The 72,089-nt window shown below is 37.6% G+C and overlaps 1 protein-coding gene across 1 annotated transcript; it reads right to left on the bottom strand.

Annotated features, from left to right (window-relative positions):
- Window positions 1-27,746: 27,746 nt before the first annotated feature.
- Window positions 27,747-39,213, bottom strand: LOC121313915 (XK-related protein 4-like). The gene is made up of 2 exons (XM_041246695.1): window positions 38,448-39,213; window positions 27,747-27,840 (listed from the first exon to the last, which is right to left on the bottom strand). Exons 1-2 carry the CDS (start codon window positions 39,119-39,121, stop codon window positions 27,747-27,749), a joined length of 768 nt encoding a protein of 255 aa, XP_041102629.1. The 5' UTR covers window positions 39,122-39,213.
- Between the last annotated feature and the right edge of the window lie 32,876 nt (window positions 39,214-72,089).

Genomic DNA, 72,089 nt, shown 5'->3' with positions numbered 1-72,089 from the left:
CCGTGGTAAAAATAGGAACAAACCTGGCACTGCATTAAATCACAAAAATAAAGCAGAGACTCACTCCCACTTTAAGAGCTGTTCAGTCTTATAGTGATCTAAACAGCGGTGGTGATTAGATCCACCACTGCTTACATTACTTTTACGGTAGCCAGTTTAAAGCAGAAAAGGTTCAACGATAAACTTCATTACACTCCAAATGAGAAGCGGAAACAAGACTCTGCCAAAGTTTTCATGCACACAAGCATAAGCACATTGTTAATTAAAAAAAAAAAAAAAAAACTAAACTCTAAAATCACAGTACCTTTGAACTAAAATATGGGTAATAAAAGTTATGATGAGAGGAACAAGGTAGCACTCATGCAGGCAAGAAAAGCAAATTGGTTTCTTCATTCAGCTGGACCAACCAACTTGTCTTATTATCCGTCCATCAACTGACCTGACTTGAGTGCTCCTGTGAGTGCATATTGGGCGTGATGTTCCTTTCTAAATAGCTAGGTATGTACAGCTATGGCCACAGGTTTTCCATCACCCTATATAATTAACTATTTTTGCTTTATAATGTAACCCGTTGAATAATGTTACGTTAACATATTGAATTACATAGGTTTTCCATATACTTAACAAAAATTGAAAAATCTGACATTTCCAAATCTAACATGAAATGCTGTACCACTCATATATCTTCCGGTAGACTTTTGCAATATAATTTTGTAGTTTATTTGATTGCATTGTGTTCAATAAAAAACATATCAATTTATGTTTATATAGTCTTTTTTTGTTAATTATGTCTCCATCCTAAAATTCTAGGTGGTGCAAAACTTGTGTCCACAGTCTTTTATTCAGATTTAAATAAAGCGGGCTCTTAAGGGCCCAATTCACTTTTAGATGGGGGAAAACGCATTTTAGAAAAATATAAAGCAATTTAATATACAGAATGAATATTGAGGCTTTTTAAAAATGTTATTAACAAATCATTGATAGTTATTCTAAGCAAAAACAGCTCAACATTGGCTTTGTTTATTTAAGAAATTCATTTTTTATTTGAATTTTGTTTCCTGTAGTGTAACTGCAGTTTTTTATTTTTTTATTTCTATCGGGTTCCAGTTTCTTTTTTAACAGTTCATAGAATTTAAGAGCAGAGTGTTAAATGTGGTAAAGGTAAATTTGTTTGAATAGGTGGCAACAGGTGGTTCACCAGAACCTTTTAGAATGGTTCAGATGTTAAATAAATTTCATTGATGTCAAACACTAATTCTCACTAATGTTTTAGTCTCCATCAGTTTAAAACATATTTGACCACGGAATCTAGTAGTCTGGAAATATTGACAGAGCTAGCTTTCTATGGATGCACACTGAAAATTCTATTTTTTATTTATTTATTTATTTTTTTATAAGAGCAATTCTTAATCATTATTTCTTTTAAGTGATATGCTTGTGGTGCTGATTAGGAGTGATGATTACCATAACCAAGGCATCAAATAAAATGTTACACCTCAACTGGGAACTTCATGGTGAAATATTACAAATAAATAAGATGAATGATTGGTATTAAGAACACGTTTACTGATTAAGAAAACATAAGCACCCTTAATGTTCATACCACTGCTGAGTAAATGTGAAAGCAGCTCCTCCAAATAGGCCATTTTAGCTTCAAACTGCTAGAAGCGGTTTGCAATAACATACTCCCTCAGCATATTTACTTTTAAGAGAGAATGCAGTCTTCCATATCGCGCCATGTCTTTATTTTCAGACGTGCTGAGCTCCTTCAGCTTTACTAACTGTGCCAGGATTACACTGCTAGGTATGTATTTAGTGATGGACAAATACATTTACAAATGTTCTGCCCATGAACACTGTTAATATATCAAAAATAATTAAATCAAGCCACTACAGCTAGGTTGTATATGAATTTTTTGACTACTTGACTTACAGGTTTATCATAAATTGATAATTATTTATCATAATTTTGCTGATTAGTCAAGTACTGTAAGCAAATGTTTCATCTCTTTTCATCAGAGTAAAAATTATCTTACTATAAAGATAATTTTAATGAATCTCTTAAAGGAAATGTAAATTACCTGCACAGCACACTCATACACTCGCTGTCTATGTCTGTGGTATATAATACAGGAAACTGCAGTTCCTGTTCAAAGGGGTCTCACTCTCCATTCCTCAATATACTTGCCCACCATCTTTCACTATTCAGTGAAACTAAAAGATAAGCCCTAAATGTGAGGGAGTAGTATTGAAAATGTACTGGACAATACACAACAGTAGAAGACTGGATTAATCTTTTTCCTGTTTCTTCTCTCACGATGTGGAAGTGTGCATCAAAAGTGGCTAATATTATAACTCATTACAATACTGCAGACTCGCAAGACTGATCACAGCCCAGTATACTTCATATGGGAGAGAGCAGTAATTAACAGGTGGCTCTTTTGCAAAGTACAGTGTAAAAATAATATAAATAATAATAATAATAATAATAATAATAATAATAATAATAATATCTTTATTTTTATATGGCGCCTTTCATAGTGGAACACCATCACAAAGCGCTTTACAGAGGTAGGCTGCGAAATGTGCATTATATGCAGAGTCACTTACAATAGGACAGTGTTAGGTTAGCTGTAGGTTTCCCTTATTGTTGTAAGGTAAAAGTTATGCCACCATTTTTATTTTATTTGTCAAGTGACTGAATTTTCTACCTACCTTAAACAAAAGTAGCTAATCATGAAAAAAATAAAGACATGCATGCATAGAAACATATGGTATAAACAGCAAATCTAAACAACAAGCTAAGAAAAATAGGTTATGGATTGCAGGAGGCCAGTTAAAATAAGAACAGTTATAAAATAACTAAAATAATTAAAATAAGAAATTAAAATATCACTGTAATGTCATAACTTTTACAATTCAATTGTGTGTTCACTTTACCATTGGCTAAGGGTATCTTTGTCATACATTTTAAGGCAATACCGTTAAACAGAAGGTTTTCATGGATTTGTTAGTTTTCCTGTCTAGGTGGCCTGTGGTCTAATTGCACTGTATCTGCACTGTAATCCTAATTTTGTCCACACCACGTCCACCATATAGAAACATTTAAAGGTAAATGGACAATTTGCAAAGAAACAAACAAACAAACAAAAATATTCTGTTAGAATAAAAGTATGAATTATTAAAAACAAAATAAAAACTGCTATTATAATGCTTCTGAATAATACAAGTACTGATGTCCTTTTGCCATGCAGTGCCTTTTAAACCTGTTTTACTCAGAAAAAAAATATATATTATAAACAGCACGTTTGAAAATAAATTGGACCTGATGCACCTGACAAGCGCTGAATAAATGGACTGAAAAGGGTTAATACACTAATCGGTGACAATAGTAGTGCAGTGTAATACAACAGCTCCTGGATATTTAGCTGTCTGGAATAACAAGAACAGTTAAACAGCTAAACAGACAACACTAAACACTCACTGTACTTTTCATTTATACGTCCTTTACAGGTCTTTCCGTAACCATAACAAAGGAACAGAGTGATTCACCACATCCCCTGATATACCCTCAGTCCTGCCCCCTTCGGTAGCAAGTGCAATCGCGTATCCTCCAATCCATGAGTGACACGTTGCTCCGCACCCTTTCTGGATGGCCGACTTCCAACTTACCCTGGAATGAACTGCCAAACCATCCAGTTGGGGCACATTGTTCCAGTTATACCATGCCCTCACAGGTTGTGAGGGAGATTATTGACTAGGATTCATTCGCTTGCTGTCATAGTGTGATTGTTATTGTTTGGCATTTTTTAACTGCTCTAGATACTAACTGAAGTAAACTGAAGCCTCATGCAACACTGAATACCAGAAGCAATTTCATTATACAGGTATGTTTACGTACATTTAAAGCAAAGTTGCCTGTGCTAATGTTTATATATGGTACATGTATTGATTTGGTTATTATCAAACAAACAAAAAAAAACATATGAGAAAAGGTAGCCCTGAAGAAGCCCTGGGCTACCTTAAATTTCAAGTGTGAATGGGCTCTAGGTTTCAGGACACTGCACGGCACACCATGAGAGACTTGAGGTTTGACACAGCAAAGTTGCCTCAAACTAGTCTTCCGGTCTCCTGGAACCAGGTTTCAAGCCACTGTTATTGAAAAGGTGGTTGTGTTCCCTCAGCTTAAGACTACAATTATCTTAAATACAAAATGTATGTGCAACTAATTTCTAAATGAAAAGTGGCAATGCACCTAGATTCCAGGAATAGGAAACCACTTAATCAAAATGCATTACAGATTAAATGAGGTGTTAATTAATTCACTGTTTCAACATTCTGCAGCTTCCAGGAATCATAAATATGACACTTGCAATTATAGTATGGGAACTTCGTGACAGCCAGCCTGGGGATGCGAGCTCAGGTCTTCTGTATCTGACTGCTATATTAAAAGTGTAACTTTCAGGTCACTGACGGTAACTTCTGTGTTATAGGTGGCAGAGTGGTCCAGTGGTAAAAGTCCAGGGCATGAAACCAGAAGGTCACCAGTTCAAATCCCACCTCTACCACTGACTGACTCACTGTGTGACCCACAGCCTACTTCTATAAAGCACTTTGTGATGGTGGTCTACCATGAAAGGTGCTATATAAAAATAACATCATTAAAAACATTGCATGTACTGTTGTAAATGTACCTGTATTTTGAAGAGTATGCCTAAACCATATTTGGTGTATCACTGTACTGTACTTTTTTTTTTTTTTTTTTTTTTTTTTTTTTAATAGAAAACTAATAATTGCAGCTTTTTATTGCTTGTTAAATTTCCATTTCATGCAAACTTAAGTCAGCATGACCCAGATTATGACATTATTAATATACCGGTATATTTAGGAATATCTACATTTTATCACCATTGGATTAACATTTTTCACAGAGTGTAAATAAACACCTTTTATACCTTATAACAATGTGTTCACATCTGCTGGCATTATATGAACCTGATCAAAATGTGAACAGTTAACTGTTGTAAATATGTTTAAAACACTGTTGGTTGTTCTACAGACAAACTGGATATGACTACTGAGATAAATACTTAATTTAAATGACCATAAACCGCTACTTTATTTCAAACAGTAGAGTACTATATTGAAGGTGTTGTTATGGAGGTATGATGTGGAATAATAATAATAATAATAATAATAATAATAATAATAATAATAATAATAATAATAATAATAATAATAATAATGTCAGGAAGGAGACATTCTTTTTGTCAGACTTATACTTCTTCTCTGTTCAAGGCTTTCCAGGCCTTTTTTGGCATGCCTCTTTGGTGCTCACTCACATGTGACTACAAGGTTATCAGCCGACCATTTTTTATTTATTTATTGCTATATACATTGTTACAGTCTAGCAATACCTAGCATCCATAACCATTAAATACTCAATAGTGCTGAATTTAGAAATACAAAAAGATACGTAATACATTTAATGACAAATATTTTTAAAAAGTAATTATTAAAGTCTTTATCAAGGACGTCAATGAAGCCCAAAGAAGAATGGTAGCACCTGTTAAAACCATGGTACGCTACGGTAAATGCAGTACAACCACGTGAAAACTGCAAAATCTCTGTTCAAATTCACCACAGTAAACTTTTATAAGGGTTTAGATCCGTACAGGAATATAAGCCTTTAAATAATTGAAATAGTTGTGGTAATGCATTGTAACCCTTTACTACCATATAACACCTGTATGCCACTTTAGATAAAAGCAACTGCAATAAATAAATATATTATTATAATAATAATAATAATAATAATAATAATAATAATAATAATAATAATAATAATAATAATAATAATCCTGATTTTCCTGTACAGAGAGCCACAATGTTTGCATCACTTACAGTAATGTAACGATTGATCAGTATTTTTCATTTTTAAAAGCTGACAAAGATCTAACTGCATAATTTACATAAAATAACCCTACAATTCCTTAGATAACACTCAGTATCATGAATGCAGGTGTGCGTGCCAATAAGTGCACACATCACATGAATATATGGTCACAGACAACAATACTGGTACTTTATACTTAATATAAGATAATTCAACATGACAACATGTTAGATAATAGCATTTAGTGAACACTAGCCATTAATGGATATGACAAAGACCAAAATACACCATTTCTGATTGTTTAACAAACAATTTTTACAAAAAAATAAAAGCACTTAAGCAATTTCAAATATTTGTTCATTAACTTTTGTAAAGATGTAATAGAACTAATTAAAAAATATTCATTATATAAAAACTGTTACACAGTAATTAGCCTGAATAAAGTCAATAGCCAGAAAAAGAGGTAATTATTTCAAACATCTGTTGAAGAACATTGTGACAACACAGGAGATGATGCTCAAAACAAAGGGACTCACATTTGAGAAAAGCACTCATAGCAAACTACAACAAAGGAAATGGCTACAGAATAGCATCAAAGAAATATGGAATACCAAAATCCACAATCAGAGCGACAATAAAAAAAAAAAAATACCACTGAACAAATTCAGTTGAACTGTGAAAGAAGTTGATAGCTAAAGAAAAGTCTAGGTACAGTAGGTACTGTAAGAGAATCACCCAAGCAGCAATTAAAAAAAAAAAAAAAAAAAAGATTTACTGCCAAGGGGTTAAAGAAAGATTTAGAAGCATCAGGTACAATAGTGCATGAAAGGATATACAAAGGCACCTAAACACAGAAGTATGCAATTAGACCTTGACGAAAACCACTTTTAAAGAAAATTCATAAAACAAACTATCTAAAACATGCCAAGAAATATGAACAGTATGTGGTCCATTAGACTAAAATATAACTTTTCGCCAAAAATAGAACACAGTATGTTTGAAAAAAAAGGGGGGGAAAGCCTTCAATAAAGAAAACTTTATACCCACAGTTAATCGAATGACTGTATCCATGTATCAAAACATTCTACACAGTACAATGATACCATCTGCTCATAGGCTGATTGACAACCAGGTTATCTTCCAACAAGGCAATGACCCAACGTATACGGCTACATAAACGCTGGGATTCTAGAAGCAAACAAAGATAAAAGTTCTGGAATCACCTTCACAATCAACAGATCTCAACCAATAGAAATGCTTTGGACTGGTCTAAAAAAGGATGAAGCCAAGCATTGTGTATCCAATTTGTCTGAGCTGAAGGAAACATGCAAGTGAAAATTGACCCAAATTTTACCAACAAGATGTAACATACTGGTTAAGAATGATCATAAACACCTGAAAGCTGTAATAAAAGCAAAAGGAAGACACAAAAAATACTAAAGCAAGGGTGTCAATGCTTTTGTCATGAACTAACATTGTAAATTAAATACTCTGGTTTGTTTTTTGATAAAGATTATTTGTTAAATTGCAAGAATGTGTATTTTGCTTTTTGTTTTATTACAAAGTGGTTTGAGTTTACTAAATGCTTGTCCTTAATCTGTCAACTTGAATTCTAGTATAATAACCATGCCAATGCTTACCAAAAAAATTATAAATACAAACAATTTTCCAGTTCTAACCTGAATCAGACTTTGAAAGTCACTGGCTAGAATGCAGTGTGGTGATCCTATGTAGGGTTTCAATTCCAGCTCAGTCAATCACTACATGGGGTTTATTTTCAAAATAAAATGATGTTGCTGGCTATATATATATATATATATATATATATATATATATATATATATATATATATATATATATATATATACACACACACACACACACACACACACACACTGAATTCAGTTATTAGCCAAGCTAAGTAAAAAAATAAAGTTCTGAAATGCAAATGGGTTAGAATTTTAAGGGTAAAACATACCCCCCCCCCCCCCCCCCCCCAATGGCCCCGATTAATTTATCACTGAAATATTACCAAGTTCAGATATAATGTACATTTTTAAATGATTTTCATCTAGTACAGCCTTTCGTAGATTTTGCAAATTCACTACAATTTTCTGCTGATAAGGCTGTCACTTTATAACTTGTAAATGATGTTCTATTTTAAATTCAGTGGAGCGCTGCTACAGTCTTGCAACCCTAATGCAATGTGAAAGAGGTGTAGATTAATAACAAAAGAAATCCCTTTGTATAAATGATCTACAGAAAGCTACTTAACCTTCAATAATATTTGGAATGCACTTTTAAACAAAATGCATATAAACATACACATGTAGCTTCTTGATTCTGGATTAATGTATTTATTTTAGGTGTGACCCCATACCTACTGATTATTGAAAGCACACTGATAGGTCTCAAAGATCTGAGGTGAGCTAACTGACAAACTTACAGCACAGGAGACGCACTATACCATACATCTGTGTGCAAATTGTCTTGGATGTAAATATACAGCCTTGTGTAACTAGACTACAATTTCTCAGTGGTTTGTCTACCTTATATTCAACCAACACCCCACGGCAACTGTCAGAATATTGCGTTGCAGCCTGAAAGACGATAAGTAGGTTTGAAACCCATCTGTAGCACTCAGCAGCCATTTACAAAAAAAATTTACTTTTTGGTACTGCTAAGTTACTAATAGTACTACTGTTATTCCACGAATGTGCCCATTATCAAAGACTAATAGCAATACCAAGTTTATTAGGAAGTACTGTAATGCTACTGCATTTACTACTTGATGTTGTCAAACAGCCAGTAACTTCATTTGTGTTTAATTTTCTCCAAACCTGGCTTGATAACCCTCTTGCTAATTAACGTACAAACATGAAAACAAAATATAAACATAAATAAATAAACAAATAAATTGCTATAGAGTTCAGATCCTAACTAAATGCATCAAAATCCCAACATGTTCACCATGTTGTACTGTGCTATGCTTCTTTAACTAGGAGAACTGGACGAACAAGCATAAGCTATCAGAAGAACAACCAAAAACAATCAATTTTTTATTATCAGTCGAAATGATAGAGTAGCACTGCAGGAGGAAGGAAGCTTGTATGCCTGCAAAGGTGTCTTTTCTCGTAGATATTATAAAGGAATTCTATGTTAGTGTAAATCTGAACCATAATAGGACACTGCATCCGAAGTAGAAAACAAAGGTCCATGAATACGACGGGGTTGCACTGCATATTTATACAACCTGATTGGTCCTCAGTGACTGCAAATGCCACAGACACAGCACATCTAATATTTAATATTGTTCGAGAGAAGAGACAAAAGAAGATTTCTTTACATGCAGCCTTACATAGATGCTCTGCCTCAGATCTTCTGACTCCTCTTGTCATACTTTCTATACTGAGAACAGGGGTCATTGATTACTGTTCTTTCCTTACATAGTGATATTGACAAGTGTGAATACAAAGCCTGTCAGTGTAAGTTTTCTGCTTGGTTAATGTCCACAGGATGCCTCTTTAGAGCAATTACAGTCCACACTTGCTGTTCTCACTAGATATTGTGAAAATAATTTTCTGGTACTGAATCCATGAGCTTCCTGGTAACGTTGTTTTTTTTTTGTTTTTGTTTTTACTGAATTTATTGACATACTTATCAGCCTAAGTAAATGCAATAAAAATAAAGTTCTGAAATGAGAATGGGTTATTCAAACCCAGAATGAAAAAGTACTTGTCTCAAATTGCCAACTTATTCTTGTTAGATCTTGATACCCCATTCAATAAATGCATTTATTTTTATATTAAATACTGATGACACCATATATCAATCACAAGTTTTTCATGCTGCAAGTGTTTCAGAGACAGGAGCTCTTGTTATAATCAGACCCAAATCAAGCACATTGTATTAACAAAAGTATATAGTACAGTAACAGTACCTTAAAAAATGTAAATACTGCTATTTATCTGCACATTCTAAGTAAGATAATCTAAGGGGTATGTCATACAAGCATTGGGATGCTTAATCTACTCACTGGCTTCTACTCAAATTATATTTGTAGATAATTATTATTTTTTATTATTTGTTTATTTAGCAAATCCCTTTATCCAAAGCAACTTAGAGACTAGGGTGTGTGAACTATGCATCAGCTACAGAGTCACTTACAAAAATGACTAATCTGTAAGACAAGGAGGTTAAGTGACTTGCTCAGGGTCACACAGTGAGTGATGAGTAAACTGGGATTTAAACTGGGGATCTTCTGGTTATAAGCCCTTTTCTTTAACCACTGGACCACATAGCCTCCTTGATATAGTAACAGAAGAGAATAGAACAGAGGGCATTATCAACACAAAATCACTAATGAGAAGGTTCTCAGTTTCTAATTACATTTTATATACATTACAAGGACTCTCAGGGGGGAATATTCACTCCTAATCTTTAGCCAGCTCAAGACCTGTTACCTGAAAGAGTAAAGCAACATGGCAGCTCTGTTCTTCTCAAGTTCAAGAGCCTGACTCCAAACACAGAGTAAGTACAACTTCTTGTTTAAATCTAACCAGAACATTACTTGTGCTCTTCATAAACCAGAGCATTGAGCATTGATTTTAATCATTCCATTTATGCTATGATTTCTATGTAAGTGTAACAAGGAAAAGGATGAGTGCAGACCAACAACCGCGCAAATCGCAAGAGAGGGTTTTAACAACTGCAGGCTTGTTTGAACAAATAGTTATGTAACCGCATCTCATGAGCAGGGGTAAGAGTATATGAAGGCATCAAACAACACTACCTGTTCTTCTTTTAACAGCGACGATCGACTGAAGTTATTTTAGGAGAATCTGAGTCACAGCACCAATGTAACAGGATAGAGGCTGTTCTCTAACTCAAACTATGCACTCCACAAGCATGTTTGCATGAGAAGTTATACAGCTCTCATCACACATATATGTTACATGGGCTTTAATGAGTCAGTTTAAAATGCATGTCTTCTTTTGTTGAAAGAAACAGTTGGTCACAGTGGCTCTCATACCATCTTCACAAACTGCTTTTGTTGTCCAATACAGTAAGTATATCTACTGTAACTACCTGCCACTTACCAGCTTGAGCAGACAGAAGTACCTAATTATCATTTTGATAACCTGCATAAATCAAACTGCAAGTTCAATGACAGCTTTTCCTCTTATGCATTCAACAAAAAGGGTTCAATGAAATACTATTCAAGTACAAGCTTATACTACTTAATCTCAGAGGACTGTGAGTGTTTAGCCAGTATATACTGTAGCTGAATAGTGGAATAGAGCAAGCAAAGCATTGTATTTAGCCACTTGGAACTGACAAATGTGCCTGTGTTTTATAGCCCTATGACTTTGTAAAAGCAAGTGTATTGAATTCTTACATTATGGGGTAGATGCTAAGGGTAGGGTCCTGCGTTTTACGTGACCTGTTTTTTTATTCAATTCTAATTCAACTGCTGTCCCCTAGATGTCCCTGTAGCCACTCCAGTTATAGTAATAAAACTCACAATTAAGAAATCAACACATTACACTTTGACTAATTAGAAAAATAAAAGCTAATTATGAGGAGTATAAATGGTAATTGAATAAACTGATGAGTTAAAAGAAAAATCGAGAGACCTAAACATGGAGTCAAAGACATCGCAATCAAAAAGCATTTCACTGAGCAAACGCAGGCAACAATATCCACCTGGTGTTCTGTACACCGATGGGTATAATTTATTTTGCACAACTTGCAATTTGTCTTTAGACCACACTCGAAAGTCAACAATAGACAAACATTTATCATCAGAAAAACACAGAAAACAAAAGGCTGAGATTGACAGCTATGAGACGGCATCCTCCAGTAAAAAATGTAAGGGGAACAAAAATTATGAATACCGAAGAGATGTTATTTGACAGAGGCATTTGTGTGTGCTAATATTCCCCTGGATAAAATTGATAATCCAAAAATACGTGCATTTCTGAACAAACATGTAACAAATGCGCAAGCAATTCCTACAGCAGGTCAACTGAGAAGGGAATATCTAAGTTCTGAGTTGCACAAGATGAAAATTGTACAACTGGTAAAGATGTCTGACTGTGGATCTGTAGTTACTGATGAGTCCACAAAAGATCAGTACGTTTTGCACATTTTGTTTGTTCTCCAAGGACTATCAAATACCTTCGAACTGAAAGTAATATTAGCCGATACAGTTAATCTGCACTATGTGAATAACTCATCGGTGGCACAGGGCATTGTGAAATGTTTAAAGGCATTTGAAGTTAATTTTAATAATGTGACTGGATTTGTCTCTGATAATGCCATGTACATCTCCAGAAATTTCTTTAAGATGTGAAAAGTTTAAATTCTCAACTGTCACTAATAGCGACGCAGGCCAAGGGTGGATCTGATTCAGTGGTTTGAAAGCCATGAAGTGAGAGTCCATCAAACATATAATAAAGCTGCAGAATTAATAAATACATACCAAGCAATGGCACAGCACATAGCATAGACACCGCAATAAACAAACTATGTGTAAACCTTCCATGATGTTTCTGAAAAACTGACTAATTACTACAACCCGGATCAATGCAAAAAGAAACCATGTTTTTTTCAACCAGCTCATAACTTTCTGATGGCAGTAAGGATATTCGACACACAAGTGTGAAGCTTGGATATGAAAGCCCTCCCATTATATTCTATTTCAGGATTTGATGCTGACTGTAAATCAGAAATGGACAAATACCTATATGCAAAAGAAAATGGCAGTAGACTGACTGAATGAATTTTGGATTAAAGCTGAAGAATTATTTCCCAATTTAACACGAAAGACTAACATATATTTGTCAGTTGTTACCAATTCTGCAGATGCTGAAAGAAGTGTTTCTTCTTATGTTTCTTCTTACAGAACAACGTCAATCTGTGAAAGAAGGCGGGGTTAACCAACTGACAATACTTAAGTTTAATAGCAACATTTAATACATGGAACATTTTCTTTCATGAAACTGTAAGTGGCATGTGCTGCTTGTGAATAACTTTGCATTATTATTATTATTATTATTATTATTATTATTATTATTATTATTATTATTATTATTATTATTATGTTGTTATATTTGTAATATATATGTTACAGCATTGATGTTATGATTTCAGTATTTTATATAAATTGTTCTGGGAATCAGTGTTATTTATATATATATATATATATATAAATTATATATAACGACAAATGATGTGTTCCTACTAGTAAACTGAAACATTTAAATTATTTATTTACAGATTCTAAGAAATAACATTGAATAAGACGTATTAGCAACGAAGGGCTGCATGACTAAATAAATGTCCGTAGCTGCTGCTGCCACCTAATCAATGCGCCAATGACTAATTGAGATGATTAAAGGAATCGGGAGATTATTAATCAATAACTGGTTTAATTAAGCAGACTACATGACCACCTTGTGGTGGGAGGAATGAAGTGCAGCCTAAGAAAGCAGGTGGTGTAAAATGCAGGGCCCTAGCTATGGGGTAGAGGCACAGTGCAAATAATTGCGAATGCAAAATTTTAATTGCACTACACCCTATGTAAGCTTAACAGCAATGCAAATTAACTCAACACACACAAATAATGATCCATAATTATGATAGCAGAGGCGCTGTATGACATTTGTGGAGCACGAAAATACAAACCAAAATAAAAATGTCAGGCATGGCAGCAAAGTCCTTTTTGGTGCACGGAAAAGAAAAGTTTTTGGAGACGGAGCAGAGAGACCTTAGGCCGAGGTCACTCAGCACGAAACAGAGTTGTTTGGAAAAGCCAACATCAGTTATGGTAGTATCCTTAGGAAATTATATGTATTGACCTGCCCTTTTCAGAATGACACCCAGACATGTGCAGGGGTAGCGGTCCCTAGATTGAGGTCAAGGGTGACCTGCAGAGTGACATGATAACACTTTGGCATGCCTGGCATCCCAAACAAAAGTGACCCTGGGGCCATCTTGCCCTTCTCCTCTGAACGTGTTCCTACTTCTCCCCAACAAGAGCCAAGTGTCACGGCATCAGTAAGTGTACCACAGCTGCCATCCTGAAGCCAATGTGTGCTTTTATACAGCTCTTAATTACTCGCTTCTGTAATGTTTTGCACCTTGTAAGAAGACGTGTAAAGTTTTTGGAGGGTCAGGAATTGCCTAAGTACAAGGCAAAATCCTTACATCACATTATAATGTTTGTGCCCACTTAGTATCCAGTTCCCACCTAATTCCATGTTTTTTTTCTTCATTTGAATGCATTTTGATATAATTTTAATGAATTAATGATGGCAAAGTGCAAATTTGACAGGGGGTACACCATTCTTTACGTACACTGCATTTTTAGCGGACGCTAAAAGCAGAATCTACAGCTGCTAATCACAATTTATAGCATTACTGGGGCTTTAAACCCACAAATCAATATGCGCGTATCCTTACATCACCTCCCATATATCCCAAATGCTTCTTTTGAGTTGTGTGTGGGCCTTGTGTAATATCCCTTATGTAGTGGAATCGAAGCACTTTTAATCAAAAACATATGATTATGTAATCAAAGCATGTAGCCATTGCCATGGCAACCAATCAACTCCCTTGAAATCTGTGGTAAAGATCATGAACCACGGGAAAGCTAAAAAAACAAAACAATCTACCTCATATTCTGTTTAAAGAGTAAAACACGTATGAATAAATTAAGTAGTAGCAAGTAGCCTATCCATTTAAAAAAGGTTTATGCTATTTTTTTTTAAATACTATATGAACAACTTTTAACAAATAATTATGTATGAACATGATCAAATGTATTGGTTTCTGGACACACTATTTGACATTACTGAACAAAGTGTGGATTGTTAGTATTCTGATCAATCATAAAGCCTCATAAAAATTATTGGCCTTGCATTTTGTATTACTGCTATATACAATTACTGGTATGTAAAATCTAATATGTAATGATATGCTTTAAATAGACACCTAACACTTGTTTTAATACAAAGAAAGCACATACAGTTACAATGGACAGTGGTGAAATATGAATTATGCTTGAGTTGCCTGGTGTGTACATAAAGCATGATTGCATTTGTCTCAAAATGTCCATCACCTGTAAACTATGCCTTTTTCTGCTAGAGTAGGACAAGTTGATGCATGCTTTCACAGCAACCTATTGGGAAAAGGTGCAAGCAATACAATATATAATTCCATAACAATTCTGAATTCTGCAAGAAAACTGTAACGCTCCAAGAAACTGTATATCATATGCCAGCCCACTTTACACTCCCGACAAAAAAGAAAATCCAGACAAAAAAAAAAAAAAAAAAAAAATCTTTCAAAGAAAACGACATCAAAAGATTAATGCTGCTGTCCTGTAGGAAGACGTGATTTTCTCACTCGGCCTCCTCATTTTCTTTATGGCAGGTTTCAGAACCTAATCTTCCCATGAAATCAGCTTAATTTAATGATTTTTTTTTTAATTTTTCTTTTTATGGGAGTTCCTGCTGATTGGGGCGTAATGCCTTTGGTTAAGCTTTTCTTTAGAGCTACACAAGCTTTTTAGTGCTCGACCCGTAAACTGTCTCTTAACTTAAAAAGCTTAATACCATTTGCAATCAGGCTCCTTTGGATTTCAATGACAACATCATTCAAGAATTCAATCTCAAGTAAAAAAAATAAATAAAATAAAACATTTTAAACTATGTGGGGGGTCGGAACATTTAACCCTTTGAGGACCAAGCATTTTTCAGTGGGATGCTCCCCCAGGACCAGGTGTTTTTTTGACTCTCTTCCTATAAAAATTCACTAAAAATATATATTTTTTACTTTAGCATCAGAAACTTCAGAAACCATACAAACTTTTCACTTTTTTTTCAACACAAAATTTCAAAGTACTTTTTATTATGCATTCTGCTTAGAGATACATGTATAACACGTATTATTCTATAACCCGAGGGACCTTACAATACTTCCTGAAAGTTTTGTTGAAAAATATTGATGTTTGGGCAAATTACAAGATATTGTTTCATCTGAGTGACTGCAATGACATAATACACACTTATTCTCTGGGTCTCTCAAAATAAATATTTATAAATAAAATAATAGTTATGCATTCTATTATTATCAGTAATAAGGAAAAAAAAAATTACCATACATTTAGTTCATGAAATAGTATATGCTTATACCCACTCGTTTCTTGAAATTTATAAATGTTGTAAAAACATACATATTAAAACACGAGACAGAATAAATATTCTAATATAATTATAAGTCAAATACATCAGATGTACAGTGCTCCCCCTTTTTTATTAGCTCTAAACAAGTTCTTGAGTTAAGTTTTGTTTCTGCTTTTTTTCTCTCAGAGCTGCTGTAAACTGTCTCTGTGTTTACACGATCGGGGTCCTACAAGCCCAGTTCAGTATGATTGCATTAACACGATTCCAGTCCTTATAGGCTTAAAGAATTGATTCCAGTGCCTCTGTGCTACACAGTAGTGTGACAAATATTTGAAAATAAATTTGTGCATATACAGTTATATAATGTTGTGACCAGGCTGGCTGGTGTTGACGTCAGACCCAGAAGAGATGGACACATAGACAGCCCTGGGGTAATGAATAAAATGCGCTGTTGCACCAGTTTATTGTAAAAAAAAAAAAAAAAAAAAAGATTTACCAAGACAAATAAACAAATTCCGCGTTGGCTGAAATTCAACACAAGCTCATCCCTAGTTCTCCCTCCTTCTCCACTCTGAACACCAACCCGAGTCGTGGAGTCTGTCAAGGCTGATTGATGGGCTGTCAGAGGCTCATTGAAACAACAGAAATGTTAACAGACAGCTCACTTGAGGAATGCAGACTGATATAATCAATCTTAAATACAGCTGCAAGTCCCGACTGATCAACACAAATAATACAGCAACACTCCATTGTTATGTTTTATATGTCAATTTGATCGGTCAATTTGACCATGCCTTCTCCTTATCTTGAGCACATGCACAGCAACTTAAATACAAATTCCAAAAATGGTCAAAATGACCGTCTGGGTCGTTCTAGTGTTAAGGGGTGTTAACATTTTCTAAAGTTATACAGTACTCCAAGAATGAGAATAAACTAATATCCTTCAAAAAAGGTTTCATGAAATGCAAGCTTAATATAATTACTCAAATTAGGGACAGAAGAGAAACCTTGTAGATACCATAGCCTGATATTCTCAAAAACTTAATGTTAATCATGTCAATACCAAGTTTCACTACAACTGAATAAGCAGGTCTCCAGATAAATTGAAAAATGTTAAGTACTGTATAACATACTGATGCACATAAAGCCGCTTCCAATTTTCTCCACTGATGTAATAAGTGATGTTTAATAAAGATGCTCGATAGTTACTTCATCAGGTCTACCTGTAAAACATTAACAATGTCTTTAAAACTGTCTTTCCACATATTATATACTGAATCAGGCTGTCCCAGTATGCAGAAAACAAGAACAGATAGGGGGTAATTGACACACATTGGTAATGAGAGTACTGGAATCCTCATCTGCACATTAACCGAATAAAAGCCTTTCCAGTTTACAAAGGGACAGCTGTTGCCAGCAGGTGCCGGGAGCTCTCATTTCTTAATCTGGCAGGTCCACAAAAGTGACCCTGATAATGTGTGAGTCACTGCCTGCTGTTCTGGTTACCCTGGGTGACCAGTGGTTTGGGCAGTGTGTTTTCCTACACACAGTTTATATACTTTCAGTTAAGAGAGAACAAATCCAGCATTTATGTTATTTGGTTGGAGAACTGACTTCCATAGACAGCATTGCCAAGTCATACAACTATACACCTCTGTAACAAAAGCGCTACAGTCACAATAAGCTGATGAATACTGTTAGAATTTAGTGAGTTGTCAGGCTATAACCATACAGACATCTAGAACTGACTAGCTGAAGTTCTGGAATCAATTGGCTATTAAAAACAGGCAAGCATTGATGGTATGAAGGGCTTCCTCTTGTTCAAAACAAATTAATGTTATTCAACCTATTCTGGAATAGTACTGTATATGTTTGTACTAGGGGCTTATGAACCAACCCTTTATTTAACATTAAAACATTATACATTGAAAATGGCATGTGCTATCAGTTTCAATAATATTTAAGTAAACTTTGTTACTGTTTTTATCAATATCTTTACCATTTACATTGCCAAATATGCCTGAGTGATGCAACCCAGTCTTGAGATAGTATGAAGTCTTTTCATTTTCATTTAATGTAGGAAGCTAGAAAGCCTAAGTAGAAGGCCCCCCACCAAAAACGAATTTCAGGGTTTTGCAGGGGTCGATATGTGTCTATGAAAAGTAATTGCAAAATAATGTATTTATATTACAATTTTAAAACCACAAACTTGTCTTAGCACACAGTATATTTCAAAGTAAAGTCCACATATTTAAGCAAACTTTCTTTTTGCAATAATTTATTACAGAAAAAAGTGGTGAAAAAAGACAGCGATGAAACAGAGAAATTAAATTTCAGACACAAAAACAGACAATGTTACATTATATAGATATCATAATACCATGTGAGACAGAAGAGAAAAATATGAAGCAATTTCAAAATTAAAGACATAAGATAAGAAGCAGTATTAATTGGTAGAAAATAGGAATACAGAAAAGGTAAGGCATAAACTGTGTTCTATTTTCTATTTTTTCATGTATTTTTATTTTCAATTTTTTATTTTTCATTTTATACAAAAAAAAAAAAAAAAAAAAACTCACAAGACACATTTTAAGTTTCTAAAAATATTAATGGAACCAACCAGTCCTTACATTTATTTTTAGTCTTCCAAGATTCTCAGTATACACACTTTCCCATGGCGCCGTTTCTATTAACTACCAATTCCGAGAATACTCCATAAATAAATAAATAATACATTTTCAGAAGTTCAGAAGTTCGTTTCTGTTGCATTTTCTGTAAACATGCGATTTCTACAGTACGTTGTATTTTTTCTTTTCTTTTTAATATTTTGTGTCAATCCTGTTAACTGTTGCTTGATTAAAATAAATACAAATAACAATAAATAATGTATTGGCATTTACTTGAACAAAGTAGCTTGAAAACAAAAGTCCAGCACATAAATATCAAGTTATAGGTATATGAAATGGAAAAACATGGAAACTACTTCAAATGGAAAAGAGTAATGTTGAAATGGAAAATCACTTTAGTGTATACATTACATACACAAATGGTTTTGGATATTTCTTATTCATTTTATTAATACAGATTAGCACAAAGCTACATACCATTTAGGAGATTAGCATGAGCTACTATGTAAACAGCGAGCAGCTTCCCTTTTTGGTTGGTGCTTGCAGTCTTTGTATTAAATTAAAGTACAACTACTTACTGTAGAAATCACATTAATGATTATATAGCACCCTGTGCAAGGGTAAAAGTTATTAACGTAGATTGTATACACCTTATTTAAGACATTCAGTGTAATACTGTTGCAGCTCAATTTTGCCAGAACGTGTTGCCACGAGAAGCACTCAGATCAATGAGCCAAGAACTATACAGCTGGTGAGTGCGTAGGAGTAAAAAGTTTCAAAGTAAAAGCAAATGCACAGTTAACCCATTCATTAATGCCTTCATTTTTATGCTGTTTAGCTATGTTTTAATTTAGCGTGAAAATACACTCCCTCCCCCCACTGTAGCTCTTACCTAATATATACAGAAAACATGGCTGTGTTTTGGGAAGACATGGAAAGTGTGACATCCACAGAAGAGGAGGAGGAGGAGGAGGAGGAAGAGATTAGTACTGTAGGTAAGTCTGAACATACTTTTCCATTTGACCTGAAGTTCTTAAAAGGGAATTTAGATAACTTCTTTAAAAAAATGAACCCTTGTCTTTAGTCATCTTAAGTACCATGCCTAACAAAACACAGATCACAGTATGTGTTTACGCGTATTTATACGTGTGTGTTTCTGTGTGTGCGTGTGCGTGTGCGTGTGCGTGTGCGTGTGCGTGTGTGTGTGTGTGTGTACTTTTTATCGGCACTGTGTGTGTAAACTGTCAATAATATTACTTGACCAGTTTTACAGCAACTGATTATGTAGGAAAAAATCTGACTGGTACATCCTGAAGCTCATTAAGTGACAGGTTTCAAATAGATGTTCTAAGTCACCGCATGACATTTTACAATGCTATAACATATACTCACTATTTCGTACACTTCAAGTAAAAAATACGATCTTACATAGAAAACGTATTTTTTTTTTTTTTTTAATGTTGTACAATTTCATAACTATGCTGTACGGTTACTCATTCAGGTACAGTATATGATTGTACAGTTCGACCTTCATCACCAACATCGCTTGTATTAAGCTCAAAACGGAATGGTCCATTGCGATTCACGTTGTCCATGGAAACATAAGCCTGGAAACTAAATGTCCTCAGAGAAGAATATTTTATTAGACTTACATACGTAATGAATTGTGGAAATAACCGCTATTTTACTGGAAGAAAATAAACATTTTTCAGTACTATTCACTGAAACATAATAGCTCTGTAAAAACTAGTTTGTTTTCTTCTTTTTGAAATAACTATTTTACGCGGCTCATCCGGCAAAGTATACAGAAATTTAGCCAGCTGCTGGCTGGAAATGAGAAGGCTTAATATGCTACAAAAAGAGACCCAAACTTAGCCATACCCATAGCAACTTTTTTTCTATTAATGAACACTACATATCAATGAGACAAAGTCCACACGGGCTATACACTATAGCTATTTTATCAGACATGTAATTCTTACAATCGATGTGGCTTGCCACATTAGCAGTGGTAGAGGAGTCCTGGATGGTCTATTTCATTCAGATACCCTACTCCCAATGAATCTGCAGCAGTGCTTTCGCTACCTCAGTAACAGATTACAAGATAAAGGTCTTTGCACTTTCCAGTTAATTTACGCTACAAGAAAAAATCAACAGTGATGGGTCCACCTGACACAAAGGTTTAAAAAACATCAACCTGCTGAGCATCACCTGTTCCCATAAACAAGTGTTCCCCATTCTTTTGCTACTGATTGGTTCACAACACCATCTCCACATTCTCGACTCAGCCCTTCGCAGGACAGAACACACATTCGCGTCGATCGCCCGGAGGCCACACAAATCTATGCAGGTGAACTACCTAAAACAGTACATTCCAGAACTCACAACGTACAGGTCAATTAAAGTGCATGTTCGGGATTTTTTAGTCTGTCGTCGCCCGTCACTACCCAGGTGTACTGTGTGGTTCAACGCACAACTTCCCGCCGTCGCCCATACGAGACTCTCACAGTACATTCGCAAAACATGGACCGACCTGCTGAGTGCACAACTGATTTGGAAACGTCTCCCATCGCGCGACATCTCCAACGCTAACTCAAGGTGTGGTTCACACATCGCTCACAGTCAAGTCGCGCCGTCGCGCCCCCCCCGCGCCCGTCGCCCCCCTTAATTTTGGCAAGTCATTTCCAGTGGGTTTTACAAGAGCTTTCTCTCTGCCTGCTCATGTGATCTGGGAAAGACTAAGGACTAAGCTGTTTGACGTTCATTATAAAAGACATACATGTAAAGTTTGGTGCATTAAATTCCTCCCCAATGCAAGTTAGAATATATGTGTATGTTGGCAACAGTATCTGAATAATGTTGCTTACTTGTGAACTGGATTGGAATGTATTTATTTGAAATATTTATGCAAGCTAGGCATTTGAGAAACAACACCAGGGTCATACAGGGACATAAACAAATGAGAAAACATAAATTATACAGCAAAGAATAATTAAAAAAGCACAACATGGTTTAAAATCCAGGCTTTAAATTTGCAATACTTGGCACTTCAGGAGAAAGACAATTCTATGACTTACATGCTGAGGCAATACAAATTCTACCACAATTAGATTTCATTTTTAATACAAGCCGGCGCGTGGTGAGTCCTACAGACTCTTATATATATATATATATATATATATATATATAATATATATATATATATATAGTATATATATATGTATATATCATGTAGAGAACCATATTACTGCACAGCAAAGGTAGGCTAGATAAGTAGGGGGTTGTCAACCAGTTAACTGTTTTAAAACACCATTTTCATCCAATTTCATTCTCCTTACTGAAATAATGATGGCCATTTTAGAGTATTCAGCATAGTCTTGTGATGAGCTCTAAAGATGCATGAGTTGCAAATCTGGTAATTAGCCTCTGTCATATACAGGAATCTTCCTACAACAGTTCATCAAAATATGCAATTTTATTATTAAACTTAAAAAAGCAAAGAATGAATTTGAACAAAAACTATTAGCAATTTACGTTTACATGGTCATATAAGATTAATTTTTTATAATGCTTGGACAATGCAAAATACATGTGCAATGCACACAACCAATCAACAGTCACTTAACCTTGATACACAGTGGCCTGTTTAGTTTTTTGTAATTGAAGTTTTTTCTTTTTTTTTTCACTCCATGCTAGGTACTTAGGTAGAATATTGGTAATGCATCATTCTGTCTACAAAATGTGTGGTGGCTCATTTCCTTCAGCTACAAAAGCTAAAACACATCAGGCTTTTCAAAGCATAAACAAAGGAGGACAATCTTGGATCACCTACATTATTAGGTATTCGTGCATTGTCAGATTAGATCAATGTCTCGCCAACTAAATTTTCACACAAGACAGTCCTGAATGTCTGTGTCCATTTCCATAAACAAAAAAAAGAAGCAACTGCTGTTTTTAAATCACTCCTTAAGACAGTGTGTTGGAAAAGAGAAGAAAATACTGCAGGCAAGTCCCTGGGGGTAACTGCAACATGGAACTCCATGTGCATTCACAAGCAGTCAATTATTGACTTCAACTGGGGGTCTTGGTTCTCTGGCTGTGGCTCCCTGGCAACAACGCTTTACAAACAGAGAGAGGGTACTACCACTGTAAATGGCCATTTAGACAGCTGCAATATAATCAAGGCAAGCTGTCCTACCTGCACTGATTTTGCTGCTATTACCTCTGCTGAACCAACAGCCAAGGAAGCCATTACAAGATGTCATGCTGCAGTACATTCAGTACTGTATCAGAAGGGGAAAAGACCCAAACAGGCATTGTATTTCCCTAATACCTTTACTCTCCAAGCTTCCAGACTACAAATTGCCTGTGCAGTTTAATCAGACGCTCGTTTAATGACAATAATAACCAAATGTAAAACCAATGGGAGATGCAAAGAATGAATGTATCACCAGCCTGTACCACTGGAACAACACATAAAACAATACGTAATGGATATTGCTAAGCTAAATGCATTTGTGGTGGGACATGAGAGACTGTAACCCAATGGCATTTCATTTTATTGATGTGGGTTCACACTATATTGCCACATCAAGGAAAGTATAAAGTATTATACTAAGACATCTGCTAAAATAGGTTAGATTTCAATGATAAAAAAGTAACTTAAACAGGGGTTCAAATAACTTGAAAGACTTTCTAGTGCACCAGGAGCTACAAATAAACCCATGTTGCAATCTAGCCACGTCTTCTGAATCTTTTTTTTCTTTAAGAATTAGTGTACAGTATGTACACAATGATTAATCAGGAAAAGCACTTCAATATCCAAGAAACCTGTCTTAGACTTGTTTGGGTTTGGATTTTATTTTGGGCACTTACAATTCATTTTTAATGTATGGAATCAGTACAGTCACAGTGAAAAAGTAGCTTGAAGAAGGGGTGGTTAAAGAGCGACAGACTGAGTCAACAGGTCCAGTTAATATATATGTTTTGCAGTGACAAACTTTAACACTTGCAAAAAATATTTAGCAGTAACCTACTTTGTCAGGCAGCTTCAAAGGGCTGGAATGATCACAGTTGAAGATCGGCTTCCATTTTAAGAACAAGATGTGTGTTTATCTGGCATTATCTCTACTGTATGTATAAGATCATGATATTCAGATAACGTGAACAGAACGCTGCACTAAATGAACAATACTTTCCTTAAATAATATTCTTTAATAAAAGACTGCAAGCCTACTTGCTTATTTTTAGGGAGTTACTAAAAACCAGCTGCTGCTCTGTTTCATTTTCCCTAGAGCAGAATAAGCCTCAATTACAACAGAATTGCTCCCTGTTTTGACCGATCCAGTTTATACAGCAGAAGCGCACAATCAACTGTATACTGCATATATATAGTATTTACAAATGGCACAGACTCAAACTTCTTTTAAAGAAACATGTTTGATAACAGTTTGGAGTAATGGAAACCAGAACATTTAGCCTCATGACTGAAATACTGTGGGTCAGCCCTGACCTAGCAATACATATCAATTTAGCAATATTTCAAGTAAGTTGTGCCTTGACTACTAAATGCATTTTTTATCTCAAATAGTTTGTAGTTAAACACAGTTTTTCTGTATTTTATTTCTAACAGCATCATTAAATAATTGCAGATTAATATTTAAAAAATAGAACACTTTGTATAATTTAGAAAATCTCCTTATAAATCATAAGTATACTACATATTTACAGTTTAACAAATACTTGCTCTCATTGGATGGTATAGCCAGTAATCTGAAAATATTACTAAATAATATACAAATTATTATATTATACACCTACAGTGTAAAGAAACTTTGAGATCCTGTGTGTGAGAAGCTTACAGTGTACAGAACTATATGAATGTAAGTCCCATTCTATTCCACGTAAATCCCACTGCAGCAAAGAAAACTTATATTTGTGTTTCAGCAGCACCCAGGCAAAGCTTTGTACTAGACTAAAATGGGATAGGCAAGATTAATATTGATGGGGTCATTGAACAGCAACATATTCTTAGATGAGTGTGAATAATTTCTGTCGTATGTAAGTGTACACCACTGATGTTGAAAAAAAAAGTCTGCCTGCAAGATAAAATAACATAAAGACATATGATTGTCAGCACAATGGCACATTATTATACCTGTACAAATACTTTTGTATTTCCTCAGTCAGCGTTTCCATACAGTACCACTAAACTGTACCATACTGTAGTAACTGAGACTACAACTGAAAGTAGAGCAAACCTATCCTTCTAAGCTAGTGTGATCATTGTGGATGACAACACATTCACAGATAAAATACACACAAGCAAAATAACATAGTCCCCAATCTAAAAATAATTGTCAAGTCCATTGTAATCTATAAAACAAATATCATAGAAAAAAGCTAGAACACTATATTTTGTATTACAGTTTTTTGCTAGGGAATGAAGCTGCACACATACATATTATCTGCAGAAGCTGTAAAAACCTGAGAGATTTTCATCTAGACTCCATATCCCCATGACAACAATGCTGAGTATATCTTGTAAGAAATCCTGCAGCAGCATGGATGTAGGCTACTGTAAGTATAGTTGACACCTGTCCATGTTTTACTGGATACAGTTTAATGTTATGCAATGTGCGGCATTGTTTTTAAATTACTCAAGTTGGCTCCCAATTCGGGCAGGAGCCCAAATTCTCTGGTCCGACTTCACTCGTTGGCCTGAATTCTGAAGTCTGAATTCGGGCTGGGAGGAAATTACATTACTAAATGTCAATCAAAAATGTTGGGGGGGTGGGGGGTGGGGGTGGGGCTCATACTGTATAACGGGCCCTTTTGGCTGGTATTAAATTCAGCTCAGTTTTATACATTGCAAAATGTATTAATAACATTAATGTGTTGTTTTGTTTATGGACTTTGTGATACCTGCACAATGGGTACAGTTATAGTAGTATCTACAACATATTGACAATAACAATCAACCATTTTGTTACAGACTTAACAAGTCTGGCACAAACAAGTTTGGATGTTACTTAATTCAACCCCATTGTAAAGAAAAAGAACACAAAAATGCTTAACATAAAAAAGAACAGCCCTACTACAGTAGCAGGCGCAGTTTACACTGCCTCACATCATCAAGTTCAGATTTTTTAAATCAATTGATGGAAATATCCAGTCTACTTTTAATGTTGTCGAGCAAATTGGCTTCATCACTGCCATTCTCATATCCACTTTGACATCTGACAAATTTGTTCCCTTTTCCAGCGCTTCTTTAACCTGTTCCTTTTCAATTCAAAGATGACCAACAACCATACTTTTGGTGCTTTGGTGCCACAGAGCCTCAATGCCTCTGTGCTTCAGCTCCCTCAGTGCCCCAGAACCTCAGCACCTCTGTGCTTCGGCGCCCTCGGTGCTCAAACATTCCCTGCATCAGTGCCCTCCGTGCTTCTGTGCCTCAGAGCCTCGGTGCTTCGCCGTTCTTAATGCCCCACAGCCTCAGTTCCTTGACGACCTTGGTGTTTAGACGCTCCCTGCATCAGAGCCCTCAGTGTCCTTGGTGCCCTGGTTGCCTTGGTGCCTCAGTGCTTCAGTGCCCTCAGTGTTTGGACGCTCTGTACTTCAGTGTCCTCGGTAGCTCAGGGATTTAGTGCATCAGTGCTCAGGCATTCTTAGTGCTCAGATGCTCCGTGCATCGGTGCTTGGCCCAAGCTTATCCAGATGTCGAAATTCCACCCTTGCACGTCCAGGAGAGGGATGCTTCCCCAACAGGAAAAACACCTCCCATGCTCCAGTGCAGGAGAGGATGAAATGCTGACGTCCACCCCTAACACAGACGGTGACATGGACGGTTCTGATCCCCACTGCACCACCATCTGCAGCAGTTAATATATGGGTCTGTCCGCAAGGACTGGAAAATGCCAGGCATGGGACTGTAATGCAACGCAATGCCGCCCTAAGCAGCCTCCAGGACAGGCTCCACTTTAGCCTCAGCAGCCCCAGCAGTACCCCTGAAGGCTTGTGGCCTCAACCTGCCCCTTTTCACAACACTAGCTGCAATACTGGCACACTTTCACCTCAGACTGTTAGGTGCTCGCAACCATACATACCAGTTCTGCGTCCTTCCTTTCGAGGGATCACGATTCCTTCTCCATGTCTTGGCCCTCAGGCAAGAAGTAAAAACATTACTTAAAAAACAAGCCATTTGCCTAGCAGAATCCACCTCTCAGGAGGAGGGGTTCTACTTGAGGTACTTTCTAGTACCAAAAAAGGTCAGTGGCCTTCGCCTCATCCTAGACTTGAGACATCTCAACGGGTTCTTGAGGGAGGAGGTTTCAAATGATCACACATCGCCACATTCTCCAGTCTGTCCAGTTGGGTGACTGGTTTACCACTGTGGACTTAAAGGGTGTGTATTTTCACGTCCCTATTTTCCAGCACACAGGAAATATCTCTGCTTCGCTTTTTATGGAAGCATCTTTGAGTTTTCCGCACTGCCATTCAGCCTCTCCTTAGCCCCCCGCACATTTTCAAAGGAATCAGGATGTTGAATTACCTGGGTGACTGGTTGATTTGCTCCCAGTCGCAGGAGAGAGCAGTGGCCCACACAGCGATAGTGAAGCAGCACCTGGTGAGACTGGGTCTCACTCTCAACAATGCCAAAAACCAATTAATACCAGTGCAGAGTACGGTTTACTTGGGTTTCCAGCTGGATTCCCTTATAATGCTAGCCTACCTGTCAGACGACAGAGTAGCCACCATTCACAACTGTCTAACCCTGTTTCAACAGGGATCCACAGTACAGTTGATGTTGTGCCAGAAATTACTGGGTCTGATGGACGCAGCTTTACCAGCCATCCAGCTGGGGTTAATCGATATGCGCCTGATTGAAGCGTGGCTGAATGCCTTCTGGCTGCATCCCAAGCTCAACAGACGCCGTCGGCTGACCGTGTCTCGCGTATGCTGAGAAGCCCTGCACCGGTGGAGGCAAGCCTCTCGCCTACGCGAAGGCGTAAGGATGGGAGTGAACCACAACCATCATGTGATGACGACAGATGCATCCAGCTCGAGTTGTGGTGCACTCTGGGCAGGCAGAAGAGTCTGCCGGTCCTGGTCTGGTCGCTGGACATCCCTGCACATAAATGCGCTGAAGCTGTGAGCAGTTCACCTCACTCTCCAGCATTTCCTTTCAATATCCAAAGGAGAAAACATGTCAGTGGTAGCAAATGTAAATCACCAGGGAGGACTTTGGTCCCCGGGGTTATACCGCATAGCCTTTCGGCTATTGAACTGGGCCAGTAGCCGAAAGAGAACCTGTATTCCCCCGAGCTATTCATCTCCCGGGAGTGGTGCATTAGGCAGCAGACCTCCTCTCGAGGGAGGGTCCTCACCCGTAAGAATGGTGACTCCACCATCTGGTGGTAGCACGCATTTGGCAACTTTTCAGGAAGGCCAGAGTTAATCTCTTTGCCATGGCAGAGACAATTCACTGTCCACTGCCGTTCTCCCTACACTGCTACGGTGGTCCACTAGGCATTGACGCCCTAGCCTGCGAGTGGCCCAGGACGCTTTTATGCATTCCTGTCAATACCATTGCTCCTGGCCTTCCTGCAGAAGGTCCGGAGAGAGAAGGTGACAGTTCTCTTGGTGGCCCCCAGATGTCACTTTAGGGTTCTCAGACGCTACATCAACAAGAGTTGAAATGTCTCTCTATGAAGATAGCCTTTTTATTAGCCATCACCTCTGCAGTGTTTGGGATGAAGGAAACAGGGTGTTGTTACGCACAAACCCCACTTTCCTTCCTAACGTGGTTACGGCTTTCCACTTGAATCAATCAGTGGAACTTGAGGCTTTCCATCCCCCTCCTTTTTCTTTGGAGGAGGATCGGAGATAAAATTCCCTCTGCCCGGATAGCGCATTGAGATGTTAAATGGATAGGATGAGAGAGAGAGCTGCGTCAGTCTGATCAGCTCTTTGTCTGTCATTGTGAAAAGACCCTGGGTTGAGCCCTCTCGGAGGAGTGACTGTCCCACTGGATTGTGGACACAGTTTCAACTGCATATACCAATGCCGGCCTACCCTCACCTGGGAGGGTGGTCGCGCACTCTACCAGAGGAGTGGCTACGTCATGGGCCCTATGTAGAAATATCTTTTTCATTTTGTTTCTACTATTAACCACATGTCAGTTTAAAAAACAAATGTCGTTAGGATGTAATATTCAAAGGGCGGCGTTCAAGGTGTGTGAACATAAATCTATACTATCAACATTTGAAAACTGATATGTAAACTAAGAATTACGCAATGCAATTTTACTAACTTTTGAAAATAAACTCCTAATGGCAAATGTCTCATTTTACATATTTCTGCCTCAGAAGTGGCAATCCTCTATGTTCCCTTTATGTTCAATTAAAAGGTTATTCCCAAGCTCCTGCCAATATTTTTAGAATATGTGTGGTTGTATTACACTACTGCTGATGATCGCGAACATAAAAATAAAAATACTGTGCGCCAGACAGCAGGGCTCATTATGGGTTCTCGCTGAACACTATACAGTGTTCTGTAAAGTTTTAATGGCAGATGTGGAGCAATAACCAAGACCCAGCAGGAGATAACATTTTGTTTTGGCCATATCTGAGTCTTTTGGGATAAAAGGTATTTATTGGTAATCATAAAATCTAAAGTAGCAATTTACTGCACCTTAGACAATGACATCCAACAGGAAGCCCCATTCAATGTTATAATAACTTGCATATTCTCTGTGGATTCTGTACACATTTTCAGCAGGTGTTTCCAAACAGATTTCTGTTTGAAATACTTAGATGCCGTACTTCAGAGGAAGAGAAGGGCAGCCAATGTGGCAAACACCTGAGCCCAGTGGAGTTTGGCTGTTTGAGATATGATACAAAGTTGCTTTCACAACTGGGAAATGAGAGCTGCAAGCGTATTTGCATTATTTGCTTTCTCCTGTTATGCTCTGAACCACAGCTTTCCTTGCCTAATTGTTTTTAACATGTTGTTCAGAGATGTATTTGCCAAGTTATGCAAAAACACAGCTGCCTCTGTTTTTTGAGATGTCTTCCCTTATGACATAAACTTGAACTTTCCCATTTCACTACTGAGGGATGTTCCTCTTCTGACATGTCAGTGCACAGTTACCACAAACTACATAGTTATCGTAGACCAGGTAACGTCTCTCTTCAATATCAACTTCCTGGAAAACTGCCCAAACAGAGCACCGTTGAAGATCATGCCTTGACTGACTGCTGATACCATGCTCTCTTTAAAGCAAAACAGTCTGGTTGCTTTCTGGTATACAGTACAACATCCACTGTGCTGCTCAATGAGGAAATTTTACTAAAATATGTTTAATATTCTTTGTATATCCTAATAAGACAATAATTTCATCTTAAAGTCAACTGAACAATCCTTGAAACAATAAAACGATAATAATTTGAAAACTTAGGAACACATTTTACATAATCATTAGCAGACAGTTTTCCATTATTTTCCTTTTCAAATATTATTTATTGCAACACTCGCTCTACTTTTTAAATAGTGTGCATAGCCCCTGTGGTTAGATGGAGAACTGCTAAGTGACTTTATTTACCATGTCTTTGAAATATATAGGTCCCAGCCCTCCTAGATTTTGATATATTTTTGTTTGCAGCATAGAGACTAAGAATCAACCTGAAGAAAACCAAGTATTCACACTGAGTCATCCTGCTTTTGCAAGAACAGGTCTTGCCAAACACACAGCATAACTGTGCAACATATGTCACAGTTTAAAGCAAGACTTTTTTTCAGACACCCCACAAGATGTATATGCTTTAGAAAAAAAAGGCTGATATTGTTTCTCTGGGGAGTTAAACAGCTATTGCAAACCTTTCTATTCTGAGGAAATCACTGAAGGATTTGCTCCAGGTCACTTAAGCTTTCTCTGGATCCTGATACATTGTGACAAGCTGGAGCTGAAGTCTGGGTCACTTTCATTGCTGCTACTGGACTCAGTCCTACAGAAAGAAATGACCCACAAACAGAAGTGAAATCGTTTTCTTTTTCTCCCTCTAAGACACCCTTCACACACTTCTACTGTGCCTTTCTATTTAAAAAAAAAAAAAAGAGTATTATGATATTCTGTGTTTATAATAGCTACAGTAGATCTTTCTGAGCTCCAATATTTTCCAATGCCCAGAGAAATGCCAAGATAAGAGCATGGTTGGTAAAGGCACAATAAAATGTAGTAAAGTATATAGAGAGCGCACCTGTGCCGAGACAGACACTGAAAAACATGGCAAAATAATGGAAAGCACATGAAACATGTTAAAGCCACCTCTAAGCATGTTAAAATACAATTCCAATACAAATATACTGTTGCAAACTTTAAAGCGTTAGTATGCTTTCTTTTAATTACATTTCACTTGGCAAGAGTACAAAGCCCCCTTGTTGCTTTAAGCCCCCCCCCCCCCCCCCCCCCCCCCCCCCCTTCTGATTCTTATTAGGAATAACAATATGCACATCCATCCACAGACAGAAACACATTGATTTGGAGGTAGTTTCAGAGGCTGCTGGGAAATAGAATGCACTGCCTTCAAGGCAAGATTTACAAAACACGAATGTTCTAAAGTCAACACCTATGTTAAGATGATCATACTAAATCCCCCCCCCCCCCCCCCACACACACACACACACACACACACACATAAATTAGACATGTAAAATATCTGGAAGTGATTCAAAAAGAATGTACGCTTTGAAATGTGTATAGAACGATTAAGAATTTCTCTGACTGACACTGAACAGATACTTTGGTTGCGCAGGGTTTAGAGAGAGATGTTAAGAAGAACAGTAAAGATTAAGTAAGTCATTCAGTTTACATAACAAGGGGCCATGATAGCAATTTAGCACACAGAAGAAAAGAGGAATACAGAGGTGTAACTGACTAGATGATGCCAAGGTCTGTTTTTTGAACGAATGTGTCATGAGGTAAAATACGAAAGTGGCTGAAAGTAAACTAAAAAATATATATTATTATTACTTGTACTACATTATTATCCCCTGCTGAAGGATGCAGGCATTCTATATAGATATTTTGACATCTTGTGACTATAATTATAAATAACCTTCTTTAGTTATTGAATGCATCATAATCTTGGGGTGTATGGAGTCTATTATTGACTTTGTTTAAGTTGTGCATATATTGAGAGGCTCCCTTGTCAAATCTGGATGAAACTTGAGAAGAACATTATTTAGCCGTTATAGACAGTTATCAAGAGTAGCAATCTGCGGGTTTAAAGAGGCCGTCTGTTTATGTTTGCCTCAATGTCACACTACGTTTTTACTTGTCTGGGACACACTTTAGCACAAGGTATTGACAGTATTGTATCAGAATAGTCTGTGGTCACTATTGATAGTTTGTGATGATTCTTTTGCCATACTGCGTTATGTAATCGCTGGATAACAGGATTTTGAATCCCAATTAAAATAAATAGGAGAGAGAGTCCACTTGTCACACATTACAAGGTTAAAACTCTAGGTTTCATTTGATAGCTAATATATATATTGCAGAACGCTGCAATGAACTTCCTGTCATTTCTGGTGAACCTTTTTACCATCTCGTGGAGGAGTAGTGTTTGAAGCATTTACTTTCACTGCAATTTTATTCCCACTTCTTTCTTTTTGCTTGATTCTTTACATTATTTTTGAGTTTCCAGAATAATATTTCATTTTTTATTTCTACTTTGTTAATTAATATTTTTACCTCATTTTGGGTGTATATATTTTTGCCTGTATTTTCAACCAGCGGTGTATTTGTTATTTGACTTACAAGAAAAACTATATATATATATATATATATATATATATATATATATATATATATATATATATATATATATATATATATATGCAGTATTTTTACGATGTTATTGAATTATACATATATACACTACTCCGTAAATTAGTTTCAAATGATTTTCCCTGAAGAAGCTCTTCAAAGCCTAACGATGCACGTGAACATCACTAACAAGCTGCACTTTCACGTGGGTTTTTGGGAAACACTCGTCAGCAGGGACTGGAAGCAGCCGCACATTCATCGTGACAATGATCATGAGCTCCAAGTACTTCAGCTGTTGGGAAACTAGCCCCTGGTCTCCGAATCTCTCAGACAAACAGCTTCCTGCTAACATAATACCAAATGCGCCACGCCCTCTGCCTCCTGGGCGAGAACCGCCCCTAGTCCTGCATCACATGCATCAGTCTGCAGGATAAATTCCTTTTTAAAATACCTGATTTCACGCTCCTGTGGAATACAGTAGATGCCTGGCTGTCAAACTGCATAATTATTTTAGTTGATTAGATATAACGTGCATGATAAAGTGACTGTAAAGTTATGAATCCTGCTCAATTTATGCATTCATTTCTTTCTGTTTAGGGGCAAATTTAAAAACCTGCCCTGTCACAAATGTGCACAGTATGCCTCTTTCAATTTGTTATCCTTTCTCTATAATAGGAGTTAGAATTTGAGAACAAAAAGACAAGTAGTAGTAAAAAAAAAACAGAAAAAGGGATTTTAAATTGGGATGAGGGGCAGTGGACATGAACATAGCTCTGGAAGCCATGCAACAGTTACATGTCAGGCACCCATTATTATGCTAACAGAAAAAGCTTTTGTTAAGACAAACAGACTATATATCTTCTTAAGAAATCCTATTTTGAAATAGTAGGAATATCTAGGAGATTTTTTTTGCCATTTAGATTTTTTTACACTTGAGCGCATATCCATGATTAATTTATGAACACACAAAGTGTGCAGGCTGCTTCACGCTGCTTCCAAGCTTCTGATGTTATATTTATTTAAGGTCCCATCTGGGTTGTGAACATTAAAGATCCCCTGGCAGTTGTCTTAAAGAAGTACTGACCCAAGTGCTGTTCCCAAGACAACCCTCAAGCAATATACTTTGTGATAACCTTAACATCAATTCCTCTACTATAAGGATACCAGAAACATTAAAATATATTCATAGGATACATGTACATTTTATTTCAATTGGATTAACATTCTAGATGTATAATTGCAAAGTGTGACATGAATGCATCTCCCGCAGATATTTTTTTCAAAAGCTGAAAGTTGTTGATAAGGAAGGAGGTGATCATACAGTATTTCAAAATCACCAGTAATTGTGTGCAAACATTTGGATTTTGATCCTTTAATGATGCATTACAATTCTCTTTAAAGTTAATTGGCACATTTCCAGTTTTTGCCTAAGCACTCCTATTGTAAGTCATATTGCAATTAAAGGTTAATAGTAACCTTAAAGGGGAAATGACTTTAGACAAAATAATTCTGTTGTTTCCACATCACTAATATTTATACAATGTTCAATAAGTACATTGAAGCAAGCTATAACTGTGATAGTACTTTTATTAAAATGAGTTGTTGAGAGATATATCTTACCCAGGATCTATAATCCCACAAGTCTGATCTGTGCTATCTTCTGCACCACAGGTTTTATGTGATATTTACGGCTGAACCAGAGTTCAATGAAAGGCCTCGAAAGGAATACTAAAGCTACTGGATGCCGTGAAACACTCTTGAAGGATGTTTGATCAATTGTAATGTGGATAGCAGTCAAGGTAGCAAACACACTATGAATACATTTGTGATTTGGCTTCTGACAAAGTTAAAGCAAGACATTGCATTATATCACCTTCTCCTATGTAGTAGCCAATGCAATACAGATTTATTTGCAATATACTTCCAGTCATTCTTTGCCATGATTTAATGTCGGTTACAGGTGAAAAAAAGAATATGCATGCAAAGGGACCACATACTTAATGCTCTAAACTTTGGAATAACCTTTTAGGTTGAACTCTAATTTGAATGTATGTAGGCCCCTATTTGATATGAAGTTGTTGTGTTTGTTCTCTTGGTTCATTATAAGGTTCTTAATCCTGGTATATATCTTTACAACATGAAAAGTCTTTAGGACTTAATGGCAGTCAGTGGTGTCATTAAGTTTAAATGCCAATCAAAGAACAGTACTAACAGTACAAGAAGAAAATGTATATAGCTTATTTCAGGGACTGGAAAAGCATAATGCTCATTTCTATAGATATCAACAGACTGTGCACTTTAAAAAATAACAATGTTGCCACTTTGGTACTTAGGAAAGGAAGGAACGTAAGTCTAATTATGTCGGTAATTTGGCTTGGTTGAGTAGTTACTCAAAAATATTCTGAAGAAATAAAACTTTCCTTTTCAAAATAAGGTTCTTTAATGAGCAGTAAGCCCATGCACAGTGGTACACTAAGTGTGATTCCTTTACTCTGAATGCAAAATGACTAGCAACTCTAAACAATGGGGGAAAAAATCAAAACATTAAAATAATGTAATTAATAAATAAGATGGCTTTATACTCATCCATAGAGAATATTCCCACTACAGTAAAGGATCCCTTGAGTGACTATGATAAATGACTATCACAGCATTATGCAATACTGTACTATATATAAAGCACATAAATATAGATTTAGCCATGGTTAAAATAAAAAAATAAAAAAATAAAAAATAGCCATTCAACTTCATGGATTATATAATTTTGAATTCATTTTTTAAGCCAGATAAAAACAAAGTTGCATCTCTTGCAAAAATGCTAGTGCTGTGAAATAAAAAGTCTCATGCTAAATGATCCTCCATGCTGTGTCATACAGTCAGAAGCCATAAAAGAAAAACTTGGTGTCACAAATGAAGCATTTTTAAAAAAAATAAATAATTGCAAACACATGTTTCAATTGTAATTCCACAAAGACCTTATTAGGGAAATGTGAGACAGTTGGCAATTCAATAACATCGTAAAAATAAAACATACTGCACGATATATATATATATATATATATATATATATATATATATATATATATATATATATATATATATATATATATTATATATATATCTATATATATATATATATATTAAGACATTCTACTCTTCCATAGGTATTTTTTCCTAAGATAATATTTAAATTATCATATTTACAGTGTTGATTATATTATATTCACATTATGGGATGTCCATGGTTTGCATATGTTTAAAGTGGAAGTTGTGAACACTTCTTAGCCATACGGCATCCCGTAATAATTATTCTTTAATTGGTTTACCAATCACATATTGTATAACATATTTAATTTGCTTACACTATTACACTATATATATATATATATATATATATATATATATATATATATATATATATATATATATATATATATATATATGTGTGTGTGTGTGTGTGTGTGTGTGTGTGTGTGTGTGTGTATGTGTGTGTGTGTGTGTGTGTGTGTGTGTGTGTGTGTGTGTGTGTGTGTGTGTGTGTGTATATATATATATATGTATATATATATATATATATATATATATATATATATATATATATATATATATATATATATATATATATATATATATATATATATATATACACATGTATATGTGTGTATATATGTGTGTGCACTTTGGATTTGAAATGATACTATGGGATTAAAGTGCAGACTGTCAGCTTTTTTTTTGTCAGCTCTCATATCCTTTGCATGCAATGATTGCCTGAAGTCTGCGACCCATAGACATCACCAGATGCTTGGTATCTTCCCTGGTGATGACCATCTTCAGTTCCTGCTTGTTTCAGGTGGCTTTTTGTCTTCAGTCTTGTCTTTAGCATGTGAAATGCATGCTCAATTGGATTCAGATCAGGTGATTGACTTGGCCAGTGAAGAATTTTCCACTTTTTAGCCCTGAAAATCTCATTGGTTGCTATGGCAGTGTGTTTGGGGTCATTGTCCTACTGCATGATGCAGCTCAGTCCAATGAGTTTGGAGGCATTTGGTTGTATCTGAGCAGACAAGATGTTTCACTTCAGAATTCATCCCGCTGCTGCTGTCAGCAGTCACATCATCAATAAAGACAAGTGAGCCAGTTTCAGTTGCTGACATACATGCCCAAGCCATAACACTACCTGCATCTTGTGGTGTACCCTCTGAAGTTCTGCTGGTGTACTCTTCTGCATATGGTAGTCTTTGACACATCTATGCCTATCTCCTGGAGAGTGTTCCTGATCTGTTGGACTGTTGTTAGGGGGTTTTTCTTCACCATTGAAAGTATTATTTGGTTATCCACTATAGTGGTCTTCCTTGGTCTACCAGGTCGTTTGCCATTGCTGAGCTCACCAGTGCTTTCTTTCTTCTTAATGATGTACCAAACAGTTGATTTTGGCTTGCCTAATGCTTTGGCTATGTCTCTGATCGATTTATTCAGATTTTTCTGCCTCCTGATGGCCAGCTTTAATTACATTGACACTTCTTTGGTTCTCATGTTGTCAGACACCAGAAACAGACTCCAAAAGCAAATGCAAAGCCTAAAATCAAGACTAGACATTGACAGCTCTCTTGTGCATGCACTAATGATGCAAACACACCTGACTAGTAAGAAACAACTGTGAAGCCAATTGTCCAAATACTTTTGGTACCCTAAAATGGGGGGACTATGTACAAAATGTGCTATAATTTCTATACGGTTCATTTGATATGGATGAAAATACCTTCAAACTAAAGCTGACTGTCTGCACTTTAACCGCATAGTCATTGTATCATTCCAAATCCAAAGTGCTGGAATACAGAGCCAAAACAACAAAAAATGTGTCACTGTCCAAATACTTTTGGAGTTCACTGTATATATTAAACACAATTTAGTGTTTGAAAATATAACTGAGATGCACAAAAAACACTTGTATTTTATACAGTGTATTACTACTTCTAAAATGTTTTTTGCATATATATATATATATATATATATATATATATATATATATATATATATATATATATATTATATATAGATATATATTCAGTTGTGTAAAAAACAGTCCCAGATTTACAGCAAACTGAACAAAATGTCGTTTGTCTTGTTCTTACATGTGTGTCCTGTAGAGTTACACATTCAATGTAATCTGCTCTAAGTGTGAACGTGTTTCTTTTCATTTTTTTTTAAAAAAAAAAGGAATGGCACTATACCTATATATGATGTATCTTGTTTGTACATAGAATTTAATAACACATTTTGTTATATATATATATATATATATATATATATATATATATATATATATATATATATATATATATACCATCATTATATATATATATATATAACTTGAATAATTAAGCAAACCTTTTGAAGGAAACAATAATTTAATAATATTTTCAAAATGACTGGGAATTGTTTAATGGCTAAAATATTGCGTACACTAACATGTGGAGATACCTGTTCCAACTCCCTCTTCAGGTGATGCAATAGATTGACATTATTGACTCTTGTATTTTGTCTGTGACTAGCTTGGATACGACACATACTAATGTGCAGTTTGTATATTACTAACCCACAGAAACAGAACAAGTTTTATAAATACAATTATACACAGTATATGAATACGCTGTAATGTGGTAAGAATATGTTTCATTTTTGGTTTTATGAATCGACAGCTTGATATCTGAGAGCGAATTCTAGCTGTAACTGAGGGTCAACCACCATTACTAAAACAAACATTGTCCCTACTTTTACACTCCAGCCCAACCCTTCAATCTAGCAGTGACTGCTATGACATGCCAACACCGTCTGAAATTGAACACCCCCAGTAAATACATCCCGCATGCACCAGGGACACAGGTTTAGTTCTTTAGCCCCCTTACCTCCAGATCTGCCCCAGTTGTAGGATGTGGATGACTGACTGCAAGAGCCAGATGCAAAATGAACAAGATGCAGTCCTTTTCTTGCTAGTATGAGTTGCGGTGCTGCTGTTGCTGCTATTAGTTGTGGTGTTGCACTTGCTGGCTGTGGAAGTCTGTCTTTGTGGTGTTGAAGAACGGGCATCTGTGTCTCCATGTGCGGCTGATCCGCTCACCAGCTTCCCATCCACATGAGAGCCACTGGCAGCACCTGCGCTCTCCTCGGTGCTGAAATCATGTACGAACCACCTAAAGCTGAAGACCTGCACGGAAAACGAACCGAGCACCACGAAAAAGAGAGTGAGCCCGAACCACCAGTACTGGCCACGGAGATAATAGTCGACGGAGAGCCAAATATCTGTGCCCACATCGGCAAAATAGACGGCCACCGCGGCGAGAATCCAGAGAAAGTCCCACACCGAGTAGTTCTGCTGCTCCCTGCCCAGACGAAAGCACGGGGAAGAGGAGCCGCAACAGCAGGACTCTTCATCCACGTAGTCCACCTCCCCGGTTGCCGAATCTGGCTGAGATCCTGGGGCTAGCCCCTGCACCGAACCCGAATGATCGGAGTTTTGCAAAGGAGTAAAAGCCACGTCGCTTTTCTTCATCTTTAACACTCCATCCGACTTCGCGGCCATTATAGTAGCCCTCCCGTTATCTGACTGACACCGTATTTCTCCTTCTCCTTCCTTTCTCTCCTCCTCCTCCTTTCTCTTTCTATCTCTGTACCAGCGCACAGAAACTGGGCTGGGCAACCTCCTCTTCCGCCAGCTGCAGCGCCGCCTGTTCATAAGAAAGCAACACTTCCTCTCGGCAGCGGGTACGAATCATTTGTTCTACCAGGGTACACATTTAAACCATGACATCATTGTTATTTACTGGAGTTAAGCTTTCTCTTCGGAGTTGAGGAGTGTGGATCAGTAGGTTACACCCCCTTTCCCAAACACCCAAAAGAAAAAGAAAAAAAAAATAGTTAAGTGTGTTGATTCCATATTTCAGTGGAGAAAATTAAATACATGTAGACATTGCGTTTTACGTGGATTAGTTATCAGTGCACTCAAATGAACACTCTTTTATTTGTAATTGTAATTTAAAGCATAAATTCAAATTATAAATATGTACAAGTAAACACAATAATAACATACAAAATAAAAACATAGAGAGAAATATAATCTGATTTATGGTGTTTTAATATTAATCAGCAATAATAATGGTCTTAGCTTTAACCCTACCGGAGCGGTCTTCAGAAATTAGATTTTTTTTTAAGGCGAACTGCATGGAAATGTGAAGCCTGCATTTCACTGGAGTCGTGAAATCCGTGATAAAATATAGCGTTATTTGTCTGTATGAAAACATCTGGAAAATAAACAGAGTCAATAAACATGTCTCTTCATCTAACATATTTTCCAGTCTTTAAATTAATGCGTGAAAGTGACGTATGTGCAGCCGTGGTTTGAAATGTGTGCTCATTTATCCACCTGTAGTTCATCCCACTAATTCCTTTACATTGCGTAAAAAGGAAGTCAGCTACTTCTAAAAAGTAGGACCCTGCTGCAAAGGAGGTAAGTGGAGAGCGTCAACACTGAACTTTTGAAGGAGCTGGCATATTATTATGCAACTTGTCTGTGAATTGCTTACAATTGTTACCCAAATTGCATACTTATTTTTGAAGTTTGTTTATTTTATACATTGTTCCTCTCTTGTGTTGATGCATATCTGTCCTTGGGCTACTCATCCAAATTAAATAACCTGTGTTGATTAACCTTCAATCTGCTTTAGATTATTTATGGGGTCATAATTCTCAGTGGCATTTGAGGCTATATTATTATTATTATTATTATTATTATTATTATTATTATTATTATTATTATTATTATTATTATTATTATTGTATCACTAGCCTTATAATCAAGGGTTTTACATAAGGTTATTGATAGCTATGTAAGGCTGTGAGGAAATTGTTTTAAACCTATGTTTGCTGCTCTGCAGCAATGACTAGCTATTTTTTCTATGGGGTATCCTATTTTTTGTTGCAACAGTTTCCAGATGGTGGAAAGGTTAAAATGAAAGTAACTAGGCTTTTTTGTGTTGTTCCTTTATGATCCTTTTATTAGGCATGTCTTTGCTTATTAGCTTGCTCCCACTTCCCCATACTTTTAAACGTTTTCACAGATAGGAACACCATTTTATTCTTACAAAAAGAGTTACCAGATCATAATATACAATGGTCTATGATTCTGACTCAAATTAAGTGTAATCACATTATCAAAGGAGCATCGTCATTTAAATGTGCAGAGCTGCCATAAAAAACAAAAACTAAAATCACACTTATCTGATTCACATAAACACTAGATCGCACCTGCAGTACACTCTCAGAGCTAAAAAAAAGCATTTTCTAAAAGCATTTTTTTAAATAAAAATGATCAGTTTATTATAAAAGTACAACATTCTGTCATAAATAGAAATAAAAAGAACTTTAACCTTTCATCACAATTGTCACACTATTATAATAAGCTGAAAACAATAATTATTACTAACATAGTAGTTTGTTTTCCTGAGATTTGGTTGCTGCACACTTTTTTTCTCCCCCATGAAAACTCTGCTTTCTACCTACTGTCTGATAAGTTTTCCATAAGAGTTTCTGTAATTATAAGAACATTAGCTTAAATATCAACATGTAGATAAAACGGAAAACATAATATATATATATATATATATATATATATTATATATATATAATATATATAATATATATTGATAATATATATATATATATATATATTTTGCTAAACCCCTAAACTATATTGAAATACTATATTTACATAACACATCACAGTTGTGTGCAAGCGTTCATGACAGCTTTCCTTATTCTTGCAGTATGATTTACTTGTAAAGGTACTTGGAAATCAATTGGTTTTCATTGTTTTTAGGTTTTATTTTTAATCACGCTGACGTTCCTTTTTTTTTTTTCGAGCCGTCTCTATTCATTTAAATTCCTGGAAAACTGTTGTGTGAAACAAGTTCACTTTAGTTTTTTCTCTCATAACTTGATTGAGACTATGATTCCTTTTCAATGATAAATGTCAAAAAGGCAGCTCTTTATTTTTAAGTCAAACCGAATGCAAACAGCGAATTAAGTTAAAATTAAACTGATTTAATTAAATTGTAATTAAGAGAAATCAATTAGTTGCTAAACAGGTTATAACATTTTTGCAACGAGTCATTAAGATTTCATATCAGAGAAAAGCCATTTAACTGAAGTCGCTTTTTGTGTTCGGTTTGAACTAAAAATAAGGAGCTGCCTTTTTTTTACATTATCAGTGAAAAAGAATCATAGGATCGTTCAAGTTACATTAGAAAAAAAAAAGTTTTCCCAAGAGTTTAATTAAGAAACAGATTTGGCTCAATATAACTTTAAAGGAACAACAAAAATAAAAACCAAAACACGAAGAGCCCTACACAGAAGTACAATGACTGGCCAAAAATGTAGCAAAATGTAGGTAAAAATATGAAATCGCCTAACCTGCAATTTATGTGGTAATCTAATGTCTTGTGAGCCACAGCACCAATATAAACTGTGTGAGTTGTGTGCAGCTTTTTAACAACAATAGTGGAAACAGAAGGATATCAGGCACAACAGTGGGTACCTGTTCCACAGGCTTGTCCTTCAAAGCAGTGGCTGGACGTCCCTAAAAGCAGCAGGAAAACAATACCAGAAAGCACAACTCCACTCAGAAGAGAATGCAGCCTGTAGATGTTTTACAGTAGCAGAAATCACCTCAGAATAAAGTTCCTTTCACACTAGAGCTTCTACCTGGGTCTGGACACGAGTTCTGGCTACCCAGGTCACAATCCCACCTAGTGTGAAACCACATATCTGGGTTGTACCTGTGTTATCCCAGGTCTCAGTGACCCACCTCAGGATGTGGGTTGTTCGTAAGCCGACGAAATAACAAATATCCATGCCAGAGTGAAGGTTTCACTTCTGCAAGAAAAGTTTTTGTTTATTTCGTTTAGCCATATTTTTGTTGATTGAGACAGATTGCAGCAGGGATGAAGAAACATTTGCTTTAATCAGCATTTGGGCCGACAGTTCATCCAGGGAAGCTTGGAATAAAGCGTCCATAACAAGCTGCTTCTGAGACATTGATACACGTGTTGTTTACTTGTGTCTGTCACCCAGGTCAACCCTGCTTTATTAAAAGCAGTACGAAATCGCGTACCCGACCCGCATGACCCCGGGTAGATTCTGATCTGAGTAGATCATGCTAGTGTGAAAGGTGCGTAAGACACTTATCAACACTCAAACAATTTGCCAGGAGCTACTCTGTTATATTACCTGAACCCCTCCAGGATAGTCAAGTTAGAGTTGTTTGCTTACTGTGGGAGCTTTCAATGCATAAGAGGCCTCCTGGTGATGTACATCAAAAGCCTATTTTATGTTAATCTTTAAGGATGAGTGCAAGTTTTACAGTATTGCATGTGTTATTATTCATTTGTAATATTGAGACAAAACTTATTATTCCATTATTTTATTGTCATTCTAATGTGACTGGTGCACCTTCATTGTATGAAAGACATACCACAGAATAACAAAAGATACATATTAAACATATGTGGCCACATATGTTTTTGAACTACAACTTTTTCAAACTAGCCAAAAAATGTACTCTGCATACCTGCTGCATGGAAAAATGTAATGTAACGTTCATCAGTTTTGAGTGAAGCAGGACTCAGGAGACAAGGTGGGATTACGAATAATACTGGTTTATTATTCTGGTTGAAAACGATAAAAAATAAAAAAAATATAATAAAAATAAAAATAAAAATAAAAGGAATCTAATCTAGCTATGTTACTCTCTCAAAACCCTTCCGTACCCGATCACCCAACTCTCCCGCTCTCGTTCCCACTCTCCAGACTTGCCTCAAGATCCTCCCAACTCGCTTCACAGCACAGTCCCTTTCTTTCAGACAGTCTGTCTCTTATGGTCACTCAGCATCCCTCTCAGGCTCAAGTCTTTGCACGGTCTGCCCTGCAGGGGCATGCCCCTGTTATATAGCCTCAGTTGGGGTCCCGCCTACTACCCGGATTGACCAGTCAGTTCCATTCCCCGTGACCATCTGGCTCCCACCAACTCAACCTTTTCCAGAAACCATCCACTTCCTATGCAGAACAATATATCACACAGTTAATTTGCAATAAGAAGAACAACCCTGTGATGGTACATTAGGCACTTACTGTATGTGGCTTGCATTTAAATAGCAAGTTTATTTATTTATTTTTGCTTTCAAACATGGTGACTTCATCCTTTTTTTATTTTCTTAAGCCGTTCAGCAATATGTTTGTAGATGCAGTACAATCATTTAAGTACTTTGCCGTTCCTGCTCCTGAGGGTTATTAGCATGAAAAACTGGGATAAAACCCCTTTGTAGTCCGATAGCATGTGACTGCAGATATATGTACAATGTGTGGAGGCAGTGCAGCCTAGTGGTTAAAGCATGCACCGGCAGCTGAGACTTTATTTTTTATTGCACTGCAGCCAACCCACACGACCTGGTCTCCTGTCATACTCGTACCAACTTTGCCCATGATAAAAGCATATCTAAGGGTAATAAGTATAGTGAAATCATTGTGCAACACAAAGAGGTACAATATACTGAAGAATGGTAATATATGTGGCCAACTTTGGCAAATGTGCAATACAATTAAATATTTGCATGTGAAAATTGTAAAATGTATAATATGTAAGGGTATAATTTATAACTTCTCTTGAGTATGTAACACATCTATCAGGCTACCCTTGGAATATAAATCCTGAAAATTCACATCTCCAACTCAGTTGGATTATTCATTGGACTATGTTTTACTCATTATCTGAACTATTTCTTAGCTGGTACAGGAAGATGTATATGCCAGGGATTTTCCCCATTACAGTGCTTCATAATATTAAGAATGTTAACCTACTGCCAAGTCTTTTTTCCATCATGGCCAATCTCAATTTTGGAAAGCCTTCCGACTGATCTTGTTTTAATTTTAAAAGATTCAAAAATAGGTAGTTCGAAAATAAGAAACTAAAAACAAGACATTTATGAGTAAAACATGATCATCATGTCATGTCAGAAATCGTGATCAATAAAAAAAGTAAATGTAAAAAAAAAACCCTACCATTGGTGTCTCGTACATATAAAACCACCAGTACTCATATATAAATTGACATGATTAGATTAGATCGAATCAGAATGGGAAGGAGTGATTGATGAAGTCAAACATATAGGAGGCTGTGTGGTCCAGTGGTTAAAAAAATGCCCTGGTTCAAATCCTGGCTCACTCACTGACTCACTGTGTGACCCTGAGCAAGTCACTTAACCTCATTGTGCTCTGTCTTTCAGATGAGATGTTGTTGTAAGTGAGTCTGCAGCTGATGCATATTTCACGCATCCTAGTCTCTATAGGTTGCCATGGATAAAGGTGCCTGCTAAATAAACAAATAATAAAACTAAACACACATTTATCATAATACTGTAAATGCATCTGTGAAAAGAAATGTCACATACTGTACAAATTGAAGAGCTAATGTTTTGTGGATAACGGAACTTCTTTTGTTTATGGTGGTTTGTTAGCATCAATATAAAACTCCATAAAAGAAAAAAAAAAGTTTCATAGAAGCTGCTTTCTTACTGATTTCTATTTCTGTATCTCCTGCATAACCTACTGTAGGAAGTTTCTTTTCCAACACAAATGTGCTTGAGTTTTTAAACAAATTTACAAGAGCGAGTAGTTCTTGACAGGCACTGGCTTACATACAAAAACATATAATCTTTCTTCACTCAGATGCTTAAAATGATGCTACTTTTTAAATAAAATCACAAATATATAGATTATGGTGCACCAGTATTGAACTAATGTAGTGAAATATTGCTATTTTTAACAGAATTGCTACTAGAATTGATAACTTCATAGCTTATTGTGACAAAGTGCCCGCCCCTGTGTATATTATCTGTTATGTGTTGCGTGTGGTGTGTTAAATGTTGGTGTATAGTCACTGGTACACGGGATATAAATGGGTCTGTGTAACATTAGTGTTTAAAATGTATACTTGTATTTAGGCACGATGATTGCACAGCACTTCACGTGCAAGTAAAAAGTAATAATATGTGAGAATGGGGAATTGCACTTTATTAATTCACATGCAGTTGTACCGAGACTCCAATTGAATGATTGATTAGCAGTCGAGTCTTGATACAGCTGCATAAAAACAGCATGTTTTCACATGAGTTGGGTGTTTGGTGAATGGAGAACGGGATTGGAGACGGAGGTAAAGAGAATAATAAGAATAAGAATAATAATAGTCATAAAATATCTGCTCACCATGTTTTGTTTAGTCCGTTTTGTTTGTCTGTTTATTTTGGCGAATGTGCCATGTCCTTGTGTTTCTGTTTGTTACCACCGTTTATTTTCTGTTCTGTTTATTTATTAAACTCCACCTCTCTGCTGTTTATTTTCCTGTTTCTGGTCTGACGCCACCCACTCCGGCCGTCTTTGTGACACTTATGTAAAGGGAATAATCAATATTTGAAATGTACTATCTTTCAAGTCCTCTACTTGAGTGAACTTGTGTACCTCTGTGACAGGATAGCTTGTGTGGTGACATCAGGCCAGGAAATGTAGGACACATATTTAATAAACAAACAAACATTTTTAAACAAAAAACACTGGAACAAACAAAGCGGCATGGTGGGCAAAACAAATAGACAGACAAAATAGACACAAAACAAAACAAGTATCTTTTTTTTTTTTTTTTTTAGATATTGGGTCCTTTCTCTCACAACTCACTGTATCTCAGTCTCTCATAAGAACATAAGAACATAAGAAAGTTTACAAACGAGAGGAGGCCATTCGGCCCATCTTGCTCGTTTGGTTGTTAGTAGCTTATTGATCCCAAAATCTCATCAAGCAGCTTCTTGAAGAATCCCAGGGTGTCAGCTTCAACAACATTACTGGGGAGTTGATTCCAGACCCTCACAATTCTCTGTGTAAAAAAGTGTCTCCTATTTTCTGTTCTGAATGCCCCTTTTTCTAAACTCCATTTGTGACCCCTGGTCCTTGTTTCTTTTTTCAGGTTGAAAAAGTCCCTTGGGTCGACACTGTCAATACCTTTTAGAATTTTGAATGCTTGAATTAGGTCGCCACGTAGTCTTCTTTGTTCAAGACTGAACAGATTCAATTCTTTTAGCCTGTCTGCATATGACATGCCTTTTAAGCCCGGAATAATTCTGGTCGCTCTTCTTTGCACTCTTTCTAGAGCAGCAATATCTTTTTTATAGCGAGGTGACCAGAACTGCACACAATATTCAAGATGAGGTCTTACAAGTGCATTGTACAGTTTTAACATTACTTCCCTTGATTTAAATTCAACACTTTTCACAATGTATCCGAGCATCTTGTTAGCCTTTTTTATAGCTTCCCCACATTGCCTAGATGAAGACATTTCTGAGTCAACAAAAACTCCTAGGTCTTTTTCATAGATTCCTTCTCCAATTTCAATATCTCCCATATGATATTTATAATGTACATTTTTATTTCCTGCGTGCAGTACCTTACACTTTTCTCTATTAAATGTCATTTGCCATGTGTCTGCCCAGTTCTGAATCTTGTCTAGATCATTTTGAATGACCTTTGCTGCTGCAACAGTGTTTGCCACTCCTCCTACTTTTGTGTCGTCTGCAAATTTAACAAGTTTGCTTACTATACCAGAATCTAAATCATTAATGTAGATTAGGAATAGCAGAGGACCTAATACTGATCCCTGTGGTACACCGCTGGTTACCACACTCCATTCTGAGGTTTTTCCTCTAATCAGTACTTTCTGTTTTCTACATGTTAACCACTCCCTAATCCATGTACATGCGTTTCCTTGAATCCCAACTGCGTTCAGTTTGAGAATTAATCTTTTGTGTGGGACTTTGTCAAAAGCTTTCTGGAAATCTAAATAAACCATGTCATATGCTTTGCAATTATCCATTATCGATGTTGCATCCTCAAAAAAATCAAGCAAGTTAGTTAGGCACGATCTCCCTTTCCTAAAACCATGTTGACTGTCTCCCAGTACCCTGTTACCATATAGGTAATTTTCCATTTTGGATCTTATTATAGTTTCCATAAGTTTGCATATAATAGAAGTCAGGCTTACTGGTCTGTAGTTACCTGGTTCAGTTTTGTTTCCCTTTTTGTGGATCGGTATTACGTTTGCAATTTTCCAGTCTGTCGGTACCACCCCTGTGTCAAGAGACTGCTGCATGATCTTGGTTAGCGGTTTGTAAATAACTTCTTTCATTTCTTTGAGTACTACTGGGAGGATCTCATCCGGCCCAGGGGATTTGTTTATTTTAAGAGCTCCTAGTCCCTTTAACACTTCTGCCTCAGTTATGCTAAAGTTATTTAAAACTGGATAGGAACTGGATGACATGTGGGGCATGTTGTCCGTATCCTCCTTTGTAAAAACTTGTGAAAAGTAATCATTTAACATATTTGCTATTTTTTTTTCTTCCTCTACGATTTTGCCATTTGTATCTCTTAAACATTTAATCTCCTCTTTGAATGTTCTCTTGCTGTTGTAATATTGGAAAAACATTTTGGAATTGGTTTTAGCTCCCTTAGCAATGTTCATTTCTATTTCTCTCTTGGCCTTTCTAACTTCCTTTTTGACTTGCGTTTGCAGTTCTGTGTACTCTTTCTGCGTACTTTCTTTTTGGTCCTTTTTTAATGCTCTGTAAAGTGCCTTTTTTCGCTGAATATTTTTTTTAATTGATCTATTAAACCATTTTGGCAATTTAGTTTTACATTTAGATTTGTCTACTTTAGGGATGTAATTGTTTTGCGCCTCTAGTACTACATTTTTGAAGAACAACCATCCTTCTTCTGTGGGTGTTTTCTCTATTTTACTCCAATCTACTTCTGTTAGTCTCTGTTTCATGCCTTCATAGTTTGCTTTTCTAAAATTGTAAACCTTAACTTTAGTCTTTATTTTTGGGGATTTAAAAAACACTTCAAATGAGACCATGTTGTGGTCTGAGTTTGCCAGTGGTTCTCTGACCTCTGTTTTAGTTATTCTATCTTCGTTATTTGAAAAGACTAAATCAAGGCATGCCTCCCCTCTAGTGGGTGCCTTGACAAATTGTGTTAGGAAGCAGTCATTTGTCATTTCCACCATTTCTATTTCATCCTTCGCGCTACCCACCGGGTTTTCCCATTTTATTTGGGGGAAGTTGAAATCCCCCATTAGTATGGCTTCTCCTTTGCTACACGCATTTCTAATGTCATTGTATAACAGATTATTGTGCTCACCGTCTGAATCTGGCGGTCTATAGCATGCTCCTATTATTATGCCTTTTGAATTTTTGTCTGTTATTCTGACCCATATTGATTCGGTTTTATTTTCTTTGTCCAGGTTTAACACCTGGGCTTCAAGACTGTTTCTTATGTATAGCGCTACCCCTCCTCCTCTTCTGTCCTGCCTGTCTTTCCTATACAGTGTATACCCACAAATATTATATTCGTCCCCATCACTCTCAGACAACCAAGTTTCTGTAACACCTATCACATCATAGTTACCTGTTAGTGCAGTAGCTTCAAGTTCTAGAATTTTGTTTCTGATACTTCTAGCATTTAGATAAATACATTTAATGGTTGTCTTACCTGAGTTGTTGTCCTTGTTTTGATGCGGTCTCCCTTCTGTTTTTTTGTTGATTTCTCCCCCCTTCCTTTCTAGTTTAAATGCTTCCGAACCTGCTCGAGGATCTTTTCTCCGAGTAGACTAGTTCCCTTGTTATTTAAATGCAGTCCATCCCGTCTATACAGATAGTCCTCGTTGTAGAATGTGGTCCAATGATCAAGATAGGTGAAGCCTTCCCGTGTGCACCACGTCTTCAGCCATGCGTTTTGATTAATTATTTCCAGCTGTCCATATGGTCCTTTGCAAGGTGCGGGTAGTATACCAGAAAATACCACAGTTTTGGTTTTCTCTTTTAATTTCCTTCCTAGCTCTCTGAATTTGTTTTGCAGGGATTTTGGTCTGTCTCTTCCAATGTTGTTTGTACCGATGTGGACGACTACTACCGGGTCGTCTCCTGTTCGTTCTAGGAGCCTGTCCACGTTCTCAGTGATGTGCTTGACCGAGGCTCCCGGAAGGCAGCACACTGTTGTAGTAAGGGGGTCCAAACTGCGAACTGAACTTGCTGTGTTTCTCAATATGGAGTCCCCAACAATCATGACCTCCCTTCTTTTTGCTGTCTGGTCACCACTGTCAATAGGGTCCTGGATGTTGTTCCTTTCATTCTCTTGTTGTTGGTTCTGCTCATCACAATTCTGAAGTGACTCAAATCTGTTGGTTGTTTTGATTTCTGGTGGTTGTGTTTGACGAAGTTTCTTTTTTTCCCTGCTTCTGCCTACCTGAACCCAGCTGTTCTGACCTATCTCCCTGGTGGCTTTCAGTCTGTTAGGGGTGATGCAGACTTCCATGAATTGTGGGTGTGCCAGTTCCTCAAGATCCTGTTGCTGTCTCACTTCTTCCAGCTCCATTTCTAGCATACTTACTAGTTTATGCAAATCCTGGATCGCGCGGCACTTTACGCACACTTGGTTTAGCTCCGCTGGGTTTTCTCGGATTTCCCACATCAAGCAGGTGTCACAGATTACTGGCTTGAAGACCATGTTGAGGGTTTTTTTTTTTTTTGAAGTTTGGTTTCTTCTGCAGCTGTCAACCTGCTTTCAACCTGCTTCGAAACTGCTCTGTACTTTTCCACGCCTGTACTTCTCCCACTCGCTGTCGCTTCCACTCGCTGTCGCTGGGAAGACTGCCTCGTTTAACTGCGTTGTTCTGCTGTGCTGTTGGCTCCTCCCCTCGCCCGTGTCTCAAAACGGCGCTGAATTTGAATCAGCTGCTCCGAGTTTCAGCTTGTTTGTTATCAGAAAAACACACGCGTCTGTCTGACTTTGAGCTGCTGCTATGTTTCCCCAATGTCCTCTGTTTTCTGATTAAAGCAATTCAAGATGCAATTTCTCCTTTCTGCTTCGAAACTGCTCTGTACTTTTCCACGCCTGTACTTCTCCCACTCGCTGTCGCTGGGAAGACCCCACTTGCTGTCGCTGTTCTGCTTCTGAACACACCAGCCCCCAGTGAGTGATTGTGCCTCTATATATACAGCTGTGCTGGGACTCGGTTGCTAATTAATCATTTGTACAATCCCCATGCCCGCATACAAATATATAAATACATACAAATATACATTTTAAATCATCCGTCCTACATAACGTGCACCACTACTTGCTGCTGAAGACCATTTGTAGGTGCTTAGTTCATTCTCCCTGTGATGGGGAACTCCCCGCCCCTGTGCATATTTTTTGTTTTGTGTTATTTTGTATTTGTTGTAGTATCATTTAAAGATACTGTCTTGTGTTTGAATTTTATTTTGTTAATTATTTTACAGCATGGAAGGGGTTAAAATTCCCCATTCATGCTAAACTCGTGTAGAATGTATGCAGATTGATTAATTTATTATAAACTGGAGATGGTCACATGTATAAAAACCCGCTGCTTTGGCAGAACAGGGTTGGTTTGGTTCAGAGGAAAGACGTGCGTTGTGAGTGAAATTAAATACTATAGAAAACAATTTTAAACCAGCGCGTTACTAGTTTTGTGTTTGTTTTTTGTCTGTTTTGGCCACCATGCTGTTTGTTTTGGAAACATGTTTTAGTTTCATGTTCAAATCTTTTATTTTGTTTTGCAATAAATATGCGCATCAGCGTTTCATACCCATAGACTGTCTGTGTCCATTCCCTTCCTGGTCTGACGTCACCCTCAAGCCATCTTGCCACAATCCCAAAAGGGCTTTTTGCTTCACCAATGTGAGAAGGTTAAAAAAAGAAACTCATCTGATTATTAGTCCCACCTTCAACACCTAGGCCCCAGCTTCTGGAAACACTGGTGCTCACAGAATTGTCACGTAAATCCAATATGCCACTAAAATGTATTTTAAGGAAAGTGAGTAGTTGGGAAACAAAGGAGATGCTGAATAACACTCCTATTATTATATAAGGGGAAAAGGCTTATCTTAACAAATGGTTTGTGGACATCAATTGAAATGTGCATGTGAAAAAGGCATCTATTATTGACAGAAATTCCAAACTGATCAATCAATCAGAAATCCAATGAGTTTCATCATTTCCTGTGGTTTACATTTACACCCTCCTTTTGCTTATGTGTGTATAGATGCCAAAAAAGTAGCTTGTCTCTGGGGTCCTCATTATTATTTTATATTGTTAGTATTATTATTTGTTTTATCCAAGGTGACTTATAGAGACTAGGGTGTGTGAACTATGCTTACAATAATGTCTCACCGGAAAGATGTAGTGTAAGACGATTAAGTGAATTGCTCAGGGTCACACAATGAGTGAGCTGTGATTTAAACAGGGGACCTCCTGGTTACAAGCCCTTCTCTTTAACCACTAGACCACACAACCTTCTACCACTAGACCACACAGCCTCATGCCTGCCATGAACACATCGTGAGACTGGAGCTGGGCTGCTCTTATTGAAGAAATCACTGGAGAACACTGTTACATGATATGCAAGAGAGGAAAAAAGAAATATTTTCAAATATGTACTTATTTTTATTTTAATGTATTTATCTGGGACAACTTACTGAGACCCAAAGTCCCAAGTGACACAATATAAATTAACGCAGTCACAAAAAAACAAAAGTTTTTCATGATTATTTTATGAGGCTAGGGACACTGGATGATAATTGAGAATCCACACAGGCAAATGACCTCATTTATGAGTTAGGGGGCTGGGGGGAAACAATCACAATACATATTTTGGAATCTGCTCTACACAAGTGCCCAACCACCTGAGGTGTGATGTTATCCCAGCACAATTATTCCTTTAATATAAGATTGGTATTTGAAATACTCTATCCTGATTGGGCAAAACAGGTCACATGGGGTTGTTGATATTATAGCATATCACCATGGGTCGGCACTTTTTCTCAATAAGGGGCAAATCACTGGTAGAAATCCATACATAACTAAAATTTTGAAAAATAAAAAAATAGCATACATATTGGAAATCATCGTAATAAACACGACTGATGAGATTTATGTAAATGTTGACCTTTTGGTGTTACCAAAGTGTACATGAGATATCTAATGAGTTTGAATCACCAATGATTAATTAAAGCAGAGAAAAAAAGCAAAAGTAAATATTCAAATCAATTCAAAACTTGCCAATCTGCTCTTTCTCAGTGAACTACAACGTTTTGAAAATAAACAGTTAAAAAAAAAAATCTTAAACTTTCAGCTTTTTACAAAATATTTGCATCACCCTTAAAAGAGACTTTGGTGGTTAAATGGATGTTTTGTATACTGTTGCTTCCAGTCTGTCCGTTCTTCTCCTCTGGTTGGTCTGCCTGTCTGCTGCCACTGGTCCCATCGCCTAGGCAATTGTGTGATCTGATGCAGAATATTTAAAAATGCATCTTGACAATTCCTGCCATACATTTCCCTCCATATAAATTTGTCCAGGTACGATGGTATCATCTCTTCTAGTGTGCCTCGCATTGTTTTAAATCATTTCTTAACACTGGCCAAGTAGTTATCCACATTGTCCAGCCATAAGTAACCAGGCATTACATGCAAATAAAGTCATTCTCGCCACTATGAGGAAGCACAAATCTGATGTGGATACTTCCTTTTACTACACCGGGTAATGAAGGATGATTGAAAGAAAAAATAAAACAGCACTCTCACCTGATACTGTTGCAGTTCTTGTGAGGAAGGGTATGCGTGATTTAAAGTCAGATTAAAAACTAACAAACCAAGAATTACAAGAAATATAACAAATCAAATACAGAAGAACTGCACTTTCAATGGCTATGTTTAATTCAACATCTATAAATCACCTTTTTTTTTAATTAATTATTTTTTTGTTTTTATTTTTTAAAAAGTTAATGTATATGGAATTTTTTTTTTCTTAGCTCATCTTTAGGCTGAAGGATATTTAATAAAATAACTTTTTTATTAATTAGAAAATGTTTTTTCTTTTTTTTCAATTTAGTTAGTTAATCCTTTTTATAAGCAGAAACAAGGCATGACAAGGTATGTGATATACTCATAATATCACCACATCCTGGCCTTGCAACGCACCCAGGGCACAGTCATATTAGAGTATATTACACACCCTGTCATGTCTTATTGCTTCCATGCCACCTACTTCAAATTATTTATCAAGCCATATTGTTTATCCCACCACCCCCATGCAGAACTAATCATCCTGGATATAGTTTTGGCGGAAATGCATGTTTTGTTTTTATTGGCTAGTTACAATCACAGCAATTAGAAGTAAAATGCTGGTTCATCATCTGTACTTTTTATGCACAGAATATCCAAATGACAAGGATCACAACTGGAATTAAATACTTCTACTCAACGCCAACACTACAGTACCAACTTTAGCATTGTCTGATTGGGAAATAGCAGAACATGTGTGTTATATGCTGTTATATGTTTTGATGTAGTAGCTGTAGGCATACAGCAAAACAGTGTCTGAACTTTGCTCTTAGATAGGTTAGCCAATAATGGAACAGTTTAGTGTCTAGACTGTTGGTAAAGAAACCAACACCAATCTAGAAGAGTTTCATGACATAGAATTTCTTTATCAGTAATACTCCTCTAACTTTGATAACTTTCTGCATGATTATATATACTATATATATATATATATATATATATATATATATATATATATATATATATATATATATATATATATAACTGTATATATTAACTGTATATATTAAAGCACAAACGCAGAGACATATTTCATGGCTGGTAACGTCATGGACATAAGATATTATATTAATATAAATTACAATGGTTGCTCTGTGTCCCAAAACCAGTTACTGTTAGAATTGCAATAACTCAAAACTAGCAAGCCAGCCAGATCAGTGGGGTGTTGAGTTCTAAAAAACATGAAATTCACCCCACGTCCATAATGAAGACACATTCCCAGAGCAACACCTACCAGGCAGGAAAGGTTTTAACATCCATTCCACTGGGATTTCAATCCATCTGTCTCCACTGGAACTTAAGGGAAGTGTTTCTGAATGAGTCTAGAGTGCGAGTGTTCTGCATTCTAAAGGGTGCAAAAAAACATGGACTTGGACTTCTCAGCCGCACTCGAACCTCATACAGCTCACCCAGGTCTTCTTGAAGGTTAATTTAGAAAACAGCACATAAGCAATAATAAATAAACAGTCGATTTTACAATATGTAATGCCTACTTTGTGAGCGGTGGTTCAGTGCATGTGGCAATGAGACTGTGAGCAGATGGAGTTTAACATCTTTGAAAAAAAGCTGTGTCTCAGAGAAACAACACTCAAAGAGCTGTCATTCTTGGGATATTATAAACCTCCAACTTCTACCAATCAGGAAGTTCTGTCAGCAGGTACTACCTCACGGTAGGTGACCACGGAATATATTTCAATGGAATCTTTTGCTTAATATTACTTCCTATCTGATAGATTATTTTATATATATATATATATATATATATATATATATATATATATATATATATATATATATATATATTCGTATGAGCTTAACATGCAGCCTACAGCACTCAGTATTCCCAGGTGGTCTCCCATCCAAATACTAACCAAGCCCAACATTGCTTTGCTTAAGCATTGCATGGTAAGTTCGATTTGAAGAGCTTTTTGCCATCAGAGACGTTGCCCAGGATACGATATATGTAAAGTATATATATAAATTCTGCTACTATGTGGTAAAAAGATTGTCATTTTGTATATCATGTACTAAAATCCTTAACAGAAAATTTAATAGAATTGGAAAAGGGTTCTCTAGGAAATTTTAAATAGTGGCTGATATTTCCCAGATTTAGAGGCAATAACTGAGATGTTAGATTTCAGTTTACATATTTCTATTAATTAGTCATTGTGACAGAGATCGAATGATTCTTGGTGTTAGATCTCCCTCCCGACCCACAAGGGTGTGGTGTAAAGGGAACAGAATACCCTGGATTAAATGGCACAACAGTTTATTCTCAGGGTTAGGTGGAAGTCTGCCATCTAGAAAGGGGGCAGAGCTATGGTACACGAAACCAATGACCCAGATGGGAAACGACGTGCCATCCACAGATTGGAGGAGTGGATGTGCTCATTGACCAAGGGGTCATGGGTGATGTTATAAAAAGGAGACGTAGTGATGAGATTCATTCCTTTCTGAATGGTTACATTAAATGACCAGAAGAAGAACCTGTGCTGTGAAACAGGGGTGTTTTGTTTAATTTGTCATTTGCTGGCTTCCGGGAGAAAAAGTTGATATACTGCTGTTCTCTTGAAATGCTAATTTTAAAAAAATCAACAACAAAGCATGTTGTACAAAACAAGCTCAGTTAAATAGAAAATGATTCAATGTGAAAATCATACAAATACAGAAACTGCCAAGTACCCATGATCTTGGGTGTTTAATTCCTCCTGTGGGAGCCGTTAATACTCTTCAATGTTGCTCTTCAATGTTATTTATTACACTTCCTTGCTACAGTTCAGCTTAACAGCTTGGGTGTTTACTGCAGGCAGCTACTCTACTGCTAATAAATAAATACATAAATAATAATATATATATTTATATATATATATATATATATATATATATATATATATATATATATATATATATATATACATAAACTAAAACTAAATTAATACTATCGCTTTATACTTGGGAGTGTACAGTATAATAGGATGTTGTACTTTAGTTAAGTCGTTGCTATAAGGTTCTGTGATATGGCTTTTTCATGGTTGCATCTGAAGTATCTGAGGATGTTAGTGATCTTACATAATAAAAGCTGGTCTTAAATAGTCGCTGGTCTTCAACAGGCGCTGGGGCTACTGGCAAATATTGTTGTGGCAGAGCAAAGCTCTGCCCTTTTTAAATTGGCAGGGATGGGGTTAACTTCCCCTACCTGCCTGGGTTTATTATGTTCAGGTGGCTGGGGTTGATTAGTTGATTAGGTTGATTAACGATCAATCAGCGCCCAGCCACCTGATATAAAAGGAGGCCTCTGCTTCTCATTTGGGAGAGGGAGCTGAGGAAGCAGGTTGGTGTTTGTTTTGTGGTTTTTGAATTTTCTAAATCCAGTGAAGGCATTGCCCAGCCTGGAAACTTTATTTTTGTGAGTTTTGTTTTTGCTTTATTTGTGTTTGAGTATCTGTTATTTTGCCCTTGTGCACTTTATTTTTGTTTATTTATAATAAAATAGTTATTTTTTTGAACTGCAGTCTGTCTCTGGGCCTCTATCCACTCGCCAGCCTGCCACATTTGGTGTCAGAAGTGGGATAGCGCCACCTAGAGGCTCAGAGCAGTATTTATTTTTTTTTTTTGAAAAAAAAAAATGGGAAAGAAGAGCAGACAGTGGAAAAGGCAGGACAAGCAGCAGCTGAAGAAATGTAAGCTGCTGCAGCCACCGCTGGAGGACCCGGCCAGCCTCTTCCCCTGGTGTTCCTGGTGTGGGAAGGAGGACCATCGTTGGCGGTCCTGCCCAGACGTGCCACCGGCAAACTGGTGTGGCCGGTGTGAGGAGGACGGCCACAACTGGGCAGGATGCCCCTACAACCAGGCCCAGGAAGAGGTGCCGTGTTCACCCCGGGCATCAGGGGCCACCCCACTACCTCCAGCACCACCACCTTCACCACCGTCCCAGGAGATCTGGGACTGGTTGATGCACCCTGAGGCAGACCTCGTCCACGATCTCCCCATAGTTATCAACACGCTGTGGCGTCGAGATGGGGAGAGGTGGGAACAGTGGGAGGAACAGCACCACCCGGCCTCCTTCCCAGAGGTTGCCCTCATGGTGGTTAATTACCTGGCGGTAGACATGGGAGATCCACCGGTCACTCCAATAAAGAGAGGTGAGCCGCCTTCCCGAGAGCCAGAGAGGGGTGAGCCGCCTTCCCGGGAGCCAGAGAGGGAGGAGGATCTGCCGTCGCTCCCAGAGCCAGAGAGGGAGGAGGATCTGCCGTCGCTCCCAGAGCCAGAGAGGGAGGAGGATCCTCCGTCGCTCCCAGAGCCAGAGAGGGAGGAGGAGCTGCCGTCGCTCCCAGAGCCAGAGAGGGGTGAGGAGCTGCCGTCGCTCCCAGAGCCAGAGAGGGGTGAGGAGCTGCCGTCGCTCCCAGAGCCAGAGAGGGGTGAGGAGCTGCCGTCACTCTCAGAGCCAGAGAGGGGTGAGGAGCTGCCGTCGCTCCCAGAGCCAGAGAGGGAGGAGGAGCTGCCGTCGCTCCCAGAGCCAGAGAGGGAGGAGGAGCTGCCGTCGCTCCCAGAGCCAGAGAGGGAGGAGGATCTGCCGTCGCTCCCAGAGCCAGAGAGGGAGGAGGATCTGCTGTCGCTCCCAGAGCCAGAGAGGGAGGAGGATCTGCCGTCGCTCCCAGAGCCAGAGAGGGAGGAGGATCTGCCGTCGCTCCCAGAGCCAGAGAGGGAGGAGGAGCCGCCGTCACTCCCAGAGCCAGAGAGGGGTGAGGAGCCTCCGTCGCTCCCAGAGCCAGAGAGGGAGGAGGATCTGCCGTCGTCCCCAGAGCCAGAGAGGGGTGAGGAGCCGCCGCCGCTCTCAGAGCCCGAGAGGGAGGAGCCGCCGCCGCTCTCAGAGCCCGAGAGGGAGGAGCCGCCGCCGCTCTCAGAGCCCGAGAGGGAGGAGCCGCCGCCGCTCTCAGAGCCCGAGAGGGAGGAGCCGCCGCCGCTCTCAGAGCCCGAGAGGGAGGGGCCGCCTCCGCCACCAGAGGGAGCCGGGCCGCCGCCTCCGCCACCAGAGGGAGCCGGGCCGCCGCCTCCGCCACCAGAGGGAGCCGGGCCGCCGCCTCCGCCACCAGAGGGAGCCGGGCCGCCGCCTCCGCCACCAGAGGGAGCCGGGCCGCCGCCTCCGCCACCAGAGGGAGCCGGGCCGCCGCCTCCGCCTCCGCCACCAGAGGGAGCCGGGCCGCCGCCTCCGCCTCCGCCACCAGAGGGAGCCGGGCCGCCGTCGCCGCCTCCGCCACCAGAGGGAGCCGGGCCGCCGTCGCCGCCTCCGCCACCAGAGGGAGCCGAGCCGCCGTCGCCGCCTGTCGCCGCCTCCGCCACCAGAGGGAGCCGGGCCGCCGTCGCCGCCTCCGCCACCAGAGGGAGCCGGGCCGCCGTCGCCGCCTCCGCCACCAGAGGGAGCCGGGCCGCCGTCGCCGCCTCCGCCACCAGAGGGAGCCGGGCCGCCGTCGCCGCCTCCGCCACCAGAGGGAGCCGGGCCGCCGTCGCCGCCTCCGCCACCAGAGGGAGCCGGGCCGCCGTCGCCGTGCTACCTTGGAGATTCGGGGCCCCCTCAACCAAAGAAGGCTTGGGGGCTCCGACATCAACCCCGCCCACCACCACCCACCATAACAGCCCACCCAAGGGACATAATTGGACTCTTGGGGGGGGGGGGTGGGGGGAAGGGGGGAGTTGGCCGATTGCGGCCGGTGTACGTTGTACATGGGGGGAGGTGTGTGGCAGAGCAAAGCTCTGCCCTTTAAATTGGCAGGGATGGGGTTAACTTCCCCTACCTGCCTGGGTTTATTATGTTCAGGTGGCTGGGGTTGATTAGTTGATTAGGTTGATTAACGATCAATCAGCGCCCAGCCACCTGATATAAAAGGAGGCCTCTGCTTCTCATTTGGGAGGAGGGAGCTGAGGAAGCAGGTTGGTGTTTGTTTTGTGGTTTTTGAATTTTCTAAATCCAGTGAAGGCATTGCCCAGCCTGGAAACTTTATTTTTGTGAGTTTTGTTTTTGCTTTATTTGTGTTTGAGTATCTGTTATTTTGCCCTTGTGCACTTTTATTTTTGTTTATTTATAATAAAATAGTTATTTTTTTGAACTGCAGTCTGTCTCTGGGCCTCTATCCACTCGCCAGCCTATTGTAAATAGGTTTTACTGTACTCTAAATTAGGATCTCTGGTGACCTTTGTGTGGATAATCTACACATAGACTTAATAAATAAAACATGCTGTAATAATTGTTGGATTGACAGGGGCAGTAGTGGCCATGGGAAAAGCCAAAATGGAAGCATATGGAATATATTTAAAATCAACCTCCTGGCAGGAAGTCTGACTACAATTCCAGGCTCAGCTCTGCAGCTCTGTTTGTGCAAGATTAGCTCTAAATCTTTTTTCATTGTTCTGCCGCTCAACCATATTTATTCCAGTCCTATCCTAGATTGCATCTCTGGGACTCCTAGTCCTCCCGATTCACCAATTACTTATCATTTCCTCTGAAAAACTATGAAAGTGGGGGGTATAAGTCAAATTAACTCGAAATTAAATATATATATATATATATATATATATATATATATATATATATATATATATATATATATATATATATATATATATATATATATATATATATATATATATATATATATAAAAATATTAAAAACTAATTAAATCATGTTAAAGCTTGTTGAATAAGGGCCTATAATACAGTAGAGTGACTATTGTATTGTTAGAGACCAAGTCTCATCTCATCTGGAAACAACTACCTACTGATGATACCAACCACATGCACACCCTTGTTGCATGTAGTAAAGGTAACAAGAAGCAATGATTATAAAAGTGATACATCAGTATACAGTATTTTTAAACACCCCACTATGCATTTTTTCCTTGTTTGTATTACATATAAAAACAGAAACTTTCAAGTATGAATATTTGTTAGAAAAATCATGTTTTGCATTAAAACAGCTTCATGATAATACAGAGATTATCCAGGAGACCAATAAGATTTTAATGTTTTAGTCTAATAAAAGGGTTACCTTTCATAAATATTAGAGTGGTCTTCTATATGAGATTTGACAACTGTTTACAAATCACAAATGGATTTAAAAAAAAAAAAAAAATCTATTTAGGACTTTAAGCAACTAAGGATTTATAAATACAATCACCTAAATTGTTTTTGCTAATTACATGTAGTCAACAAACAAAAGAAAAAAATGTATTTTCATTAGAAAATATCGCTAATTATTTCTAAAAATGTTCACAATGTTAACCTCTGTCAAATGACTAGGTAGCATCATTGTTTGGAGAAACAATTAAGGAAAAGCTCACTTTGAATCTACCTGGCTACACTGGGCTTGCTAAACTGCCAAAGTGAACCAAACTTTCTGTCATAAAAATAAAGGTCACAAAGGACGGAGAACTGGGAGCAGATCATTGGATGATGCAAAGCAGCATTTGAATATGTGGGAAGGAAGTTAGCGGGGAAAAGAAAATCTGATTAAATGGAAACGAAATTATAATCCTGACAGGTAGCCTCATATAGTAGGGTTTGATAGGTTTCGTTTGGTGTAACAGAAAGTTATAAATTCAATGATGGAATATTAAGAGATAGAGAGAGGGAGCCCATGAATTAGATAGACAACAACATCTGTAAAATAAATACTAGGCTGAATTGTAGATTGCTTGGGTACTTTTGGAAACTGAGTTAACCATTATATTAAGGGCTGATTCAGAAATAATGGAATCTGATGAATGAGGACAGTTTAAGAGAGGACCAGATCTTTGAAGGCTGGGCATGGTGTTGGTAGACGGTCCCCTTCTGGAAACAGTGTGTGGAATTCCTGAAATGTAACACGAGATAGAGAATCAGCTATTATGTTTTTTGAGCCTGGACCATGAATGGCTTTGATTCTAAAATTACCCAGCATGGAAACCCAGGTGAGTTTTCGAATGAATCTCATAATAGCAGGAGAAGAGGATCTGCCTTTGTTAATGATTGCCACCATAGAAAAGTTGTCGCAATTAAATGCTATCATTATTTTAGACCATTGTTGACCCCAGATTACAACAGCGATCACTATAGGGTATAGTTTGAACAAGGCTGAAGGACTTTTACGGGTAGATGGAGGATCTCTGGTCATTTTCCGTAGAACCATTCGGTTCCCAAAGTGCCACTGAAACCTTGCAAGAGGGCAGTATCGATATACAGTTTGAAAGAGGCAGGGGATGAGAGATGATGTCATCATAAAAAAGAGATACTGTTCGAGCTTGAAAGCAGGCTGAGGCACAGAGCGATATCTGCTCAGCATCCAGCGTTGAGAGTGACGTAGCGATGCAAATCAAATACTGAAGAGGTTCATCTCAGAAGGAAACCGATAAATGATTGACCTTAAGGAATAACCCTTATGGCAAAATTGAGATGGCCAAGTAAAGAAATAAGTTATTGTTTAGTAGAAGACTTCTGAGAGCTGATTTTTTTTTTAAACCCTATGATACGAAATAGTTTGTTTTGAGGCGGCCGAGCTTCCATTTTCTCGGAATCCAATTCAATCCCGAGAAACTCCAGACAAGTAGTTTTCTCTTCAGATAAGGGAACTCCAAGTAAAAAACAAACAGAGATTTTAAAATTGTTATTGAAGTGGGGGGCTGGTCCTTAAAGCTGCTCATTCTGTGATTTCCACGTGGAATGCAAGTGAGTCCAAATGTGTCACTCCCATGAGAATAGTGTGCAGGGGGTTATATCTGCACCTGCAAAGTTTAACATGTCTTTTTGAAATAAATAAATAAGCATACTATATGGTACTAAAGTCTACAGTTTTGTTTTTCACTGGCAGATGTTAGCAGTCCCTAAGAAATATGCTTGTCAGACCAGCCCATAAATAGCACAGCTGGGAGTATAAAATGGATGCCACCTAGCTACAGAGAATGATATGAGGGTATTTATTTCTTTTATGATGTTACAAGGGGTTGTAAGGAATTTATTCTGCTGATGAAGTGCACTTCACAGATAATAATGCTTATAACTATATATAACTTATAAAACTGTGGAAGATAGAAAGTAAGTTTACCACATCAAGCACCCTGTATGAGGTGATTGAAAATTTTTGACGCAAGTTTTCTGATGTATATGTCAGCTTTGAAATCTATAGCACAAAAAATAATTTTGAAAAAGTGACATAACTTTTTGTTGCACTTTTTGTTTTTGACATGGAAATTGACAAAATAAATGGGCATCTGGGTGGTTAAAGTCCACTAATAAAAAGTCATCCAGTAGGTGTAGCAAGAACGGAAGTCCGAGTGATCATTTAAAAGAATCCAGCATAAGGCTTCAGACAGTGAATTAAATATGTGGGGATTACTCCTGAATTCAAAGGTGAGACTTACTGGAAAATAAAATAGAGATTTTTCCATTGAACCCTATAAAGGTGCCACTGGGAGGGGTGAACGGGCATGACTTTAAAAGCATCGGCCTTACAAAGCCATGGAGAATGGACTGATCATGAACCCTTTGATTATTTCTTTATGAGGAAACAGATCAATGGCTTTGGGATCATTTACAGTGGATTTAAATTACAGGAAAAAAAGATGTGGAGGTGGGGTTTACCATGCCTGTTGTTAAGACCTGTTATCGGATAGTCTACAAACATTCTGTCGGGGTAAAGAAATAGTGAAGCTGTCAGGGCTATGGGATGGATGGGAGTGGAGGGCACTAAGCTTAGTCACTTTTGGTCTAAACTAGTACGAGCGCTGAGTCGAGGTCAAACACTTTTGCTGTGTCTGTCTCCACAGAAACTGCAAATGTGAAGCAGCGAACAAGACGAAAAATCACAGACGTTGAATGAATTCTGCCTGAGTCTGGGGTGAAATGTTGGTAAGGTCAGATAACGGAGTAAAAGGTGGCATAATGCGGTTTTGTGAGGACCGAGCTGATTGAGGACTCATAGGACTGACAGGAAAATACTTTTAGACCTGCAAAGTGGCGATAAAATAATTTATTGTCTAAAACGTCCCAGTTGATTCTAAGATTTAATTGTTCCAGAGTCGCAGCTGCTTTAGCCGAGAAAGACTTGTCATAGTCATAAATATCTGTGCCTCGGTAACTCATGGCCAGGTCAGTCAGGAGGCTAAGGTAGGCATCTATTTCCAGGCGGCATATGGGATATGCATTAAAGAATGTCTCTGAACATGAAGAAGGCTGTTACAAACTCTGGGAAACTTAATTTTTTGGATTTGGATTTCAGAACGATACAAACATTGTCGCAGTCCAAGACCCGATTGTTGTAAACATCTAGGGAAGAAAGGAGCAGAAGGACTAGGCTTACGTCTTTACCTTCTTGAATTTGACCGCAGAGTTTGCTGGAAACGAGTGTAGGAGTAGCTGAAATTGGAGAGTCAGAAGTAGAGACTGCAGTGGAAAGGTTAAAAGAATGGAGAGCAACATTAGAAGCCATGGGTCTGGAGGAAAACACGGGAAGCTGGGCTGGAGTAGTGGATGGAATAGCAGTTGTGGGAAAATGGAAAGACGCTAGATGTGAATCGAAACTGCGGGGAAGCGAATTATTTTGGTTTTCCAGGGAGGAAATGCAAATAACAAAGGACAGTTGTTAAAAGGAAATGCTCCCAGAACATGTGAATAAAATATAAAGACAATAAAATAATATTAAAAGAGATATTGCAGAGATATGTGCAGCACACAGTGTCTAATGTAGAAACAGAATATATGGTTAAATCTAAGCACAGTTGATTGGAATTCAAGGTTGTTGGAGTCTAAGCAAGAGCTCAGTTTAATGTCTCATCTTAAGGATGACCTCTCCTGTCTCAAACAAATGGTCAAAGGTAATTACAGCATGTCAATCTAGTCCCCTAGCAAAAAAGTGTAGCCCAGAGACAAGTATGCTACTCACTGAGTAACCAACACCTAAAGATATAAAGATATAAAGCTCTTTTGTACAGCAGTATCAGTGCTATGCTTTAGTGACTACTGATTATAATTTAGGGGTGAAGGTGGTGGGGACGGGACTAGAGGTCCATTGCCCGGTGCCCACAAAAACCTGTTGCCGGCCCTGATAATAGCAAGTGCCATTTTAACTGATTAAGAAGTTACTGAGTCGAAGAGGGGAACTAAAAGCCAAAACACTATGCATTCAAAACCTACAAAACTTAGTTTATCCTGCACTGATAGGAATCTGATATCTGCAAATTCATATAATATATCTGTAATTCATATAAAATACTGTAGGTTATGTACTGAATCTTCATTATGTAGCAGTTTGAAGAATTAGCCCATGAAAAATTCAAAACATGTTATACCAAATTATTTCATGAATAGTTTGATACTACAAATTATTGAACTTCTCCATCACTGTCATTTGATTGACAGTGATGGGGATGTGTTTACTGGGTACAGTTTGCCATAGCAAAGTTTAAGTTTACTTTTTACAATAAAAGGCTGATGGAAAAACATCTGCTTTATTTTCATATCTGTGCACATCATTATTGACTGTAAGTGTGTGATTTTCACAGCAGAGAGAGGATAATACAACTCCCAGGTATTTAACAAAAGGGTGCCTTTAGGGAGTCATCTGCTAATATCTTTGGTTCAGTGAATTTCCATATAAATAAAATTGCCGGCATTCACTGACAGAAAAAAAAAAGAAGTGGTACTTCAGGGCATTTTCTTTATTGTAACAAAATGCAGCACCAACAAAGGAGTTTATCCAACCGAGGGTTACATCTCCCTATCCCTGCTCAGACAAAGACAGCGTTCTTATGAAGAGATATTGATAAATGACTGCTTAAAGTGAGACAGGTTCATTTTGTTTCAATTGAATAACCACGAAAGCTTGTTCATGTTGGGCTTAACAAATAAATCACAAAAGGTGTCCATATTTCATCCTGGTTTGTTTTAAAATGAAATTACTTTATACTGTAAATCAGATACCGGTCCATAGTTCTTAACCTTTCCCTTACAGAAATAACCAAACAATGAGAAGTCAGTTGTTTGCTCACTGGATTGATGGTTACAGATGGATTTTGAAAGATATCAATTTAAAAAAGGGATTTGTCTAGTTAACCTGTTAAACCTCCCTAAGATAATACAGAAAAGCATAGGCTGAGTGTAACTTCACAGCATACAACTTAAATAAACCAGTTCTTTGAAAATGCCTGCAGTTTATTTTTTTATTTAATCCAAACACTTAAAACTGCAGAATTTATAAAAGGCATGCTTTGACACTTTTTTGAGTTGTTGGTAGGGGGTCTTTAGATTGAAAGGTAATGATTTTATTTGTAGGCTGGCATTATCACTTCACTTTATATAATTATAAAATATGTATTGTAGCTTAATGTGTTATTTCTTCTTTTGTGTTTTTTTCCCCCTGCACAGTAAAAAAACCAATGCAAAGCATGCATACACAAACACCTCATGATAACACACCCTGAGGATCAGCTGTCACCCGTCTGTTGCTTCTGCTGACTTTTCCGAGGCGTGGAAGCTTTTTCTGTCCATCTGTCACCAGTTCCACTGTCTAACCACCGTTGGCATGGAAACACACATTCTGAATCTTTTTCACTCGTCTCCTTCACAGTGATTCCATCCAGGTACTAGCCAGCATTGCTATGTCCGATCACAGCTGGGCATGCCAAGGTCAACTGCCTTTAGGCAGAAGACATTAACCTGTTGAAAAGCAAATTGTAAGACAGTCATCATCAGCTTGCATTTAATTGACATGACATTTCAAGCACAGTTATCCTTATTATCAATAGGAAATTAGATAACACATTGGAACGTAGACTCACTTCTTTCATTATTATTTGATTAAATACAATCTTTTGCAGTCAGCCTCAGCTCTGCATATCACACAGGATGCAGTTTTTCATTTTTTAGGTGCATTAAGATGACCTCTGCTGGGCCTGACAGTGCATTTACTTGTAGTCTATGGTTACTATGATAAAGAGGATGATCAATAAGAATGCAATTTAAGAAACAGCTGTTCTGCCGGAGAACAACACAGATCTGGCGGCTCCACTGCAGAGCTGCAGACGCCCTATCAGCCACAGGGGTCGCTGATGCGTGGTGAGCAGTAGATTCCCCTGCCAACCTGGGCCCTCCCATTTATAAAGTTGAAAAGAAGGCCAACTAAAACATGCAATTCAGGTTTATCAACTCCAAATAGGTCCTGTCATTTACATAAAATGCACAGTTTGTAACCAGCCACATATCGTAATCATGTCTCTGTGAGACAGGACTACAAAAACTTGGAAAGTGAATATTTCCAATATATTGACAATAATAGATCAGTCAATAAAGGTTTAGTAGTAATCAACACAATCTGCATTTACACTATATGGAATGTCCATGCAAAGTTTAATTGAATTTCAATGAGCAGATACAGCTTATAGCTTGTATGTGACCCCACCATATCACCAGGACTATGCATCCCTTAGCAGTAAATTATAAGCTGACCAAATAACATAAGTGGGCCTGAAAACAGAAATATTGTAGACCACAGTACTGTCCTGGCCCTTCTCCAAGATTAGAACAGCGCTGGGATGTGTCAGTGTTCTTTTGCAGGTGTTCCCAGTTTTTCCAAACACAAGATGCTGGCATCTTTCCCAGCAGCAGGCAGGTCTCCAGTGTGTACTTTCACTGAGTAATACACATCTGCAGCATAATAAAATGATTGATTCATATCAAACACAACAATAGCGTTTGATGTTGACCTGGATGTGGGCCTAAATCATCTTAATGCTTAACACTTTATACGCAGACTATGTTCTGCTACTCATTTTGATTTTAGTGACTACATATTAACATTCAAGAAATACAATTCACTGTAACCTTTTATATTAAAGGTCAAATAAATAAGGCTTTAAAATTCAACATATAGTCCTGTGAGCGGGAAATTGCTAGGCCTTGTAGGGAAGTGTATAAAAAACAGGGTTCTTCTGCTACAGTTTCAAAAATAAATTATATATTTTTATTTGTAGGATCAAGTTTTCAACAAAACAAAACAAAAAAAAGAACAAACAAGCAAGAGTGCTATCTTCCTTGCACCTTTATCGTCAGGGCAAGAGAAAGACAAACAAACAAATACAGAAAAAGAATTGGGCTATCGTCCCTCCTGGCAGAACAGAGGGACACACAAATAAAGATGTTAACACTCAAACTCAGCAATTAGGGTGCTTTTCAATCAAACAACTTGGCAAACTCTGCAAAACTCCAGTAGCTTATATGGAACACTTCCTCTTTGTCTCTCTGTAGCAGGATGGAGACCAGGAGGAGACAGACCAGAGGGGCCAGTTTCATAAAAGCGATTTGCAAGGAATCGGTATCGCAGACCCCTCGCAGGTTGCAATTTGTGTTTCATAAAACTTTCGCAGGGCTGCGATGTGACAGGTTTTCTCCTGAAACTTGTGAGTGCTAGAGGCCAACCACAAGTAGTAATTTTTGTTAGTAGATATCACAGCTCTCATACCAGCTCATCGTCGATATGGCAGAGAAATGAGAAGAGAAAGAGTAGGGATTGGGCAAACTCTTTTGATGTGTATATAGACTCAGAATTAATATCAAAGTACCGATTGTCAAGAGCAGAGATAATTAATTGGTGTGATTTATTAAATCAATAAATTAAAAATAAAACACCACAAAATATGTCATTACACTGTAAAAACAAATTGTGTTGAGAACATTTTTTTTTTAAATTATTTTTTATAGTGTACACGTATCATTGCAAGTCTTAACTGCTCTCTATGCAAGCGGTAGTTTTAAGGAAGTAGTAGCCGACTGTCATGGTATAAGTAAGGTCACTGTTTCTAGATCCATATTCAAAGTTTCTACAGCTTTGTCTAACCACATTGGTGACTACATATGCTTTCCTGAAGAACCCAACATAAATAGGGTAATGACTAACTTCTGTAAACTGTGTGGTTTACTGAAAGTAGGCTACATGGAGCCATAGATGGAAGTCAGATACTATGTCCCCTGCTGAGAATGAGCACCTGTACGTTTGCAGGAAAGGTTTTTATTTCATTAATATTCAAGTGATCTGGGATGCCAAAATGTCTGTGTTAGATGCTGTCATTCGATACCCTGGGAGTATACACAACAGCTTCATTTGGGCAAATTGTGATATCTCAGATCGTTTTGTGACATTGGTGATAGACGGCTTTGGGAGATAGTGGGTAAGACAATAATAATAATAATAATAATAATAATAATAATAATAATAATAATAATAATAATAATAATAATAATAATAATAATGTGTTTACGTTACAAGCATTGCTGTACTTAAGTTAGATGGATAACAAAAGACTTGGTTACTTACTTAGAAACTGTGTTAAAGATAACAGAAGGTGCTATACTTTTGTGTCTTCTGCTTGTGTCTAATCCACCCTCAATACCTGCAAGAGCTACTTCATCAATAATATTTAGGACCATATTTTGTTTTCCTACCACCTGTCTGTTTTGCTTTCCTCCTTCTTTTTGCCTCTTTTGGTTCAGTTCTGCACATTCAATTTATCCATTTCTTTCGTACTTCTGTTGCTGATCTCTACTCAACCACAAAATTATTTATTTGATCTGTGATCATTTGACACTTTTTCTTTTATTCGCTAGTTATGGTTCCCAACAACCTGCCAAATAGAACCGATTTGTTTTGATCAATATGTTTTATAATTGTATTTATTTCTCCTTTAGAAAAATTGACTTTCCTTGTCACTCCTGCTATTGTAAGTTATTGCAACTGTGCATTAAAGTCGATTTCAGAGTGACAGATTTTTCACAGTGCAAATCGCTAAAAAGAATTGCAAGCGATGGTCCTTGCAATGGGCTTTATGAAGTCCTCGCATCCATTCTCGCAACCTCATTGCAATCGTAGACTTTTATGAAATGGGTACTGCAGGTTGAAGCACTGTGCACGTAATTATTAAATACCAAAATAAATGTTTAAACAAAACAGAAAACACTTCTTCAAAACAAAACGGCGCGGTTGCCAAAACAAACAGACAATAATCTTTCAGTTGAAACCAGTTTATCTTGCCACTATATTGTAAATTCACTTCCTGTACAGAAGATGTTATGGGGATCCAACCTGCACCACCAGTCAGTCTAGGACTTTGTGTCCAACATGACATTCACTGTATGCTCTTAAAAAAGCATGAGCCTGTCCTGGAAAATAAATGAGAAATGGAATATGTCAAGAAACATTGAGAAATACCACACATAGAGCTGGCAACCATTGCCCCATTGAATGCGTATATTTTTGTATATTACCTAATTGGGCATATTTAGAAAATGCTATATCTCAAGTCATGTGGTGGGGCATAGTTTGTGCAGCCATCTGCTAGAAAGCTTTATCTCAAACCTAATCTTTCAAACTACACAGGCACTTTTGTTGCACCAAAAAATAAATCTGCATGGATACTGTCTCAGATCTCTATTCTGAGCACATATAATAGTGTTGGACATTAAGTCACTTTTATTTATGTGACGTACCTCTGAGAGGAGGCCTGTCAGGCCTGACAGCTGCCAGTTCAGTCACGCTGTCGACCCAGTCTCCTCAAACAGCCACCGGTCTGCAATGTGAAATCCCAGCTCTTGTTTTGTGACATAGTCCTAGATAGTCAGAATAAAAATGAACAGTAGCTTTTTTCTACTGAGGCAGGTAGTAACATATGAACAGTTTAGAAAGTCAGATCCCCCCCCCCCCCCCCCCCCCAATTCTATCATGTAGTTTAGTGTTTTACATTTATGACAGTAGAAATATGAGGAAGATACCCACCCCCCCTTAAAATATTAACCAAGGTATCATAGAATAGAGTTGTGTGCTGAAAACAAGCTAATGGTAGTGTCAGTGTAAACGTGACCCACGGCTTGTCTTAATCCTGTCCAGTGTTACCAACTTTTAATATGTCCCCATCATAGTTTGGATAGAAACAAGCCAACTTCAAAACAAGCAGATTTTAACCCATTAAAGCCATTGTCCTAATTTGAGGACAGGCTACTTTGTAATAATTTGGAGCATTTTTAACAGGCCTCTACCTTCTATTTTAATTTTCTCTTTAACTATATTGTTATGATTATTTACTCAAATTATGTCAACCATAAAAGTTAAGTCTATATCAAATTACACAGCTGCAGCTTGTGTTCTGATTTTGAGCGGTCGGCTGCCTTCAACTTCTTTCCCTTCAATAGACCGAACCTGCCCCTGAATGTTCACCAGAGTAGGATCATTATTCTGCTCCCACTCCAGTCCCACTCCGGTCCCAGAACTTCAGTATATTGAGCGGGGCTGTAGCAGCTTGTGCACTAGGGGTCACTTTGGCATTTGGCTGGGCTTAACTGATCCTCAGTTAATCAATTAAGCTCCAGCCACATTCTGCACAAGGATTTGGCAGAGATGAGATTTTAACTCCTGTTTCAAAAGAGCTTGAATTTTAAATTTGACAGTCATTTCATGTCGTTCACATCACCTACATTGCACTGTGTATATTATTGAGACATGCAGAACTCTAAACAAAACGTTAGGAATGAAGATGACTGGAAGGGGTCCTCATCATACAGGTATACATGATATCCATTGTAAGGGGATACAAGACTGTTGGCATAAGACCTTTACCATACATGCTCAAGCTTACACTCTAGTCTCTGGCAGTTTATAGGGTTGTTTTTCATAGGTACAATATTAACTAAAGTTGTATTTGCATTAATTAACTGTATATGTAGAGAGCTAGTGTAGAGAGTATTTGTTTTTTTTCCCAAAAGTTTCCAAAAGTACTGCCAATAAAGCATTGAGCATACTGCATAATGACTTAAGGTTGGTTTGGTGCTGAAATTAAAGTAGATTAATTATAGTAGTTCAGGCTGAGAAATCGGTCTATTTTTTATGTATAGCGCTACCCCTCCGCCTCTCTGTCCTGCCTGTCTTTCCTATACATTGTATAACCACTAATATTATATTTGTCCCCATCACTCTCGGATAATCAACTTTCTGTAACACTTATCACATTGTAGTTACTTGTTAGTGCAGTAGCTTAAAGTTCTAACATTTTGTTTTTGAGAGTTCTAGCATTTAGATAAATACACTTAATGGCTGTCTTACCTGATTTATTGCAATTCTGTTTTTTTGGGGGGTGATTTCTCCCCCTTTCCTTTCTAGTTTAAATGCTTCTGAACCTCCTTGAGTAAACTACCACAGTAAAGAGTAAACACTTTATTGGTTTGTTTATTACCTGGCATGAATTACCATAACATTGCTAGTTGTTGATCCCTGGTCAAATAAACTACAGCTAGAAGCACCTTTACCCTCTCCCACAGTCACTAACAGTCTAACCCTACTGTACTTGCTTACAACCCAAACTTGACAACAAAAACAAAACTGCACATGAAATCATGCAGTTAATGGGGCACAATAAAAGCCTTGATAATTACTGTTAACCCTATAATATAAAGACACCACTGTATTAATATATTATAAGTGTGTTTTACTGGTAAGTTTAAGTGTGCTTTTACTGTTTCACCATAAAACAGAACATTAATGCTGCTGCTGTATTTTTGTTTATGAACCCCCCTAATATTGTTCTGATAAAACAATTAATGCAATACTCATACCACAGCAAACAATACAGAAATACATGAATCAAAAAGGTAGTAAGACCCTTGGAAAAACTATACTTTATTGCTGTCAAATGATAATGTGTTAGTGCAAATATGTTATTCTAATACTATCTGTAGCACATCAGTCATTAATCAT

Source organism: Polyodon spathula, chromosome 4 (assembly GCF_017654505.1).
Source record: "Polyodon spathula isolate WHYD16114869_AA chromosome 4, ASM1765450v1, whole genome shotgun sequence".
NCBI lineage: Eukaryota > Metazoa > Chordata > Actinopteri > Acipenseriformes > Polyodontidae > Polyodon > Polyodon spathula.
This window is presented reverse-complemented; position numbering and strand designations above follow the sequence as displayed.

What these genes read in the sequence shown, in the direction of transcription:
- LOC121313915 (XM_041246695.1), bottom strand. Translation starts at nt 39,121, where the DNA reads ATGGCCGCGAAGTCGGATGGAGTGTTAAAGATGAAGAAAAGCGACGTG. An exon ending in CAACTGGGGCAGATCTGGAG is followed by an intron (nt 27,841 to 38,447) that starts GTAAGGGGGCTA and finishes ATTTATGTGCAG; the next exon opens with GGATGTCCAGCGACCAGACC.